Source organism: Helianthus annuus, chromosome 12 (genome assembly GCF_002127325.2).
Source record: "Helianthus annuus cultivar XRQ/B chromosome 12, HanXRQr2.0-SUNRISE, whole genome shotgun sequence".
Lineage (NCBI taxonomy): Eukaryota > Viridiplantae > Streptophyta > Magnoliopsida > Asterales > Asteraceae > Helianthus > Helianthus annuus.
In genome coordinates this window covers 646555-718643 of record NC_035444.2, presented here as the reverse complement: position 1 = coordinate 718643, position 72089 = coordinate 646555, and the positions used below count along the sequence as shown (strand labels likewise).

At 37.1% G+C, this 72089-nt stretch overlaps 4 protein-coding genes, 2 long non-coding RNA genes and 1 other non-coding gene across 7 annotated transcripts; 6 read left to right on the top strand and 1 right to left on the bottom strand.

The window, feature by feature from the left end:
• Nucleotides 1-10627: 10627 nt before the first annotated feature.
• LOC110893675 (protein BIG GRAIN 1-like C) lies at nt 10628-11932 on the top strand. The gene has a single exon (XM_022140762.2). It carries the CDS (start codon nt 10896-10898, stop codon nt 11718-11720), a length of 825 nt encoding a protein of 274 aa, XP_021996454.1. The 5' UTR covers nt 10628-10895; the 3' UTR covers nt 11721-11932.
• An 8742-nt stretch (nt 11933-20674) lies between these two features.
• On the top strand, nt 20675-23596 carry LOC110893673 (vacuolar protein sorting-associated protein 2 homolog 1). The gene is made up of 5 exons (XM_022140761.2): nt 20675-20865; nt 21685-21815; nt 21965-22069; nt 22144-22404; nt 23260-23596. The coding sequence occupies exons 1-5, from the start codon at nt 20829-20831 to the stop codon at nt 23395-23397; spliced, it is 672 nt and encodes a 223-aa protein (XP_021996453.1). The 5' UTR covers nt 20675-20828; the 3' UTR covers nt 23398-23596.
• LOC110893674 lies at nt 23533-26262 on the bottom strand. The gene is made up of 2 exons (XR_002565923.2): nt 26125-26262; nt 23533-23750 (listed from the first exon to the last, which is right to left on the bottom strand). It is a non-coding gene; the product is annotated as an uncharacterized LOC110893674 (long non-coding RNA).
• Nucleotides 26263-30369: 4107 nt separating this feature from the next.
• Nucleotides 30370-32010, top strand: LOC110893672 (protein ELF4-LIKE 3). Its single transcript, XM_022140760.2, has 2 exons — nt 30370-30583; nt 31524-32010. Exon 2 carries the CDS (start codon nt 31553-31555, stop codon nt 31859-31861), a length of 309 nt encoding a protein of 102 aa, XP_021996452.1. The 5' UTR covers nt 30370-30583; nt 31524-31552; the 3' UTR covers nt 31862-32010.
• Nucleotides 32011-45563: 13553 nt separating this feature from the next.
• On the top strand, nt 45564-46995 carry LOC110893671. Its single transcript, XR_004874313.1, has 3 exons — nt 45564-45694; nt 45826-46238; nt 46392-46995. It is a non-coding gene; the product is annotated as an uncharacterized LOC110893671 (transcript).
• A 10796-nt stretch (nt 46996-57791) lies between these two features.
• Nucleotides 57792-58727, top strand: LOC118479285 (serine/arginine-rich splicing factor RSZ22A-like). Its single transcript, XM_022140758.2, has 3 exons — nt 57792-57887; nt 58227-58315; nt 58426-58727. Exons 1-3 carry the CDS (start codon nt 57799-57801, stop codon nt 58725-58727), a joined length of 480 nt encoding a protein of 159 aa, XP_021996450.2. The 5' UTR covers nt 57792-57798.
• A 5740-nt stretch (nt 58728-64467) lies between these two features.
• On the top strand, nt 64468-66027 carry LOC110896256. The gene is made up of 3 exons (XR_002567786.2): nt 64468-64648; nt 65282-65369; nt 65841-66027. It is a non-coding gene; the product is annotated as an uncharacterized LOC110896256 (long non-coding RNA).
• The last annotated feature ends 6062 nt before the right edge of the window (nt 66028-72089 follow it).

Genomic DNA, 72089 nt, shown 5'->3' with positions numbered 1-72089 from the left:
TGGCTTAACCTAGTCATCTTGGAAATTATATCATTTCATGTCGTTCGTTTGACATCGATTTCTAGAACTAATTCAGTTGAACCATTGAGTCTTATTTATTGTAAAACTCGTATCCACAAATTTTGAATATGTCTTGATTCAATTACAGTGTCATTTACCTTAATACTATTAGTATTAATTAACGCTGACATAATTCTAAAATAACATCGTAGCTTAAATCTCGAGGACGAGATTTAGAACAAGGTGGGAAGGATGTGTATATATATACATATATATATATATATATATATTGGAAGGCAAATTTCATTAACACCAAAAAAGCGGCATTATCTCCAAGATAGAGATAAGCCGCCAAAATACAAATTACATCAAACTGAACCGAAAATTCCATTATATAATTAAACGGGTAGATTAAAAGTAAGTTGACTGTTAGAAAGATAAGGTATCAAGACAAACATATGAACCGTTTAATAATTAAATAATAAAAATACATTATAATTGACCTTACTCAGTTTGCAACGAAACTTAGGTCAGAATGTAGATAAAAATATGTTCGTTCTAATGACATATTCATCATTTTATAAAAAGTCATATTTTAGAAGTTATAAACGATAAATGAGTGAAGCAGCTGAATTAATTATAATAATAAAATAATCTTTAACATATAAAGATTTGTGTGTGTACGTGTCTACAAGACCAGAACAAATATTTGCTTTGCTTCCACGCCTTCAAAACTATAAATAGAAAGTTGGTGGAAAGCATTTCAACTGCTCAAATATGTTTTCTTTCTCTCTCGCTCCCTCTGCTATTTTAAATATCCCATTTTTCTTTAGTATTACACTCCTAAATCCTACAAAACTCTGCCCCGTTTTAAGTGTTTTAACCCCTGATCACTGATTCGATACCCTGTCCGATCGATCTTGAACCTAACAATGGATGTCAAGGCGCTGCCTGATAAAGTGGTAACTTTGTAGAATAGTAACCAAGTTTCACATATGTTCCACTAAAATGGCCCAATCTTTTTTTTTTCTCACTATAGTCACTAATGTTCCATTAGATGTTCGAATCATGTGTAATTTTCAGGTTTCCAATTACCTTGATAACATAGCAATTTTTCTTTTTTTTTAATTTCTAAAGCTTATATGTCTTGTTTAATAAAAAAATAGGGTAAATTACACTTTTCGTCCTTTATGTTTGTATTTGATTGCAACGAATGGCCTTTAACTTCACTAATTACAATCACAATCCTTTATTTGTAAAACGCAGTACACCCTAGGTCCTTTAGGACTATCCAAGTTAAACTTTCAAGTTAAGTTTGAATATGTGCCTTACAAGTGAGGGTAGATTGGTAATTTTACTTCGTCTTTTCTATCAGCCATCTCTCTCTCTCTCAACCACCCTCTTCCTCCACCACCGCCACCACCACAACAAAAGTATTAGTAGTGAGGGGGTTACCAACTCCCACCATCTTTAACAAACCAATCTAGAAGTTCGATAATCATATCTGCAAGATCCTTTTAGCAATAATAAATACTCATCAAAACCCTAAATAATGCTACAACAGAAGTATTAGCAGTGAGTCCTTTACCGCTTAATAATTTCAATGAAGTAGTAACAGTGAGCCCCGACCGCAGCTCCACCTCGAACCGCTGCCGTCCTCCGCCGCTTAATAATTTCGACGGAGTATTAGCAGTGAGTCCCGGCTGCAGCTCCACCTCGAACCGCAGACGTCCTTCGCCGCTTAATAATGTACACGACGGTGCCGCCGCACCACCGCTATCACCGCCTTCGCTGTTGCCGGCGCAGCTCCACCTCGAACCACTGCAGAGACGCAATATCAGTTGTAATGCTAAAAATCTTTTCAATTGATTGCAAGGCATTATAAATGCATATATCCACTCATACACCTACACTATAAGCACGTGAAAGCTTGATTCTATCAATTAAAGTTTTAGAACAGAGAGGCTGATTCATACTAATGAAGAGAAATTTGTGAATTTTTGTGGTTGGATTTGGGGATTTTTCTTGATGCTGAGATTGGGTTTCTGTTTTGTGGGTGAAATGGATTTGTGAGATTGGGATGGGTTTATGTTTTGTTTAATTTTTTTCATAAAATCTGGTTTTGTGTAAATATATTTTAGACATATTAGTAAAATTACTAATCTACCCTCATGTGCAAGGCACATTTTCAGACTTAACTTGAAAGTTTAACTTGGTTAGTGCTAAAGGACCTAGGGTGTACTGAGTTTTACAAATAAAGGACTGTGACTGTAATTATTGAAGTTAAAGGTCATTCGTTGCAATTCGTTACAAACATAAAAGACGAAAAGTGTAATTTACCCTACAAAAAAACTGTAACCTCTGTTCTCAAACTTTCTCGTATCAACACATTAATTCTTAAAAATCCAGCAAATGAACAAATTGATAACTAAAAAACAACGGTTGACTTGAGTCAGCCTAGGTTCGTGATTTCATTCAAACAAACAATTAATAATTAACAAAAATCAAACAGGAAGGTTTGAGTCAGCTTAAAGGGTTGTGATTTCAATGGAACAGGAACGATCAAAGTTATGATTTAAGTCGAATAGGAACAAAACTGTGATTTGAGCAGCCTGGGGATTTTTAAAAATAAAGTTGCTGATTTGAGAATCGATGATTACATTGAAATCTTTTTATTAATTTTTATTTACTTAAAAATCCATTTAAGCATTAAGAATAAACTAAAAAAAGAAACTGTGACCTGACACGTCATCAAGTTTACCTGGAAACCTGGTAATTATGCTAACATTGGAACAATAAATCAAACTTGAGTGACTTTAGGGAGAAAAAAAAAGATTAAGTGAATTTTGTGGAATGGATGAGAAACTTGGTTACTATTCAGTGAAGTTTTCCTTATTTTAAAAGGTGCATATTTTTTGTGCCCAACACATAATTTACATTTTTTTATCGTTTTTATAACAACGTTTCCGTATAAATTTGGCCCATTGCAAAGCGCGACTTTAAACACTAGTAAAACAAAAAAACATATTTAGTTTTGGACCATTTAGGGGCCCTCTATCTAAGAGTTTATATTTAGGGGTCCACTTTTTTTGTCACACCCAACCGATGGCGGAAAAATTGGGGCATGACACTGAGCGAAACAGATTGTCCATGAGTATCCATAACAACTATTAATTACCAGATATTTAAACGTCATGTCCCATACCACAACATATCCAAATAAAACAGTTACTACAAATAATTGTCTCAAAAACAAATACTGTTTCGACAACTCAGATTTAGCGTGACATAACTAGACCCCTAGCTTGATTCACCAAAGCACAAAATTCCTAGCATCTTAAGCACCTGTCACATACGTTAAAATAAAGTCAATACACATAGTGTAAAGGTGAGCATACAAGTTTAGTAGTATAATAGATAGCGAAAACGTTTACGCATAACCAACATATAACATGTAGCAAAGTGAAAGCTAGTAGGTTATCGACAATGAAATATGCACAGACGTGACTGCAAGTTGTAGAATGCGCCACACATATCCCCACTGGGACACGTGAAGTAAAGCCCTTAACAACCCCTGTCCACGACAGGTGTTGAGTCCAAACTATAGTACTATCGTTGCTAAGGTGTCAGGCAACAATCACTGTGTAAACATAACATACAAGCATTCATCGAATAACACGTAACATGCAATAACGGTCAGCGTAAAAATAGTGTTTGTGTTGTGTGTCGATTGTGATTTGAATAACTAACGTATGTAACACCCAAAAGTGCGTAAAGAAAAAAGGGTTCGAGTATACTCACTGATTGTGTTTAGTAAATAAACATTTTCTTGGATTGAAGGGAGCGCTGGAAAGTTAGCATGAACAGTTAACAATAGCATAAGCGAAGAACGACGCGTTAAACGGTGCGAAAAGAACCAAGTGATGAATGGTAATTCGATCGGATGACGATCCGAACGGATGGTCATTCGATCGGATGTCAATCCGTTCAGATGGTCATCCGATCAGATGGCCATTCGGTCGGATTGACATTCGTTTGGGATGGATGTGTTTGTGTATGATGGCTTTGAAGTTTTCGTTGTAACATTTTAAAATCAGAGTAGTATCTCTACCCTTCAGGTCAATCGATCGAACGGTCGTTCGATCGGATAGCGATCCGATTGGCGAGACATTTCAGTTGAGAACAAGTTCACAACAGGATGGTCATTCGATCGGATGGTCTTCCGATCAGATGGCAATCCGTTAGAACTGATGATCTTTGAGAATTATGAAAATGTTTAAGTGTTGAAGACCAAGTGCAATCCGATCGGATGGCAATCCGATCGGACGGCAACCCGTCCCAACGATCAAATTGTCTTGAAACTTGATTATTTTGAAAAGTTTGGGGTTTGATCGAGACGGTATGACCACGTATTAAACAATGGAACCTCGTCAAGTCCAAGTCGTCCGACCAAGTGGGAATCACCCCAATCCGTTCAGCTAACTGTTGGTGACGGTTGTTCATGTTCAATCCCGAAATTGGTTATCTATTTTGAGAGGAATCAGATCTCAGACCGACACTTCACTAAAGTCGAGTAGAAGGCCTGAACGAGCTCCGATTCTATCGGTTTTGAGTGCATTGAGTGTAAAAGAGTTGAAAGAAAGTTGGAAAAGTATCTTTCAATCCTTTTAACTTTGAAAATGTTTAGATCTAGATGAAATCTGTTTTAAAACATATGGAAATCCTTTAGATCTGAGTTGTTCTTGATGGAATGAAGCCAAATCTTGAAGTTCATAAGAACTCCATGATGACATCATCCTTGAACACCTCAAATCCGCTGATTTCGCGGTTAAAAGTTAAGATTCAAAGGAGAAAATGATGAAGAAGTGTGTGTAGATCATATATGTACAAGATTTGGGTTGAAAACTTACAAGAATCGCGAGAAATCGAGAGGAAAGTGAGCTTAAGCGTGCTGGTCGAACGAGAGAGTTGTCACATCACTGTTGGTTATGTGACAGGGATATTTATAGGTTCCCAAAAGAGGAAAGAGGAGCACAGGTGTCGGATCGGATGGCACTTCGATCAGATGGCCATTCGATCGAATGGTCATTCGATCGAAGTGGTCCGGCGAGTTGAGTTTCAGCGTTTCGTTCCGCGTTTTGAGCGTCGCGATTCGTTTAAGTGAGGGTCGATTAGGCGATGCGATAGATTGATAATAGTCACACAAATACTATATCTAACATACAACCATCATAAATAACTTGCGTTTAGCGTTTGCGGTTAAATTGCGTTGCGATAGAGTTGCGATTGCGTTTCGATTAATCACCACCAAACAATAAGTAAACATGCACAAGTAACACATAAGTAGCACACACGTAAAACAATATACAGAACCTATAATTCAAGTTGCGAATGCGATTGCGGTGCAATTAGCGATAAAGCGATAAAACATGCGATTAAACCTCGATTATTAATAGATACTCCACATAATACAACTAAAGTAACTAAATTGAAGAATTCGATTACAAGTCAAGAAGCACAAATCGGTAATTATGCAAGGAGTGACAGATCACAATTAGCAATCTTTTCCTCCTTTGACTTTGTCTTGTACTTTGACTTTCGTAAACACGGGGTGTTACATTTTTACTTGTACATATCCTAGGGCCCCGAATTCTAAAGGACGACCCTACACTTTTACACATTGTTGATGCCAGGTATAATCAAGTTATTTCAAATATGTTGCAATTCAATCCCTTAAAATATAACATTTGAAGTCACGAGTCGATCACACTATTCAAACAAAACAACAAAGCAAATTAACACACAGATCGAAGAACAAATGTTGGATGTGAAAACATATACGAAAGCATAATCACACACTTATCCAAATAATATACATACAATGAGGCAAACACGTTTAGGAACATTTCCTTAATAGAATATCAAAAGCACGCAACTGTAATATGTGGGATCACCTAATTCTGCTGTCACGGCCCCCGTGCCCGGTTTGACCCGGTTCAGGAGCCGCTGGACAGAAACCCGTGGTATTCATTTTTACAGCGGAAGTCTTGACAGGATCGTTTTAAACTTGAAAATGCCCGAGTATTATTTATTTACAATTCGGGATAAACCCCGTAATTTACAGTAGAGGAATTTCATAATTCCTTTATTTTACAAAACATGTTTATTTATTTATTCAAGCCACTACTTTAAGCTTTGGGAGTGCTCCATAGCACTTGTACTTGATTCACAGTAGGTCACCTGAAACATGTTGTAAAATATTTTGTCAGCGAGGAAATACTGAGTGAATCATTCATTTTAAATAAAAAGGCACGTTGTTATAATTCACAGTATTAAGGGAGATTACAATGTTTCTATCAACCAATCACCCCAAATCGGTATTTGTCACTCGACTCGTTTCTGTGACTATGGTCAGATCACCCATTGGCTAACTCGTTGTCCAATGGTGACGGGAAATAAGTAATGTATACAAAACCCCACATACCGGTAGTAATTGAAGATTACATAAACTTAATCCCTGTAATTATAACTTTAAAACCAAACATGATTTTGAAAGCAATTTAGTAAAAAGAGAATGACTCACATTGCAAGTTTAACGGGCAGAGTTTTAGCCTACTGATTAGCCTGATTAACCTAATTCAAATAACAATGCACACGAAAACTAGGTCAGTAACTAATACAGCATTTACGATAACTCACGAGATACAACCCTCACAACGAATGTCAAAGTGCGATACTTAAATATCTAGCGGATTCGCAACGAATGACAGGGTATAGCCTAGATTTGGGCGACACCCAAACATCCTGTCGAAATCACGACGAATAACAAAGTATAACCCTAATGCGGGCAGCACTTAAGCATCCGTTGGATAGTTTCAATCGATCGGATATTTAATCGTAGCAGCGATCGAGTTATTACCCTGTTTGTCGCGGTAGCGTTTCGTGCGTGTGTGTTTTTATAGTAAACAGTGTATAACTCAACGTATATTTCGAATTTTGACGTCGAACTAGCACCAGAATTCAAGTGCTAACATCCCCTATTTATACTGGAAAAAGGGCGCCCTCGCATGGCGCGAGGGGCCTTCGCGTGGCGCGAGGGGTGCTACCCTAGCATAGGGTAGCCCCGTGTCCCAGTAGCTCAGGTGAGTTGGTCGTTTATTCAAATTCGTTTTACACGTAAAACTGTTTAGATAATACTAACGGGATTTTACTCCCCCTGAGTTTTAGGGGCCCTGATCCTGATTCCGATTGTTCTGAAAATTTTAGGGTTTATGCAGGATCACTTGGGGGTCTCGATTAGGGTTTCCTAGTGAACAAAATAACACATAATATAATAATAAATATTAGTTTTGGTGAGAGTTGTTACATCTGCAATGTAACGTATAGTACCTTTTCTCGACACGTGTTTCAAAAGTTCAATCTACACATTTGCATATGAAAAACAATGTGAAAAGCAAAATAATGAGCATCAAATTCGATTAAGTACTTCAATTATTATTTCTTAGTGGTTATTGAACGGTGATTACCTTTCTGCGATCAAGATTACCTAAAAACCTAATTTGGCAAGTTATCTTATTTATGTGATCTGACCACGAAAATATGGACCGGACCAAAAACCGGGAAATGAAAAAAAAGTAGACCGGAATAAGTTGTTTACTCAATGTCATGTACAATTTGGGCAGGAATGTGCACACTGTAAGGGATCCAAGTTTGCAACACACACGACCACTGGAGAAAAGTAAAATGAACACAAGACACAAGAGCTTAGATGGTTTAGGTTCAATGAGAAACCTACGCTCATTGCTGCAACTAGGAATTTATTATTGCTATGCTCTCAACTCTCATGATGGGTCATTACAGTTTACATGTACAAGATGACATATAAACATATACATATTAGGGTTTAACCATTGTTACAAAACAGAATATAAAGGGGTCATAATACTCTGGGCCAGTACAAAACCTCCGATGTCTTCAATCTTCAAACCCCCCAAAAAAACTTGCCTTCAAGATCTTCAACAAACACACGATCACCGCAGAAAAGTAAAATGAACACGAGACACAAGAGTTTAGATGGTTTAGGTTCAATGAGAAACCTACGCTTAAGCATGCAACTAGGAACTTATTATTGCTATGCTCTCAACTCTCATGATGGGTCATTACAGTTTACAGGTACAAGATGACATATAAACATATACATATTAGGGTTTAACCATTGTTACAAAACAGAATATAAAGGGGTCATAATACTATGGGCAGTACAAAACCTCCGATGTCTTCAATCTTCAAACCCCCAAAAAAACTTGCCTTCAAGATCTTCAACAAACACACGATCACTGCAGAAAAGTAAAATGAACACGAGACACAAGAGTTTAGATGGTTTAGGTTCAATGAGAAACCTACGCTCATTGCTGCAACTAGGAATTTATTATTGCTATGCTCTCAACTCTCATGACGAGTAATTACAAATACAAAACGAAATATAAATAGATGCTTAATAGGGTTTAACCATTGTTACAAAATAAATTATAAACGGGCCATAATACTCTAGGGTCAGACCAAAACCTCTGATGTCTTGAATCTTCATTACCCCCCCCCCCCCAAAAAAAAAAAAAAAAAAAAAAAAAAAAAACCTTGCATTCATGATCTTCAACAAATAACTTGGCCCAAACTGAGGCCCAAGCCTCCATTAACCCAACACCCTATAAAGAATCATTCTATCTTCTAGAGCCTCCATTAACCCAACACCTGTAAAGAATCATTCTATCTTCTAGAATTGTTGCAATCTAGTGCATATAGTTTTGTGTTGTTCTGATTGCCTTCCAAAACATCAACATGGCTTAACAATTTCTTTAATATATATATATCGACTATACAAAAGACTAAGATGAGGAGTACAACTCAGATAGTGGGTCTCTCGAGCCATGTCGTGTGCCAAGATACCTTTTGGGTTGGAGTCTTTGTGGATGTTATACTTTCGCCTCACCTTTCTACCACTCTACTGCATCATAAGTTTTGTACTTGCCTATGAATGGCACATGCTGGCATCTACCGTTGCATATGCACCCTTTACAACTTTATTGCAATAGACTTTGACAATCATCCATACTTTTTAATACAATATGCTATAGTAATCATAATTTGCAAGGTTTTTTTTTTTTAACTAAAAGTTAGGAGTTACTTTTAAACAATTGCTTTATTTTATTCATGACGGGTGTTAAGCGAGTCGTGTTTGGGTTAGCATATTGAACCTGACACAAAACGGAAAATTGTCCTAGGTACACCAAATATACATGGCTAGTGTAAAATTATAAATTTATAGCAAATGAATACAAATGTTTATAAAGCATCAAAATGCCTAGAAAACATGTTTTGTAATTTGTAGTATACCCTTATATTTGTTGGTCATTTGAATATTATCAATGTCATTTTAGTTTAGTTGGATTTACTTAAGATAATAGAAAAAGCAATGAGAATAAATATTGTTATAGATTAGAAGGTGACGAGTACACACTTGTATGCTATTTTTTTTGCAATTACAACCGAAGAAATGAGAATAAACATTGCATACAATTTGACACAAAATTAAATAATATAAAAAACTCTATATGATCCTTTTCTTGCTATATTTTATTTAAGGCAGGTTGTTTAAGTAATAATAGAATTTTGTTCAATTCAAAATTTTGACAGTTCACCTTTTTACACAACATAACACTTTACCTTTTGTTTCTTTGAATTTACTTCTAAGTTGCGGAAAAGTTTAAAAGTATGTTACTATTCGTACTAATTGGTTGTCTAAATTGGAATAAGATAGAATATTGTTGTTTTTCCATAAAAGGACAAGTAGTATTATGTTGTTTTATACAAACTGGTATGAACCTGAATGAACTGCAAAGTAGCATACGTGTGACTTTAATAAAGTGTAACATACATACAACGTCAGTGTCTCCATCTGAGTATTTGATGTCATAAGATAACAATGCACATTTTGAAATATTATCAACTTCTATCAAGTTAATGTTTCTATTTCCACGGATAAAGTTAATGTTTGTTCATATTTCACCATCCTAGACTCTACTAATTGTTTTGTTATTTGTAAGATTTATTGAGTACGGTTGTTATTATGCAGAATTGTTCTTAGAATGTTAACTAATTTTAATATTTTATATATCCTTTTTTCTGAACGACCAATGAATCATTCAAATAGGCTACTGACGAAATTATCACATCGGAATACACTCACCTCCGAACCGGGAAAAATCCTCACCTAGAGCCGAAGCCCGTGAACACTCACCTGAAGGCACGACAATACGATGAGGTAAAACTCGCTCGGTTCAAGGATCGAACTAGCGACCCCCACTTAGTCTCTCATCATCACCAGGTCCGCAGAAACCAATGGGGAGGACAAGAATATAACCTGGTTCACTTAGAAGTTAGAACATCTTATATATCTTAATTTACTTTTTAAATGTGAAGTAAAATGATTATGGAATAATTAGAAGATAAGTGAGGAAGCTAATTGAGTGTAATGATGTGTTAATTAGGAAATAAGTGAGATAAAACTATAACATTTACTAGAGGCAGAAAACAAAGAGACTAGAGAGAGTTAACAATAGAAGCAGAGAGATTCTTCAAATGGCGACAGCCAATTTTTTTTGTTTTTGTTTTTTTTTTTTTTAAACATTTTCGACTTTTGATGTTTCTCAGAAATCACCCTCACCCCATACTTCTTTTCCCACTATATATCTCTCTCTCCTCTTCATCCAAAATCGAATCCCCGCCATTTCTTTTTTCATCTCTATCTCTTCTTTTGATCTTCATCTCATTAACTCACGTGAATTTCGTTTCTTCTGTTTATTGTAACGAATTCAAACAACACTATCACATCTATTCACATGACAGAGAGCTATCCACACCCATCACACCGGAGGAAAACTCCGTCGTTCTCGTCTTCTCTCCTCGACTCCATTCTTCGCTCCATCGATGAATCCAACGACGGAGCATCACACGATAACAATGGTAATCACAATCACAATCACGATCACGAAAACAGCTTTTGTGTTTCTGAGCCAAAACGGAGCAACAAAAACCAACAACGGATCGACCAATGGATGGAGACTCACAACCGAAACGGTTACGTGTCATCTAACAAGTTCAGTTCCGATTCAAGTAGCAGTGGAACAGAGACTCCATCAACATACAGATCGTTACCAAACTCCTTCACAATATCTCGAAAAGCGGTTTTTCTGGATGATACACAAAAGGAGAGTTCGAGTTTCATGAGATCGACAAAGCTAAAAGCTATGAAGATTGATGACGAGCAGAAGAAGCCGAAACAGAAACAAAAGCAGCCGGTTTCACCTGGTAGGCGGATTTCTGCGTTTATCTGTTCGCTCTTCGCTTCAAAGAAAGCGAAACAGGATAAAATGATGACTAGCACCTTGTCATCAAGTAAAAAACAGGCTAGTAGCAGTGTAAAGAGGTCAGTTAGGTTTTATCCTGTGAAGGATACCGTTATTGTCGATCGAAAATCGATCGGTGAACGTGATTCAAATTCGATGACATCGCCAAACTACATGAAGAATTACAAAAACTTTGTAGTCAGTACTGAAGACGATGAAGATGAAGAAGATGATCTGTTTGAGTTGGAGATTGCTGGTGGTTATGGACGAGAATTGCCAGTGTTTGAAACTACAGATTTAAGAAAAATTAGGATCTAGTTAATTCATTACTTTTTTTTAAGTTAATTCATTACTTAATGTTATTTCAATTTTTTTTAATAAACGTTGTTGTTGAGTGATTTTTAATCATCTCTTTAGGTATGAAATTTGATTCCTTCTTTGAAAAGAAGGAAGGAAGGGGTAATGTATTTACCCTGTGCGTTCAATCATTTTAAACGAGGCTATAATCATCGATTAACGTGTCAATTGTCAAATGAATATGAGGATTGGGTTGTTGGTTTTGAAAATTATGCTCTATTTTAACTTTTTTTTTTTTCTATCATCTTATCATAAACACCATAATTACTTTCAATCATTAGTTGGTTTGATTTTAAACAATTAATAATATACACACACACAGCCTAGATGTTACTAGTATTATTTGTTTTGTGTATTTTATTTTGTATATTTTAGCTGGATCTTGTGTTTTATTAGCATTTTAAATATTTTTTTTAGTTGGACAGGGGTCTCTTCTCCATCTTGTTTATTCATCGACAAAGATGAAACACTGTTTTTTTCAAGGATCAAACACAACAATGGACTATATGGCTGTGAGTGATGGGAAGTTGATACTTGAAAAGCCCCAATACTAATGACACATTAACTTTGTATAGTTATTAACACATTAATCTCTATTAATTATTATTATTTTTATCATTATCATCATTTTATTATTATTATTATTATTATTATTATTATTATTATTATTATTATTATTATTATTATTATTATTATTACTATTATTATTATTTAGTGAGAAGTTGAATAGAGGTGAATATAGTGGTTAAATGATGATGAAACCATATATTATGGTGGCAAAAATTGTGAAGTGAGTATTTCCGGTGACTCGGTTGGATCAATAGAAAGAATTTAGATAACCCGACTTGATACGGAAAAAGATATTCACTCAGGGATTGTTTGTGCCAGTTGGGCTATTAATGGTTCAGACATGTTAATGGTTTAATTTAATGCTTAATTGTTTAGACTGTTTCGCGAGCAACCTCTTATCTGGATACGACTCCAGAGAATAAAACTTTGTTGAGTGCGCCAATTTTTTTTTTTAAAAAAACATGCAAATGAATCTCACTCTTGTGAAAAGTGGTTTTAATCGCCATTAGCGGGTGGGAAGAATATTAAGAAATGGAAAAGGTATCGAACTTTATTTGAAACGTAAGAAACGTTTACAAGATAGAGAAAAGGGAAATACCAAGATATGGAACAAAAGGTCCATTTTCTTTGGAATTAAGGACAAGGGTCCAATGAAGAATCTTGCACAAGTCAAAATAAAGCATAAATGGGCATGATGGCGCACATGCAAAACTCTACTTTCGCACCTAATCGAAATTCTAAAGTAGTTTTTCCAAGTTTTGCACTCATTGTGCATCAATACTAATCAGCCATCTTTTATGTTTTTCCATGTCCCATTTCTTTGCTTTTTTCCTTTGTAACATCATGTTTCTTTAATTTGTCAAATGATATCCACCATCCTATAAAGTACAAACTTACTTTTGTATTTTATATGGCAAATCATACGTACCTTTTGATTGAATTCAATTTTTTTTAGTTTTAAGTTTATGTTCGTTAACTATATCAGTATATTCGTACGCTAAATACGAATGTGCTTTGCATGATATAACATATGGGCTCTAAGTCTACTGAATCTTGAACATTCGGTGATGTTCTATATCTTCAGGGGCGGACCTAGGTTATGTCCAAGGTGGGCGGGCGCACCCCTTGAAAAAAAAAATTTAGTGTATATTTTAGGTAAAAAACCCGACTGCACCCCTTGAAAATATGTTTGAGCCACTCATCCGCACCCCAGCAAATAATTCCTGGGTCCGCCACTGTATATTTTATAACAACTATTATGATTTTTTTACTCACCGTAAGCTCTTGTTTTTGGTTTTGCTTACCCAATTAAGATTTCCAGAGAGGTCATACATTTAATATTACTACCAAACTGTAAATCTCTAGTCTCTCATGCAAAATACTTTGTTATTGTTTTAGGTCATATGTTCCTTATGAACTCATCACCTTTCTCGCCCACTTTCGATATAAAACTTGACTATTGTGACAATTCACCTTTCTCAATGAGATTGGTTCTACCATCTCTATGTGTCACGTGGATATAAATTAGCCTAGAGTGTTACAGACATCATAATTAGAGGATCAATATGGAATTCAAATAGTAAAGTACAAAGTTTTATTTGACAAAACATTCATGTCTGTTGTGACGCATGATCATCAAATCTTTTGATCAATCGCTATTAACATCAAAAATGGATTTATACTTTCTTGGAAACGTATATTATGTTTTCTTAATAGTGAATGGTGTAACATTAATTGTGTGTGTGAGAGAGTGATTAAATTTTATATAGTCATAAGTTTAATTTATTAAAAATGTGATATTAATGGCCGATTTCACATAAAATTTAAAAGTCTAGGTAGGAAATGTAAATACTAGGGTTGATTACATAAATGTATAAGATTTAAGTGGGAGGGTCAAAATAACATTTGTGAAGTGTGTGTGGGTGAACTTATGGTAGTGAGAAAAAAGCATTGAAGGGAATATATTCTAGTCGAAAATCAGCCAAAGCATCACATTTTATCGCTAGAACTCATTAAGAACCCTTGATAAGCATGATTTATCTCTGTATATCTTCTTGTAAGTTGAAATGCATGCATGCATGTGGAGACTTTAAACGTCACTTTCCATACTCATAAGTTGCTAGAACTCGCTGTATATGAAAGTAAAAGGATAAACTTAAAATCTGAAAGTCTTTTTTTTAACCCATACAATAAACGGGGTTATTAAAGTTATAATTTTTTTAATTTTAATATATAAATATATAAAATTGTATTCAACCCGTGTAATAAACGAGGTTTTTAAAGATATATTGTTTTATTATATTTATTATATAAAGTTATATTTATTCAACTCATGTAATACACGAGGCTCTAATCTAGTATATATATATACATATATATATATATATATATACACACACACATACAATTATGACATTCAACTACGCTACTACTAGTTTGAATGAGATGCTGGCATAAGTTTTAAAAATCAATGAAAGAAAATAATCAAATAAATAAAACTTGACCCCACAATATAAATCCATGCATAGTTCCTACCTATCCATATTCCATGGTTCAAACAAGCCCATTGCCCGGGATCATTAATACTTGTCTTGCACCCTCGTGTAGATGTAGTCATGTCAACCAAAAACCAGCTATGCATGTTTTAGCTCTATATATTACTTGCAAGTGTAATGTTTTAGCTCTATATATTAGTTGCAAGTGTACGTCGAAACATAATAATATTTAATTTTTTAATCAACAACTAATAATTGCATTTAATTAATGTTGGAAATAATTCAGAAATAATAGATCAAATGGCTCAACAATGTTGAACTAAACAGTAAGTTAGCTATGCATGCTGTATGTCTGACATTCGTTCATATAAAATTATCTTTACGTGCCATGACATTATAGCCTAGTGACATCTTATGGGTGAGATATTGGTTTGAGACCATTAGGTCCTACGTTCAATTCCGACAAATAGGTTTATTCGGTGATGACGTGGGTACTCGAAGATTCCAGTTAGCAAAACCAAAGTTAATAACAATCGCAAGTAAACAATAAAGAATGCTAAACATAAACTGAAAGTAAGAAGCTGAAAGTCGGAAGCTCCCGACGAGAAGCTGATGCACCAACGGCTGGTGATAGGGAGCTAAGGTTACTGTACAACCTTGGAACTTGAACCCAAGAAGTCAAACTAATTAGACTTATCCCTAAAGCACATAAAGACGTCCTCGAGACACACAAACCAGAAACTTACCTAAAGAGGCAAGGCTAACCCTGCAAGCAACGTCATGGGAGGATAAGTTTACCAAGACTAGAAGGTGCCAGCTGGCACAAGGCTCCCTTGGGCAGAGCAATCTGCCTAGAAAAGGAGAGTTTTGTTCAGCCCAAAGTAAGTTCACTTCTTTCACTCTCACTCCAGAACTCTTATCATTTCATTTCACTTAGACTCTTAAGATCATCCCACTAATTCTCACGCCAGAGTCCAAACGCGGGAGGCTACCTCTCGCGTTAAGACTAAAGATGTTCTTTAATTGCATATTCCGACCAGTGAGCTACCTTTTGGAGTTGATCCTGGTCCTTCTCCCTCTGTCATACTCTTGTTGCTTTAATATTGGGTTTTCTCCTAAATTGGTGCATAGACATTATTGGCCTGGAGATGGACATGATTGTGTGGTTCCACTAGTGGCACGATGATACACTAGTGGTATGTCAGTGATTCAAATTTATCGTTAAAAAAAGAATTATCTTTGCATTCTTATTAAAAATGACAAATTAGGATTCTTCATTAGTGATAACTTAAGAGGCCTTTTAGTTTTTTAAATACAAGACGAAATCCCATCCATAGAACCGAAAGGATACACTTTGATAGAAGAATGGAACATATGTATCTTGCTAGCTCACATGTCTGTTGGTCGCCCACATTATAATTAGATCTTGTAAAATCCTTGTCACGTCCCTCCCACACACATATACATATATTGGAGGGTAATTATTTCACATACTAATTTTTTGCAAGGAAAACGCAGGACTGAACCACAGGTTTTTTCTATACTTTTTTTTATTTTATATTTCTTACATACAGAGAGATTAGGGACACAAAAAATAAAAAACTAATTTGTTTATATGGTATATTTATTTGTCCAGTGTACCTACACATGTTGGTTGTGCACATAAATGAACAAACAGGCTATTTTATTCATATTATTTGTAATTCCAGGAGGAAAGATGAATTAGAAACAATAAACACCACACATTCCATTTTCTTTTAGTTTTGACCTTTTTAAATTCATATTTTCCAGGAGGAAAGATGAATTAGAAACAATAAACACTACACATTCCATGTTCTTTTAGTTTTGACCTTTTTAAAATGGAAAAATCAACACTTCATTTTGTTTTGCATTCTCGCAATATATAGTTAATTTTATACATAGAATTCTTCTTTTATTAACATAGGAGATGGGTCACGTTTTATTAAAATTATATTAAAACAATAAAGATATACTCTCTATACATTTGTAAAATTGTAGTACATGAATTGTATACAAATCCAAACGAAAAATAAACTTAAATACAGTTTTATGTAAATAAAGTGATTAGACCGTTGTCTTCAATAAGAACTTGAGCCGTGTCTTCTTGTACGATTTCTGTTTCGTCTTTAACGAGAAGTTGAACCGCGTCTACTTGTATAATTCTTCTTGGCTTCAATAATTAACAAACTAATTGACGGTTGTGGTTAAGGATTCGTGTTTAACACGAGTCCCTTAAAACATATTTCACGCCTCACTTAGACCACACGTCTGTCTCCTAGGGTACAACAACCGAAGCAGTATGTACTGTCGGAGAAGGCCACTTGCCCGAGGTTATACCGGGTAAAATTGTAATGTTTGAACTTATGAAATGAATAAGGATGCAAAGGTGATGAAATCGAGTAGAAGTTACTACTCTCTATAGTTGCCCAACATATGGGTTTTAAGTGATCTTCTTATCCAAGAATCCTCCATGTATAGACTTGTGTAGTTTTTCTTGTATTTCTCTAGTCTTATAAAATGAGAGTTGATTTGAGACATAAAAGACTCATAAAAACTCTAATTAATTTGAGACATAAAGATTCTAATTAAAACACATAAAAACTCTACTCAAGAGTTTAGTCTTCAATCATCGTATCATAAATCCCATAAACACATTCACTAAATTAAGGTGTTGTTTGTTTTTTTTCTGAAAAGCTCTGCGCAGGCTCTTCTGTCTGCGTCGTGCAGACTACGCGCAGACATTGTCATGCGCAGACTGTTTGTTTTTTCGAAGACGTTTCATTAAAAAACGTCTGCGCGAGCTCTTCTTGGTGCAGACTTGGCCAACCACTTCTAAGATCTTCTAAGGTCTGCAAAGGGTTAAACACCACCATCATCTACCACCATCACTGTCTAACACCACCACCACCCACGACCACCACCGTCCGTACAACATCACCAATTTATTTTAGAAGTCTGCATATGTTAAAAAACAAACAGTCTTCTTCTTGCAGATCGCAGAGCTTTGGTCCACCTCTTATTCTAAAAATGTCTGCAGATGTGGTCTGTAGACTGCAGACATTTTACCTCTTAAAAAACAAACAGCACCTAAATCTCCATTCACCCTATTCCAACATCTCTCTCTCTCTCTCTCTCTCTACACACACACACATAGTGTTAAGATCAAATACAAATAGACTAAGTGTGTGGATCAAAGAAAAAAGGACGCGATGACAATTTATGTACTAGTGTCTAGAGTAATTATATAATTACTCTGCATATATATATTTTCAGACGGTTTACATGTAAAGCGCTTAAAAAATTGTCATGTACTAGTGAGTAGTGCCTAGAGTAATTATATGTTGAGTAATTTTTTTTCTTTGTAATGTTATAATTTTGAAGTAGAGTAATTATTTACAACTAGAGTAATTATTTTACATAATTACTTTAGAGTCATTATATAACTAGCGTAACTATACATCGGGTAGGGATATGGTAAAAAGTGTCTAAAATGTGAGAAGGGTAAGAAGTGTTTTAAACCATTGGATATTTGATCTAATGGTTGAGATCAGTAGGGTATAAAAATGTAAATTGTGTTTTAATTAGAAGGACCTTATGTAAAATTGAAGGGCAATAGTGTCTTTTCCAATGTTTCAAATATGGTAACAGTATCCTACACAACAAAAACCCCCATTAATCTCCTAAAAACTAGTTATTCAAATTTAATTGCTAAATTATATCGATCATCAATTCTAAAAATACAAAAATATGTAACTGCTGCAAGAAACGTATAACACTATACATCCATCATATAACACTATACATCTATCATATAACACTATACATCTATCATATAACACTATATAACAATATATAACACTATACATCCATCATAGACATGCTACCAGAAAAATATAACACTATATAACACTATGCATCCATCATCTAACACTATATAACCAAAGAACACTATATAACACCATGTAACACTATATAAAAAATATATAACACTATACAGTTCTGAATGGTAGTTGCACTACAGAATTAATAATTTATGGTGTTATATAGTGTTTTTTGATGGTTGCGTTACAGAATTATATAACACTACAGAATTATATAACACCAAAAACCCTATTATAACACCATATAACACGTAGTAACACTATATAACACTATATAAAAAAATATATAACACTATACAGTTTTGAATGGTTGTTGCACTACAGAATTATATAACACTACACAAATTCGTAGATTAATTCCTAAATTCGAATTCATATAATAAAGGTTAGCGGTTATTTTGGGCAGTTATCTTTTAATCAATTAATTTAAAGAAATAGAAAATTACTAATTCACCCTTTTGAATTAATTTAGATATAGGACACTTGTCATCACCACATTATTTCTCACCCTTCTCACAAAAGTAGGACTTTGTACAAGATCCTCTACCACTATACACCTATATTATGATCTAACTCAAACATACAATTACAGTAGAGTAATTTTATCATTAGCGTAATTATTTGTATAGCTAAATTCATTCTTCTGATCCAACTTAAACACATAATTACATAATTGTTGTAGAGTAATTATATAAATAACATAATTATTATATGACTATATTCTGATCCAACTCAAACATATAACAAGTAATTATTCTAAAGTAATGTAGCACACGAAAAAATGATGTGGATGTAATTACAATTTTGCCACCGTCAATTTTTTTTTCCTTTACTTCGTACATTTAGTATGATAATTTTATTTGTAAAGGAGCCTAACCATATCTATATCCATCTATCTAGGGGAAGGATTCGCTAAGAAGTTTGTTTTGCCTTGAAGGCCAAGAGTGATTTAGAAAACTCAATATACGGCTCAAACGAACTCTGATTAAATTCATTCAAGCCGTATTGGAACCAACTTGATTCAGGTTGGGTTTAACCATGTTGAAACCGGTTTCAAATGATAAAGAGTATGAAACCAATGAATACCGGCAGATAAGGTCGGGTACAAAACCAGATACGATGGAGTTTGATACTCCTTTCGGGTTTTTTTCTGAGTAGGGTATGATACTCGGTTTTCGTGTGCACCTTTATTCTAATCTGTATTGGTGCACAAAAAACCCGAACCTGAAAAAGAAACCCGGAACCGGGTATTATAAAACCCGGGTTTCTTATACCTGAACCCTAACCTGATCCTACCCTATGTCGGGTATGCATTTTCATTATTAAACGCGAACCCGTAACCGGGTTTTTTTAGACCCGGTTTTTCCAAATACCCGGTTTTTGAATAACCCGTAACCGGTTTTTGGAAATACCCGAACCGGGTTTCATAAATACCCGAACTGGGTTTTATATATTTTATGAAATAAAGTTTTTTACATTTTATATTTCTATGTTTTATGCAAAAAAAAATTAATATAAAAATCTGATCAATACCCAAACTCGATCCATATCCGAGGCATACCTGAACCCTACTCGAGGCATACCCGAACCCTACCTGATCCATACCCGAACCCATAAATAGGGTACTATGATACCCGTGTATTAGAAAACCCGATCCCAACCCTACCTAAACCCGGGTATATAAGGTATACATTTTCTGTATAAAACCTGGACCCGGGTATTGTCAATACCCGAATTTGAAGAACCCGATCGTACCGGGAACCGGGTATGCAAAAAAAACCCGATTTGTCAAGCCGCCATAAACGTTAGTCCGAAATCCAAAATAGTAGGTAATGGTAGGCTGGTAGCTAAAGGTGGGCCGATTCATTAAAGCCCAACAAAGCCTGCTTTTATCGACAAAGTCATACAAGCAGATAACAATAATTTTCAGCCGTAGATCTAAAAACCAGACTAGTATTCTTCCTTCCTTCCTTTTACGTGTTATTCTCCACGATAACGCGTACCACTTCCCATCAAAAAGCTTCAAACTCAATAAATATCCTAACCATTCTCAGATCGACAAACCCAAGTTTTTTTTTGGATTTTGCAGATTCAGTATCACAATGAGTTTTATATTCGGCAAGAAGAAAACACCCGCAGGTTCTTACTCTCAAATTATGTGTATATTTGACTTTTTTTTGGGGGGTTTTGAAGAGACTATAAATTGGATGTATATTATTTTCATTATTACTCGGTTGATCTGCTGTTATAAATTTGCTGATGTTATAGTTTTATTTAGGGTTTATTTAGAGTTTTGGTTAATTGTTTGAATATTGAAAGGAATCAGAGCAGACATGAATTTTGATCACATGTATTATTAGCTTAAAAATTACGAGATTCGTTACTGTTGATAAAACCAAAGCAAGTTACTGTTAATTATGGACTTTAGAATGGATTCTGGAGATATTGAAGGTTTCCACAACTGATTAGGATTTTAAGAATTAGGATTAAACTTGCAAATCATTAAATTTTTGTCTAATTTATGCCTAGACTAGACTAGAGAAGTGTTTAGGCTTTTACTCTCAAAGTTCATTAATCACCCTTTGTTAACAGTTAACACAGCTTTTAGCTTGCACATATGCATTTAATGAAGGTTACTGTTCAGAGATCACTACATGGCTGATTTTTCGTGCTTAAAAGTTACAAAATTTAGGAAGCGATCAACTAGTTACATACGGAACAGATGGCATGGGTTCTGATTAGGCAGTTTTGACCCAAAAAAACATGTCAATCTTTTGGAACCATTTTTTTCAAGAGATATGATCAAATAGAATAGAAAATCTGTGATTGTTTTGAATACATGTTTCCCTTAGTTTTCTTTAATATCCTCTATTTGTTTCCGTGCACGCTGTTTGATCCAATGTGTAAGTGATTACGTAGTGTTTAGTTTCTGACATGAGATACGGTTGGTATTTGCAGAACTCCTGCGGGAGAACAAGAGAATGATAGATAAATCTATTAGAGAAATAGAAAGAGAGAGGCAAGGTTTGCAGACTCAAGAAAAGAAATTAATCGTAGAAATCAAGAAAAGTGCCAAACAAGGTCAAATGGTAAGCTTATTTCTTTCATTAACTTGCACATGAATTTGCAACATTGATTTTTTTCCCGGTCTATTCCTCCCCAATTTCAGGTCCCACTTCATTTAATTTACGAAAATTCGCTGATCGTATTATTATTTATTTCACATTATATTTCCCAGGGAGCTGTTAAGGTGATGGCGAAGGACCTTATCAGAACACGACACCAGATTGAGAAGTTTTACAAGCTCAAATCCCAACTGCAGGGTGTATCACTTCGAATTCAGGTACGGTTAAAGAAAAGACAAAATATATATCATAAAAAGGGAGTGTGTGGTTGATTTGAACTTAATGTAAACAGACGTTGAAGTCAACACAAGCAATGGGTGAAGCCATGAAAGGCGTGACAAAGGCTATGGGCCAGATGAACAGGCAGATGAACTTACCGTCATTGCAGAAAATAATGCAAGAATTTGAGAGGCAAAATGAGAAAATGGAAATGGTAAGTGAGGTGATGGGTGACGCTATTGATGATGCCTTGGAAGGCGATGAGGAAGAAGATGAAACCGAAGAGTTGGTGAGTCAGGTCTTGGATGAGATTGGTATCGACATCAATCAAGAGGTAATTCTTTCTTTTTTAATTATTTTTAATCTGCAAATTACACTAAATAGAAATGGACATTACGGTTTTTCCTGATCCCTGATCAAACAAACCAGCTTTAACACATGCAAAACTGATTTTACGTGTAAGTTGCTGATGTGGCATTGGTTAATGACATGTTGGCTGTCACCTTAGACACTACATATAGGGAAAAAAAAGCTTATTTGAAAATAATAAAAAATGATTTTAATTACAAGTTTGAAAAAACTGTTGGGGCGTTTGGTTCGCATAATGATTTGGAATTGGAATTTGCATAGGAATTAGAATTTGAAGGAATTGGATTTGGAATTTAAACATTCCACTTGGAATTGGAATCTCAATTCCATTTTTGTTGTGTTTGGTTGTCAAATGAATTGGAATCCATCACCCCGGCACCCACAACCACCAGTTCGGGTCGAAACGGTTCGATTCGAAACGATACTGGTCGAAACGGTTTGGGTCGAAACGGTTCGATTCGAAACAGTTCGCTTCGAAACGGTATGGGTCAAAACGCCCCCTAAAAGTAAGAAAGCAAAGTTCCAATTTTTCTGAATTAACAACCAAGTTTAAATATGGTGCATAAAAGCCAACTTACAAACGATAACCCGATTAAGCAACCAACCTTGTTTTAACTCATTGACATTGGCCGATCTCATACTAATATATGGTGCCACATATGCAAAAGGTACTTATATAATTTACATGCTTAAAAGTAGGATCTTTTTTCCTAAAAAGTATATCTAAAACAGCTTACAGGTTACATATGATGCATTAAATTAAAATGAGAAATGAATAAACAAGTATTTGGGTATTTACGGAATATTTATGAAATTGCAGTTGATGAATGCACCTTCTGGGGCCGTATCAGCCCCAGCTTCGAAGACCAAGTTGCCACAAGCTGAAGCAGCTGCCACTGATGATGGCGGGATTGACAGTGATTTACAGGCCAGATTGGATAATTTAAGAAGGATGTAATTACGTATATATGATATAATATCTATCCTATGTTGGCATAGGAAAACTTATACAACTTTACGCTTACGAAATGAAAGGGGGTGTGGCTTGTGCATGGAAAAAAGTGATTGTTCATAAAATACAACATCCTGCACAGAAATGGAAGTTTGTTGAACTAATCTCATTATTCTTCCAATATGCATTAGAAATCTTGTTAATACAGAGTTTGTGGGAGATGACTACAGTTACAGGTTGTGTAATGACAAAATGTGATGCATAAATATGAAGAAGCAAAGATCTGGAATCAACTTCGACTCAGGATGATGACTTCCACAAAAGAATTCTTTGAGCACCATTGAGCGCTTCGACTAAATCTAATATGCAAAAAGAGATTGCCGTTAGCCTTGCCACAGGAAGGGAAGTTTTCCAGTAACCACAATCCAGTGTGTATATATTTATCACTAAAAATATGAGTTCATTAGGGTGAACGGGGCACTCCCCTCTTAGGGGAGTCCACTCTCTTACGCACGGCCAATTAGCACGCGCCACGTCAACTCCCCTCTTAACTCCCCTCACATCCTCAATTTGATGGCGGCACTCCCCTCTTAGGGGACTTGTTTTTTTATTCAAAAAGAAAAAAAAAGAAATGTTTTGATTGGTTGAAAAAAGGGTGGCCCACCATCTCCCTCCCTCCTTCATTCGGTAACCTCTCACCGATTTCATTCACCTAATTGACTCCCCTCGTTGATGGCGGCGGTGTTCCCTCTAGGGGACTTGGGTCACCGCATGCCTCCCCGCATGGTGCCCCGTTCACCCTTAGAATTTATACTAGGTGTTATACCTGTATAAATTAACAGCTAACACACATAGCTAGAGCCGCAAATAAACCAAAGATTAAATAATAAACAGTTCGTTAACCATTCGATAAGAAGTTCTCGTTCATTTAATAAATAAAAGAGCATGGGCAATTAGTTCATTTAGGAACAAATGTCGTGTTCGCTCATTTATGTACATGGATATTCGGTAACATATTCCTTTATGTTCATGCGTTGAACTCACTTGACGATTGTACACAACTACGAGTCTATTTTGAGAGGATTAAATGAAAATTTCAAGATTAATATGAAAATTATGTTTTTTGAAACATTATTTTATGTTAATTAACAGTGTTGTAAGAATCGGTAGGCGCTAGCCGGTCGGCGAGCTACCGACCAGGGATTGATCGAGTTGGAATTTTTATATGTAATTTATTTTAAGTATACATGTTTTAACCCATCGTTGACTCATTTTTTAATGAGAGAGATTGATAAGGTTTGGACTCATTTTTTTTTTTGCCAGAATAGGACCATTATTGTCCGCTTAGCGATTAATCAGCAATTACTCGGTGAACCTCTGATTAGTGATTAATCTAACCTAGGCTGGATCTTACAACCATATTAATTATTTTTATCAAGACTATGTTAAGTGAATTTTCAATAGTTAGGTTAGTACATTTTGGGTAGATCTGTAATGTCTGTGATGCAGGATTCGAATTTTGTCCAAAATTTAGTATAGGTGCTTTTGTCTTGTTTTCTTATTAAAAGCGCTTGTTTTTGTTGGGCAAGTGTTGTTAATAAACAGTTTGTTGTAATGGTGTTTAGCAGTTTATTATGGAGATAAGTTTCTTTGAGAAGGGACAAATCCGACAATCAAATCCTGAAGAATAAGATTCTGAAATTTTTAATTCATGTACTCAACAAAGATAAGAAAGCAAAGGCTTGGATGATCAAGTTGTGGTGTACAAATGAAAGAACCTCATTCATAAGTTATGTACCTTAATTAGTTAGACATCATAAACAAAACTGGCACACGCTTGCTTTATAGATGAGAAACATGATGAAAAATAACCACAAATGAGAGTATGAGACAGATTGGTTTTAAATGTATAAAAACATATAAATGGTTCTATAAAAAATTAAAAAAAAAAAAACTTGAGTAAACTTCAATTTTCGTCCATGTGGTTTCCTGATTTTAACACTATTAGTCCAATAGTTTAAAAATTGCATTATTCATCCAATAGTTTGGATATTCTAACACTTCTAGTCACCACTCTATTGGATGATAACCCTTCTAGTCCACCACTCTAACCCTTCTAGTCCACCACTCTATTGGATGGTTGTTAGAGTGGTGGACTAGAAGTGTTAAAATATACAAACTATTGGATGATAAATGCAATTTTTAAACTATTGAACTAACAGTGTTACAATCAGCAAACAGAGGACGAAAATTGAGGTTTACTCAAAACTTTTTTATGTAAATGTCAAGGATCCAAGCATAGAAATGAATACAAGTTTCTTTCATTACTGATATAACTTGAAACCTTTGTTAATTTAGTCATCTTCCGACACAAATTTGGCACATGTATGAGCCAATTTGCTTTATAGATGACAATGTGGATGAAGATTTACTGATACAATTTGTCAAATCCAGCCATATCATCTCACTAACATTAAAAAGCAAATTAATTGCTTCAATCAGTGAGAAATAAAACAAGGCTAGATCAACTTTATGTTGTCACCTTCAGACACAAATTTGGTAAGAAAATACCAATTTGCTGTGTTGATGACTTACCTCAATCCAATGAAACCACAATATTATTATTAGTGTGCGATGTAAACTGTAAAGTTTTAAACTTCGTATACAGTTATAGTCTATAAACATCCGCAAAAACAAGTAGAAAATGCAAATCGAAATCAAAGAGTTGATTACCATATCGCAGACAAACAAGACGGTTATGATTGTAGGCCTCAAACCATAGCTGCTATACGTTTCTAGGGTTTATGGAATAATTGCATCATCCATTTGATCGCCTTTTGTAAGCGACTGATGATGAAAACCTAATATCATTCAACGGTTAGGATTGTATGGATCAGGATTACTTTTTTAATCCAAGTTGGGCTTAAATCTACTGTTAGCCCAATAACTAACATTTCTCTTGCTTACACTATTCAGCCCATCACTCGGATTTCCTTTCATTCTTATAAAAAGGAACATTATTTTCAATGTTCATGGAGAAATATAAGGATGGTTTCCTGGAGAAAACCTAAAATATATAACGGTTAGGGTACAGATACTAGTTTTATGCGCCGCCTACGTTGCTAGCCGGTAAACCGAATATTTCTCAGTTTGATAACGTATAAGTGTTGTGTTTCGGTTACTTGTACATACTACTCATAACACAATGTCAATATAAATTACATCGAGACATAAATAAAAATACGTTAGCGTAAACTGGACAAAGTTAACAAATATTAAATGTAATATTAGGTCTGTGTTTCGGTTACTTGTACATACTACTTAGAGTTAATTACATAGCTAGTCCCTGTGATTTGCCCAAAATAACATACTTAGGTACTAATAGTTTAAAATCACATTCTAGGGTGTTAACTTTTCATTTTGTAATGTTTGGAGGTATTAACGTTATTTGTAGGCTTAAAATCATATTCTATTAGTACTTAAGTATGTTATTTTGTGCAAACCATATGGACTAACTATGTTAATACCCTAGAAGTTAATAACTCCAAACGTTACAAAATGAAAAGTTAATACCCTAGAAGTGATTTTAAACTATTAGTACCTAAGTATGTTATTTGTACAAACCACATGGACTAACTATGTAATTAACTCTACTACTTATAACACGATCTAAATAAATATTTCATTGAGACATAGATAAAAATAGATCAGTCAAACAAAAAAATACTAATTTTTTGGAGCTGTAGAGCAACTTTATTAAAATCGAAGAGCATTAGCGTAAACTAGGTAGAGTTAATGGATAATTAAATGTACTCTTTAAAAAAAAAGAAAAATTTGCATTGCCAGGCCTCAAATCCGGGTGCATTCACTTCAATATGATTCTAACTTACCACTCCATTACACGATCTTTTAACATTGAAATGCGCTTAAAATTGTACATATACTAACTTTTTTTTTAACATTAATTTTTATATAAACCAATAAATAATAATTTATATCGAGATAGTTGGTAAACGGGCTACAAGCTGCGCCGCTACCCCTTTTTGAATAGCAAAACTAAGCCTTTTAAAAACTACGTCCATAGATCTCGGGGTCATAACATTACTATGCATGACCCTTTGAACTCGACTAAGTAGGTCCACAGCCTCTGGCACCAGAAAACCAAAAGTATCAAAAGCAAATGGGATAAACACGTGCTGGTGGTCAAGGCACGCTTTCTCATGCTTGATCACTTTACCCAAAGCAGCCTTTAAAGCAGCCTGACCCACTGTGAAACACTACTCCCTAAGCCCACAAGCGGGGAAACCCCTGTTAGATCCACACAGGCGTGTTTTCCTCCTACCCATCCAAAGACCAGAATGTCAGCTGGTCGAAGGGTAGATCTCCCTTCCAACGGGTCTGTTAAGAAATTAACAGGTGCCTCTTCTTAGCAGAAATGCTAGCGCACCTGAATATGTCAAAAAGGACATCCCTAACCAAATCATGTCGGTATTTGAACCCCGGAGCTCTCTACAATAAACTGAATGCTCACCAAAAGAATCCAAACAGACCTAGTGGATGTCACATAGCATCCACGGGTTGGTTGCCACCACTCTCGACCAATACCAAAAGGTGTGGTAATTGTAAATATAGGGATTAGTACGGATTAGTTCCTGATCCAAGTTGGGCTTAAATCTATTGTTAGCCCATAATTAACGTTTCCCTTGCATACACTATAAGCCCATTTAAGCCCACCACTAGGATTTGCTTTTGTTGAATTCATGTTCTAACCTTTTAATGTTATAAAGTCAACTAGAGCTTCTAGTTTAGTTGTAGAATAATAGTTGTTCTTTTGAAGCACCAAAAATAAATGTTAGTTATGGTAAACGTTGTTAGCACACCAATTTACCATATAGTCTACCAAATAATTGGTATTGAATATTATTTGTAAAATTTATAATAAATAAATCATTTTTGTGTGTTTAGACCGTTTGATTTAATGATTTGTGCTTATAGTTATTGACTTTTTTTTTCTAAAGTGCATAATATATAAAATTTAACACACAACACATAATCACTGTAAAAAAAAACAAGTAACATCATTGAAGAAATATGACAAACATATCAAAACAAGAAACATGATGAATAACAAATACAATAAAACAAGTTAGTATATAAAGCCAGAAACATGTGCAGATCATTAATCACTCGAAAAGAATATGACACTCATGTGTAAAAAAAAACAAAGCATCTTTTTGGTCTCCGGAGAAAATTCATGAACTAAAACTCAAATTCATATTCATAAATAAATATAACTGAAGGTTTATTGTAAATATCACACCTTCAATTATTGCATTACAGAATTACACTCACCAAACCCACTAACTATGCTTTTATGTAAGACTGAATCAAAACTAGGGCTGTAAACGAGCCGAGTCGAGCCGAGCTAGACCCAGCTCGAGCTCGGCTCGAACTCGATTCGAGCTGACTCGGCTCGAGCTCGAATTTTAAATCGAGCTGAGATTTGAGGCTCGATCTCGGCTCGATTAGAATTCGAGCTAGCTCGGCTCGGCTCGATCTAGCTCGAACTAACAAAGAACCGCAAAATTTAATACTTAAAAAACCCTTAAAGTTGAATTTCTTCATAGCCTAAGGGCCATAATTGCCATTTAATTTAACCACATGGCTAAATATGCAAGTATAAATAGTTAATTCACTTTCTCCTCATCTTTACCTTCTTTTATAGGGGGGAATAGTTTTTGTTTTCTAAGCGATGTGTGACAAAAAAATGAAGGATGTAAACCTTATCGAGCCAGCTCACGAGCTCACGAGCCGAGCCAGACAAAGCTCGAGCTCGGCTCGTTTATATAGCGAGCCGAGCCGAGCTGGCTCGTTTACATCCGAGCCAATTTCGAGCCGAGCTTTCTTCGAGCTTTTTTCGAGCGAGTTTCGAGCGAGCTGCGAGCCACGAGTTTTTTGAACACCCCTAATCAAAACTCACATGTAAAACCAAATATATGCTAGCAAAATCTTAATTAGAACCTTAAAAATACAAATAGAAGCACACAAAATATTGAGAATATTGTAATTACAAATAGAAGCATAAAAACCATTGTAAAATATAAATAGTGGCATAGATATATTATACATGAGAAGTAGTTTATATTATACATCACTTGACATGGTAACTTTTATGCTCGCCCATATATACTTGTAAAATAATTATTGTCTAGTGTCGTTGATGAAAGATAATGTGTGTCGGTGAGAGAATTGAGTGATGAATAATGAATTTGGAGGCGGGGTAGAGAGTGCACATCCAAATCGTCTTCGGATTTGAAACCAGTTTATAAACTGATCCGCCACTTTGAAATCAACTAAGAACTCCTGTGTTGAAACCAGTTGAAAGCAAACAAAGCTGGATAATATTAAATAGTTATTAATGAAAGTTTAGGTATTATAAAACAATATTTTAAAATAAGATATGATTGAAACTAACTTTTTTTAAACTAATAAATATAATACAAATAAATGATATAAAAGGGGAGAAAAAATGAAAACCTCATGAAATTATGACGCACATCTATATGTTAGGTATAGATAGATTATGGTTGTAAAAGTAGCTAGGCTCTTCCTAGTCGGATTTGACAGTATTCGGGAAGTGTTTGGCCTAGACGGAGATTACTCCTGGAATAATTGGTCTAGGTGAATAGTACTCGGGACTCGGCGACCTACCTTATAGCGAATACTCAAGGAGTACTCGGAGCCTAAGCGGGACTTTTACAATCTAGATATCGAAAATCACAACAAATGAAAAAGTTAAGACGGATTAAAATCTATGTTACCCATCAACGTAGACCACACATTGAGTGGACCAAACGTAGAATATGCGTAAATGAAAGGACCAATCATGTAACTAACTAGAAAAAGGTATTATTCCTAAAATTAAGAATATAATATTATTGAGTGAATTAAAGTATATTATCCAGGATGTAGCACAACTATCAGCAACAAATACTTTCTCGTATACATCAACGCTCATTGGAGAGAGATTCAGATTCTAGACAGAGGGTAGGTTGGAGGGGAGAAGGGGTGCTGTCAAATCTCCATTTTCTCTCTCTAAATTTCATAACCCCCTCTCTCTCTACATATATATACACACACATATATCTTTTCTCTTCAATTTCTCCGAATAAAATGCTCTCAGATTTTCAAGGTACGTATTTATCAATTATTAATTTATCATGACTGTTATGACAAAAAGATTAACAAAGTTATGATTTTTTTAATTGTTTTGAATCTTTCTTCAGCTGCCCAGATAATGAATTCTTTAAATCTTTGATCTTATCGACACTGTGTATTCATAATTCATTCCTTTTTTATTTCTTGTATACACAGTGTTCTTACTGTAGATTTGGATTTTATTCTTTATTTTTTTTCTAGTTTTTTTCCTTCAAAATTTTATAAAGATTCTTGCTTAAACTAATTTATGTTCAAGATCTTCAAGTGGGTTTTTCTTTTTCTGGTCTTAGATGGGTCTTGATTGCAAGATTCTTTTTTAATTTTTTATTTTTCTAAATTAATCACAAAGTTTGTTCTTGTTGAATCTTTTCCACTTGCCCAAAATTTGAAGCAGATGATCTTTAGAATTTCTGAAAATGGGTCACAAAGTTTCACACTGGCTATGTTTAAGTTGTGATTCAATTCATGCATGTCCATTTTTGTGTTTATGTTCATACATCTTGAGATGATTCTTTTTTATTTTTCTGAATACTCAAGATATATTAACCCTTTTTGTGTGTGTTCATTTATGAGTAAAAAGCTTTTCCCCTTTATGGAAATGAGATCTCCTTTTTTACATCTCATCATACCACAAATAATAGCTTCAAATTATATATTTAACCCAAAAAAAATGATTAAAAGTTCAATAATTAAACTGATTTTCTCTATAATACAATGAAAACAAACAAACAAACATATAAAGAAGTCCAACTTGGTGTCATGATTTTCTTGTTTCAGAATCAGAACTTGTCTCTTTTGTTCACAAGCCTTTTTTTATTATAGTTTTCCCCAAAATCTTATCATGTCTTTTGTCTGGTCTTATTCTTAATATAACCGAACTACATATTAAATTCTATACAATATTTTTTGTGCAGATTAGGTAGAGTTGATAATCATAATCAAAATGGAGGGTAATGGAGGGGCTCAATTAGATGGGAAGGTGTTACAAACATTTCAAAAGAGTTTTGTTCAAGTTCAAAGTATTTTGGATCAAAACAGGCTGTTGATCCATGAGATTAACCAGAATCATGAATCAAAGATCCCTGATAACCTCAGTAGAAATGTGGGTTTGATCAGAGAACTCAACAACAATATCAAGAAAGTTGCTGATCTTTATTCTGATCTTTCCTCGAATTTTTCGAGATCAATTGATGTCAATTCGTCCGAAGGGGATTCAAGATCAGATGGCAAGAAGAGGACTAGACCTGGTTAAATAGGAAGAGGTATATTGTTATATTGGATTCTCTCTTATCTATCTATTTCTTCTTTAAGAATAATTGTGTAAATCTCTCCATTGTTTTTGGGTTGATGATGTTCTTCACGTTTAACTTTTAATGTGCAAAGTAACAAGTTACATCAAAATGGGGATGAATTTTGTAACGTATCCGTTATTGTTTGGATACTTAATATGGGGTAAGTTTTAAAAGATTAAATTTCCATTTAATGATGGTAAAGTAGTTTTAAAAAAATGGTTGTGATATTTGAAGTAATTATTGTGCTATTTAAATCACCACCATAATTTTGTTACATTGTATCCAAACCAATGGAATAATAATATTTGTGATCAACCCTTTAACCATATAATTTTGTTACATTGTATTCAAAGCAATGATGTGATCAACCCTTTAGTAAGTTGATACAATCTATAGTCAATAAACGACCAAACTGTACAACATTGGTCTTAAAGTTTGCTTACTAAATTATATATGTTATTTTTCTTAAGTAGAAATCATTACTAAATATGTTAGAAGACGTAACGCAAATGGTAATGCTTGTGTTTGATTCTAATGTGATAAAACAACACAATCATATAACTGTTTAAGTGTTTAATAATTATGCTATTTAATTTGAAGAATTGAAATATAAGGGTGAAAAGGGTGCATCCGTTATTAGGGTAAATTCTCACCAATGATTTTTTGTTATGTCAACTTCCTTCTCCAACTCTCATCTTGCCCTTAATCACAAGGGGAGGTTTAACCTGTCACGGCCCCCGTACCCTGTTTGACCCGGTCCAGGAGCCGCGGGACAGAAAATCCTGTGGTATTTAGTTTTACAGCGGAAGTCTTATCAGGATCGTTTTAAATTTGAAAATATGCCCGAGTATTATTTATTTACACTTCGGGATAAACCCCGTAAATATCATAATTTCATTATTTTACAAACATGTTTATTTATTTATTTGAGCCACCACTTCAAGCTTGATAGTGCTCTGTAGCACATGTACTTAATTCAGTAGGTCACCTGAAACATGTTGTAAAAAGGTTTTGTCAGCGGGGAAATACTGAGTGAATCATTCATTTTGATAAAATGACACATAGTTATAAATTACAGCATAAGAGCGATTACTATGGCAGTATCTTAATTAATATTTGGTCTTGCCACCCGTGTGACGATGGTCATACCACTATTGGCTCCAGTCACCCAATTAGTGACGTTTTGTCACTGTTAGGTCTTATTAGCCTAACCACTGTTAGGGCTTATTGCCTAACCGTGAGAAATTAGTAATGTGCACAATACCCCACTAATCAGCGGTCAAGATAACCACGACTTAATCCCTGTAATTATAACACTTTGAAAATAATTTGGAGTATTGTAAAATAGTTGATAAAAAGAGAATGACTCACATTGCAGATTTAACGGGCAAGGTATAAGCCTACTGATTAGCCTTGATTTAACCTAATATAGTAATAATGCACACACAATAGGTTAGTAACTAATTCAGCAGTTACGTCAATTCACGAGATCAAACCCTCACAATGATTAACAAGTGCAATACTTAATAGTTCAATCGGATTCACAACGAATAACAGAGCGTAGTCCGAATTCGAACAGCACTCAATTATTCAAGTCGAAATCACGACGAATAATCAAAGTATTAGCTCAATTTGAGCAGCACTTAGACAATCGTTGGATAGTTATAATCGATCGGACGTTGAATCGTAATAGCGATCGAGTTATTACCCTGATTGCGGCAGCACTTCGTGAATTGTGTGTGTTGTTGAACTGATTGTGATATAACTCTTAGTACACAACGAATTTCTTCGTCGAAACAAGAACAGAAGGCAAGTCCCGATGTCTGCTATTTATACTAATTTTTGGGACTCGCTTACGGACCGTATGCCTGATCCCCTTACGGTCCGTAAGCTAAGCAGTCTAATTATAGGCTGCCTAGGCTCAGGACTAGGCTTGCTGATTCAATAATTTGGACAAATCAGATTGTCCCAACGTTTTATTTAGATAACTATCAACTAGGGTTTGCCCCCCTCGAGTTTTAGGGGCCCTGATCCTGATTCCAATTGTTCTGAAAATTTTAGGGTTAATGCAGAATTACTTGCGTGTCTCAATTAGGGTTTTCTTATTGACTAATTATCGTCCTAGTTATTGATTTTAGTGACAGTTGTTACATTCTCCCCACCTTAAGAAAAATCTCGTCCTCGATATTTACTGAAATAGATGAGGGTACTTTCGCTTCATTTCTAATTCCAGTTTTCAGATATATTCGGGTCCTTCCTTTGAGTCTACTAATACTAGTTGTTTTATGGTTAAGAAACTTAACTCTTCTATTTTCTATCTGTAGTGGTTTCTCTACGAACTTAAATTTTTCGTTTACCTCTACCTCTTGAAGAGGTACTAGCAGGGATTTGTCTTGCTAAATATTTCTTGAGATTGGATACATGAAACACATCATGTACTCCTGCTAACTCTTCTGGTAGTTGATAAGCTACTGGTCCTATTCGTTGAATTACTGGAATGGTCCTATGTACCTTAGACTTAGCTTTCCTTTCTTACCAACTCTAATAACTCTTTTCCAAGGAGATACTTTCGATAGCCTTTTTGTCTCCAACTCGAACGCCAACGACTTTCGTTTATTATTTGTATAACTCTTTTAACCGTCTTCAACCTTTCCTTCGTGATACTAAATATTACAGTTGTATTTACTTAGGATTTCCTTTTCCTCATGTTTAATTCTTGTTGCTCAGTATGTATCTTAAATTCTTATGACCCGTATGGATAGTAAACTTGCCTCCCTACAGATAATGTTTCCAAATCTTTAAGGGTAAACTTATGGCTTCTAAGTTTAGGTTTACAAATGATATGGCTTGCTTCGTGCTTTTGCAATTGCCTTGATGCATACACAATTACCTTTTTGTGTTGCATCCAAATTCTAGCTTTGAAGCATTACCGTATACTTTAAAATTTTCTGTTCCTTCTGGTAAGGCTAGAAGTGGAACCTTTGTTAATTTATATTTTAAGATCCTAAGGGTTTCTTCTGGTTGAGGTTTCTCATTTAAACTTAACTGTTTTAGCTTAGTTAGGGATATATCTATCTGAGAAATATTCCTAATAAACTGCCTATAGCATCTGTCTCAATTTACAGAATTCCTAATTTCTCTTTAGGAATTGCGGAATCTTCTATTTAGTAATTTGCCGCTATCTTAGCAGGATCTAAGTGAATACTTTTAGGATTTACCATGTGTCCTAGAGATTACATACAAGATGGAGTTAACAAGGTTAAGAGCGCATGTAAGTGCTTACATTGTTTTTCCTGACTTTTAGAATAAATGAGTATATCGTCAATGAATACGATTACAAATTTATCCAAGTATGGTTTACAGATTCTATTCATCATGTCCAAAAATGCGGCTGGAACATTTGTTAATCCGAAGGGCATAACTGTAAACTCGTAATGTTCATACCTAGTCCTGAAAACAGTTTTAGGTATGTCTTCTTCCTGTACCTTTAATTGATGATATCTGGAGTGCAAATCTATCTTAGAAAAATACCTAGCTTCCTAAAATAGATTATCAATCCTAGGTAGTGGGTATCGATTCCTAATTTGTAGCTTTCTATAACCGGTATACATTCTTATTGATCCGTCCTTTTTCTTTACAAACAACACTGGAGCATCCTCATAGGGAGGAGCTTGGTCGTATGAATCCTTTACTTAGTAATTTATCTAATCGTTTCTTTAATTCTTCAGTGAATGCTAATTGATAGGGTGCCTTTGCTATTGGTACAGTTCCTGGATTTAGATAAATTCTAAGTTCTACTCTGCTATTAGGTGGTAACCCTTGGTAGGTCTTGGGGAAAATGTCAGGATATTCCGATATAATCGGAATGTTTTCTATTTTCTTATCTTTTGGTATTAACAACTATTGACACCATATATACTATTCCTGGTTTCCGTAAAGAACTGGCCAGCTTCATTACTGATGTTAATTTCAGTAACTTTAGTGGTTTATCTTCGGTTATTATGACTAATTCTCCTGCTGGTGTATGGATTTCTACGGAACTTAGATCATAGAGAATTCAAGCAGAGTTGGCTATTAACCAATCTATTCCTAATACAACATCGAATCCAGCTAAATTAATTAGTAACAAGTTTTGCAGAAAATTTATGTCCAAATTTTATCTTTGCTTTTCGCAAAAATCTTATTTAGTCTAACGAAATTCCTATCTGTCGTTTCAATTGTAAAAGTCTGCCTACGGTTGATTAAGGGAAATTTAAGGGCTTGGCAGAATGAAGTATTTATAAAACTTTAGTTTGCACCAGAGTCAAATAATACTTGCATAAATGTTAGTGAACTAAAACGTACCGACTGTAATGTCAGGAATTAGTTCAGCTTCCTGAGTAGTTAATTGAAAAGCTCTTGCGTTTTTCTTAGTAGTCCCTTCTGCAGGTTTCGTCTTTTCGTTTGCAGGGTTGCCTAATTTCGGGCAGTTTGTTCTGAAATGTCCGGTTTCTCCGCAATTGTAGCAGGTTATTGCCTTTTTTTTCCTGCAATTCTCTTCTCGATGTCCTGGAATTTTGCAGTAATTGCAGCATCCTTTGTATTTTCCAAAATGCTGTCCCTTGTAGTTATTGCAAAATGGGATAGTGGGAAATCGTCCGGTTCCTCTTTTTCTGAAATTGCTACTATTACCCACATGAAATTCTTGGGAAATTTTCTGGGCTAAATCCTTTCTCCTATTTTCTTCCCGAGTGCGTACCAATCCGTCAGTTAGAGTGTTAGCTAATTCTACTGCATCGTCAATCGTGCGGGGTCTCGCAGCTTTGACAATGTCACGAATCTCACTAATCAAACCCCAGATATAGCGAGAGATAAGTACCGGTTCTGGCGAAGCCAAAGTAGGTACAATTCTGGCATATTCAAAGAATTTTGAAGTATACCCTCGACAATCTACATCTACCATTCGGTGACTTAAAAACTTATTCGCCATCCGCTCTTTTTCATATTCGGGACAGAATATTCTCTCTATTAATTGCTTAAATTTTTCCCAACTTATGGCATAGGCCATGTCACTTCCTTTGGCTTGTAACACTGTGTTCCACCATTCTAACGCTTCTTCCTTGAAAAGGTGCGAAGCGTACATAACTTTATCTTCCTCAACACATTTACTTATTCTGATCACTGCCTCGGTTTTCTCTAACCAACGCAGTGCCGCAGTTGCCCCTTCATTGCCTGTGAACTCTACAGGTTTACAGGCAAGGAACTCCTTGTAAGTGGAACCAGGCGTTGCAGCTTTCCTTTTCTTAGGGAGCGGAGCTTGTTGTGGTTCCTCATCATGATTAACATGATCATTGCCTCCGTTTACGCTATTACTGAAGTTAGCTTCAGAATTACGTTTGCTAGGAATGATTTGCTGTGGTTCTATTGGATTTTTAACAGCAGCAATGATTGCTGGAATAGTGTTGGCTATCCCTTGAGCTATCATTGTTGGAATAGTGTTAGCTATCCCTTGAGCAACGATATTTTCTATATCCTGTCTAGTCATATGTTGACCCCCTGATTGTTGCTCAGATTGATTAACCTCGTTAACTGGTTCATTATTAGTGTTTTCCATTGGATAACTAATTTTATAGATAAATAATTAGTGTACTGGAAGTAATCCAATATCACACTTAATTGCACATAATCATGTATACGAACAAAATTTATAAATTTTCTAAAATTTCATGCTTCTATATACAACCGTTTTATTATTATTATTATTTATCTTACACATACTGATTTTACTATTACTATTACACAACAACAGTTTCATAAATCCCCTATCCTTTGTCAGATGATATTTTAGTAACGGCGTTCCCTCTCATCGTAGTTCCAGGAGATCTGTCCCCTAATCTCTTGGATCCGATCCCCAGTATCCATTAGTTCTTCACCAAGGCGAAGTTCAGCCGTATTCTTGTTACTTATTGGTGGATTTGGTAAAGGTTCGAGATTGAACTGAGGAAAAAGCTTATAGGGATGGTTTTGTAACTGTATTTCGTTAATCAACCATTCGTCTATTTGCGAGTGGATTGAAGGGTTTGGAATAGTTGGTTCTAAGTTTATTGGTAGTTGTGTTTCAAGAGAGCAATTAAAAATATTTTCATTAACAGGCTTAATAGTATTATAGCTTGTCATTATAAAATCTAACTCTTCCTGAGATGGTAACTCCTCAATTTGCCTAGAGCTTTCCCCAATTTCTATTTTCTTAGGCGTGGGTTTTTCGAGAGGTAAAGCATTGAATTCTATAGATTCTTCTATGTCTGGTATATATCTATTGAAATCTCTGGAAACTTCTATTCTTACTGGATAGAGATTTAAATTCTGAAGGGCATCAGACAAGTCACTCATGCTGTTTAGCAATATACACACAATGACTAAATCAGAATTAATAATAAATTTGATAGAAGATTTTGAAATACTATTTCATACTGTTTAACTATCTAAACAACTGAAATTTAAAACATCCTAGGTTTTACTGAATAAGATAAAGGTGCAAAAGTTTAGGTCAGGAATTGCATTATTTGCTACATTGGCTAGCCTATAAAGATCTGTCCATCCTATACTCAATTAATCAGTTAATAAAACATATATTCATAGAATAACAGTTAGAAAATTTAAATAAATACTTAATAGGCTTAAATCAGTGGCTTGATCAGTGGCTCTGATACCACCTTTTTTCTGTCACGGCCCCCGTACCCTGTTTGACCCGGTCCAGGAGCCGCGGGACAGAAAATCCCGTGGTATTTAGTTTTACAGCGGAAGTCTTATCAGGATCGTTTTAAATTTGAAAATATGCCCGAGTATTATTTATTTACACTTCGGGATAAACCCCGTAAATATCATAATTTCATTATTTTACAAACATGTTTATTTATTTATTTGAGCCACCACTTCAAGCTTGATAGTGCTCTGTAGCACATGTACTTAATTCAGTAGGTCACCTGAAACATGTTGTAAAAAGGTTTTGTCAGCGGGGAAATACTGAGTGAATCATTCATTTTGATAAAATGACACATAGTTATAAATTACAGCATAAGAGCGATTACTATGGCAGTATCTTAATTAATATCTGGTCTAGCCACCCGTGTGACGATGGTCATACCATTATTGGGTCCAGTCACCCAATTAGTGACGTTTTGTCACTGTTAGGTCTTATTAGCCTAACCACTGTTAGGGCTTATTGCCTAATCGTGAGAAATTAGTAATGTGCACAATACCCCACTAACCAGCGGTCAAGATAACCACGACTTAATCCCTGTAATTATAACACTTTGAAAATAATTTGGAGTATTGTAAAATAGTTGATAAAAAGAGAATGACTCACATTGCAGATTTAACGGGCAAGGTATAAGCCTACTGATTAGCCTTGATTTAACCTAATATAGTAATAATGCACACACAATAGGTTAGTAACTAATTCAGCAGTTACGTCAATTCACGAGATCAAACCCTCACAATGATTAACAAGTGCAATACTTAATAGTTCAATCGGATTCACAACGAATAACAGAGCATAGTCCGAATTCGAACAACACTCAATTATTCAAGTCGAAATCACGACGAATAATCAAAGTATTAGCTCAATTTGAGCAGCACTTAGACAATCGTTGGATAGTTATAATCGATCGGACGTTGAATCGTAATAGCGATCGAGTTATTACCCTGATTGCGGCAGCACTTCGTGAATTGTGTGTGTTGTTGAACTGATTGTGATATAACTCTTAGTACACAACGAATTTCTTCGTCGAAACAAGAACAGAAGGCAAGTCCCGATGTCTGCTATTTATACTAATTTTTGGGACTCGCTTACGGACCGTATGCCTGATCCCCTTACGGTCCGTAAGCTAAGCAGTCTAATTATAGGCTGCCTAGGCTCGGGACTAGGCTTGCTGATTCAATAATTTGGACAAATCAGATTGTCCCAACGTTTTATTTAGATAACTATCAACTAGGGTTTGCCCCCCTCGAGTTTTAGGGGCCCTGATCCTGATTCCAATTGTTCTGAAAATTTTAGGGTTAATGCAGAATTACTTGCGTGTCTCAATTAGGGTTTTCTTATTGACTAATTATCGTCCTAGTTATTGATTTTAGTGACAGTTGTTACATAACCAAAACCATTTTTTTAAATAATAAAAAATAAAAATGTGTGATTGGTTGAAAGAGAGTGGGCCCACACTACCCCTCTCTACTCTTCACCGCAAGCGGTAATAAGTTACCGATTCACCTCTTCACCACATGGAATTGGGGTGTTGGCCGCGGACCGGGGGTCCATTTTTCGGCAAACTCCTTCACCGCATCTACTTGCCGCATCCACCCCTCTTACCCTAAACTACTTAGAATCAAATTATTAATTAAAATCAGCAACTCTCCCATGTCCCATGCTTATCACTTTAACCCCTTTAAGGATTAGGATCAAATACAAATGGTAAAATAAGTAAGAATGGTAAGAAAGATTATAGTCCATTGATATTGGATTTGGAGGGTTGAGATTAGTTTTCAGGGAAAAGAATATAATAGAAGGGCATAAAGGGGATCCTACATTTAAAAACTTTCTCTCTCCATAAGCAAGGCACATGTCAATTCCCCCCATCAATTTAAAACGCCCATAATTTTTTTCATGCAACATTCTTTGTAAAAGAAAATTTCACTATAGTAACGAGCGTTTTTTATCTTTAATATGTGTATGTGAGGACTGTTGTAAGGGTCAATCAAAAACTTAATAAAACTACGTAGACAGCGTAAGTATGGTTTCGTATCCACGGAGAATTTGTGGTCAATGTAGAAGAGTTTAACGAAAACTAAAATTACCTAATTTGGGGGTTTGGTTAATTGATTTTAAAAACAAGAAAACTAATTACGAAAGTTGTGATCAATATGAGAAAAAGCTATCCCCACCCGGAATCCTGATTGTTCATTTAACACAAAACCTGTTTATAAATTCAAAACACCACATAGACACGGCCTTGGGATTAACGGATTTGATTGATTATCAAAGATAGTTTTTAACATTCACCGTGCAATCTAATAATCCGTTTTGTTGTACCAACTACCCACCAAATTACCAACCCGCTAACAAAGCAAGGAAGTTGCCAATACGCTTGATAAAACGAAAAATAATTCAAACATAATAAATCGTTTCACAAATCCAGCACAAGTAGTCAAGATTTACCAGTTTTAACGAATCCACAAACAAATTTAATGAAAAACTACACAATCGTTCATCCGAACGGGAGCTACAAGTGTTTTAGCCACTCATTGTCATTATTGAAGCTTCAGATTTGATCAAGAACACTTGGAACATGGAAAACAGCTTGGAGATGTTGAATGTTGAAGGAATAATGCCCAAAGTTTCGTCCTAAGTCTCGTGAATGACGGCTGATTTCGAATGATATCAAAAAGTTTGTTTAAAACCTAAGTTTGGCCAATTAAATAATGTTTCCCATAGCCATCTTCACCCGCACGTCGCGGATGTAAACAAGAATACCCTCGCGTGTCGTGGGGGTGAACAACTTGACTGGCACGTTTTATGCTAACCGACTTTACTTGATCCATCACGGGGTGTCGCAAAACAATTCGAGCTAGCCCCGCGTGTCGTCGGCTTGAACCGGTTTGACTTCTTTTGTTTCAACTCTCGTGTTAGCTTGTCGAATCCATTTTCAAGCTCGTTTACTCTCGTTAATCCTTATTTAATACATGTTAAGCATAAAAACACCACTACACCATAAATATATAACATATACAATTTAATACGTTTAATATACTAAAAACCGACACGAACTATGTAATATACGACCCATTTTAACCCGGCATCAGTATGATATCGTCATATAAAAATAGAATAAAAAATTCTTTTTAACTGAGTTTTTTGTATTGCGTTTTGGTCATTACGTTCTGCTCATTGCGTCTTTCAGCTGGGTTTTGGTCATTACATTTTTACCGGATTCAGTGGCGAAGCTTGCCCTCGAAAACAGAGGGGGCGAAAACGTATATACCCAAAAGTTTCTATACGAAAACTACATATATAACACTACTGAGCGAAAAATTCGGGGGGGGGGGGCGCCCCCTCCCGCCCCACTTATCCTGCACCTGTGACCGGATTTTCAATAGATTGTGTTATTATCAAAACTTATATCACAATGTTAATTTGGATTCTATCCATTGTTTTTTATCGGAAACCTATAACACATTGTTTTTTATGAGAACCTATAACACAATGTATGACATAATGAAAATGGTATTATATCGGGGTTTCATATACATTGTGTTATAGGTTCAGGTCATGACATAATGAAAATGGTATTATATCTGGGTTTTATATACATTGTGTTATAGGTTCAGGTCATTGTGTTTAATCAGTTATCTATTATGTTTTAACTTGTTGTTCATTTTGTTTTTGTCTGTTGTTCATTATACTTTTAGTCTGTTGTCCATTGTGTTTTAGTCTGTTGTCTATTGTGTTTTTTATATGTTGTTATCAATTATATCTTTCATCTGCTATCATCAATTGTGTTTTTAGTTTACTTTCCATTGCAATTTTTAGTTTCATATTCATTGTGTTAAATGTTATGTCAATTGTGTTATACATTATTTCCATTGTGTTTTAGTTTGTTGTCTAATGTGTCTTTTACATGTTGTCATCTATTGTGTTTTTGGTCTACTTTCCATTGTGTTTTACGTCATATCAATTGTGTAATACGCAACTAGGTTTTCAATCTTTTTTTTAAAATATAACAACATAGTACTCGTATTAAAGATAAAAAGACGCTCGATTTTATGGTATATTTAAAAAAACAAATGACGTATAAAATAGTTACGGATATTTAAAAATGGGAGGGGGTGGGGGAGTAGCATGTGACTTGCATGTAAGTATTTTTTTTTCTCTCTTGTGAACAAAATTACCCTTTCAACTTGATTCTTTTATAGACACTTGTCACTCTATGATACTTCTTACACTTCTTATTTGATAATTAATTAAATGGCACACCACCCCCTCCTTGATTGATGATGGTTCTCATGGATTAAACCACGATTACCACGACCCTCCCATTTGATAATTTTAAGACAAAAATAAATTAAAAAAAATAAAGGGGGTAGTGGTTTGGGTTACGACCACATCCTTAGGATAGTAGTTTTGAATTGTCGATTAAAGATGGATGACATGACGCATATGTGGAGGGTAATGACCACACCCTATAGCCTAACTCAACTCATCACTTTAAAATCAAATAAGTAACTTATCATAACTTTTGTTTTATTTATAAACTCAAAACAACTTATATGTAAAAGTAGTAGATAAACACTTTTAGTAAAGAGTTAAATGTCATTTTAGTCCCTGTGGTTTGCGTCATTTTGCTAGTTTAGTCCAAAGGTTTGAAACGTTGCCATTTGAGTCCAAATAGTTTCAAACGTTGTCATTTTAGTCCACTGGGTTAACTTCATCTCTTTATTCTGTTAACTAGAAGGGTATTTCGGTCATTTTATATGTAATTCTGTTAATTAGAAGGGCAATTCGACTATATAAAATGATCGAATTACCCTTTTAGCTAACAGAAAAAATGGACGGAGTTAACCCAGTGGACTAAAATGACAACGCTTGAAACTATTTGGACTAAAATGGCAACGTTTCAAACCTTTTCACTAAACTGGCAAAATGGCTCAAACCACATGGACTAAAATGGCATTTAACTCTTTAGTAAACAATGATTTTAACCTTAATAGTCCCCTAAAATAATGTTTATAACTCTCTTAAATTATTTGCTGTTATTAATTTTCTTTTAATAAAAAAAAATGGATAAAAAATAAAATATATATTATTTTTGTTGACAAAAAGAAAGTAAAATGAATCTATAAAGGCAGTCGTTCTTCTGGACCATTTATGCAACCCAATAGTACAACACAGTGGTGGCAGATACTGTTTGTTGTGCAGTACTCTTTCCACCAAATCTCAAACTCCCAAACAATGCTTTAAAAGGTTGTACGTTATGTATAAACACTTGAACACCACCTGTACATTGGAATTTATGTAAACAGACATAACGCAGCTGTATCTTGATTCTTTTGAAATTTTGTTCTTCACGAACACACACAAACTGCATGCATAAAACAACCCCGGAAACAAATAAAAAGGAGGCAGCTTTAATTAAAATATTACTTTTTTTATATGCATAAAACTCATCTCTCTCTCTCTATATATATATTTTACCTCCTCATTTTTAGAATTTGAATATACATACAGGGATAAGATCAAATAAAAAGTTTGTTTTGCCTAAGTAGGATAAGAAGCAGGCGCGAAGTATTGTGGATGTCCGGGGGTGCACCCGCCCACCCCAATATTTCGGTTAGAAGTGTATAAGTTCCGATTTTTCGTCCGAAAATTTTAAAATTATATAGGATCGCCCCCCTGATTATTTTTCCTAAATATTTTTTAAACTTTGTATATAAATGATGGGTAGTTGGTAGATATACACTTTGTTTTATTTGGAACTATTATTATTTGACCCGATTTGAATCGAATAGCCAACCCAACCCCACCCGAAACATAAGGATAAGAAAAACAAATTTGGGTCCCATCACTTTACGCCCCGTCAAAACTTTTGGTCAAGCTCCGCCACTGATGAAAAAGAATCTTAACCATTCATTTTTCAAATCAATGGTTGAGATGAAAATGTAGGAGAAAGGAGGAGTTTAAGGGTATATTGGGAAAATCCTATTTATGAACTTTCTCTCTTCACATGTAAGGCACATGCATATTTCACCCTCATTTTTTAAACGTTCATAACTTTTTCATACGACATTATTTTTTTATAAAAATTTCACCGTAAAATCGAGCGTTTTTTTATCTTTAATTTGAGTACCATATTGCTATATAAAATATGAAAACTAAAAAAACCCACTAAAATGTGTTGTATTTCTATGTTGTATAACATTTTTTGTGCTAGATTTTTGTACTATATTTTTGTGCTAAATTTTTTGTGTTGAATTTTTTTGTCTTATAATTTTTTTTCTCAATTTTTTTGTGCTGGATTTTTTGTACTACATTTTTTTACTAAATTTTTCCGTGCTATATTTTTTTGTACTAGATTTTTTTGTGCTATATTTTTTATACTACATTTTTCGTGCTATATTTTTTTGTACTAGATTTTTTGTGCTAAATTTTTTTGTACTAGATTTTTTTGTTGTATTTTTACAAAACAAAAGGGGTGTCACATGTCATTCTCACTCCTATTTATAAGGACCAAAATGCTCTTTATTTCTGCTTATTAGGAGTGACACATGTCATCATCACAATCCTTCTTAAGCTACTTAGCGAAAATCCACCTTTTAGTGGATTATTCCCCTATATATATATATATATATATATATACTACTTTAATAAGCATATAGGAAGGACAAGAATGGTAATTCGGCAATGTGTTGAAAACACCCTCAATGCACAATGTACAACTCTTAAAGCACCAAGAAACACAAATAAATTACCCTTCTACTGGTTCATCTTCAGCCGTCCATTTCTCTCAATTTTCACACGGATCGCGATCTCAGCCGTCCACTTCACTTCACACGGATCAACTTTTCAATTCCTTTCTCTCTCACAACTCACACATATCACAACATCAGATCTTCTCTCTCTCTCTCTCTCTCTCTGCGACTCAAGAAAACCATGCCAGCCAGATCTATCACCAGATCCGTTTCATGAGCAGATCTGTGAGGATTCCACCGCCTATTCCCCTCCGCCTTGTTACGCTGCTTCAATCGCGGCTTCTCCTTCATTCCAGGTATCATACTTCTCTAATTGAATCGAAAACTTTTAATTTTTTTCCCAAGAACTGAAAATTACCCGTGATTTGTCTTTTATTCAGGAATCGTCAACCTAAAATCAAAGCTTTAATCTTGATTTTGTTTTTAGGGCTTTGCTGATGTAAGCAACCATTGAGTCAAGATCAATCGGTGATGAGTGTACCAGTTAATCACCTTTCATAAAGGGGAATGATTGTTAGAAGAACGTGTTGATGCAAATGTGAGTATTTTATTTTGCTTTTCTATACTTCTTAATTTGCAGTATTTTTAGTGCAAATGTGAATATTTTATTTGTTCTCCGAGGCTTTATAAAGGGGAATGATTGTTAGAAGAACGTGTTGGTGCCGCTATATCTCAAAAATGGGCAGCAGCTGAGAAGAAAAGATTGGGATTATTAGAAGCTGACATGGAAAAGGCACATGCTAGGCATTTACAAGTACGAAAGGTAGCCAAATTCGTCTCTCAACAGGGAGAGATTGAAAGGAGGAGATTACAAGACAGTTGGAAGATAAATTGCAAAGGGTATGTAGGCACATGTATTATAGATGGAACTTTTCTCCTTTGCGTGACATATGTATAGGACGTGTAAAGTCAGTTTTACGTGTTATTGTTGTGGCTTTATATTTATAGAATGTTTGCTGAACACTTGTTTTTCAATTTTCATACATCTATTAGGTGCTGGAGAAAAACCCCTGCCCTTACTAAACAGATAAAGAAAGCGGGTCCAGCTAGATCAGTCTCAAATTCATCGGTCAAGCTGTCAAGGTACCAAGTCAGAGTAGTGCTATGTGCGTACATGATTTTGGGTCATCCCAATGCGGTTTTCAGTGGTCAAGGATAATGTGAGACAGCTTTAGCTGAGTCAGCTAAGAAATTCATTCATGAGTTTGAGTTGTTGATAGATATATACTGCGGAAATCTGGAGAAGGCTCAAGCCGTAAACACATGTTTAGGCCACAACTGGTAGCTTTTGATTCGGCATGGTGCACGTTTCTGAATAGTTTCGTGGTATGGAAGGTTAAGGATACTGAGTCATTAGAGGAGGATCTGGTGCAGGCTACATGCCAGATGGAAATCTCAATGACGCAAAAATGCAAGATGACACCTGAAGGAGATAACGATGTTGATCTTGCACATGATATGAGAGCTCTTCAGAAACAAGTTTTAGTTTAATTCTTTTTATGTTAATGAATTTTGAGAATTGGAAAAGTGGAGAATTTTTTTGTGACAACTCGAACTTTAGGCTTGCTTGATGTAACGTTATGTGTTTATGTGACACTTTGAGCTAATGAATATTACGTGATTTATGAGATGTTGTTATGTGTATTGTGTGATATATATTTGTATGTTAATTGAACCGAACCCAAACTGCACACGATAACCGGTCACACAAGCCTTTGGGCTTTACACCTTACATTCGGTCCATTAGGTAACCGAGTGGGCTCGGCCCACTCCCCACTCGCAACCACTATACCAAAACTAAGGGTCTTGTTTTCCTCTCATTTGTTACAACACAAGGAAACACACACATAACCCTAGCTCCTCTATCTCGTCTCTCTCTCTCTCGGCTTGTTTAGGAACCGACGGCACAAGGCCACCCGATCACCCTCTTGTTCGGATCACATCTCGTTACTTGTAACCGGTTAGTGTGTTTGTTTGAATTCATGTTAGATTATATGTGATGCCATGATTGCTATCATTCGGTTATGCGATGTAACTAGGGTGTATGTTAGTAAAATTGATTGGTTGTTGTTGTTGGATGCGAGTACTTATTATAGTGATGTTTGTTAATCGGCCGGACAGGTTATATAATCGGATTTGTTGTTGATGATGTTAATGATAATGTCTTGTTGATTGGCTGTGTAGTTATGCAATTCGAGTTAACATTCATGAAATCGGATCATAATGTGATTGAGTGTTATGAATATTGTTATTGTTCATAAGTGGGATTATTAGGGTTCATAAGAATTGATGATTTATTCCCCTGTTTGATCGATGAATTCTTGAATAGCAAACTGTTAGTTGATAATTGATTTTTGGAAACTGTCAACGATGATTGAATTGCCTAAATGAATTGCATGAAATCAGGAAAGTCGTTACACACACGGTTGCGACTCGGCATCGCTTGTTGCGAGTCGGAACCCCACTCGAGACCAAACCGCACGAACCGCAACCACGGTTGCGAGTCAGATTACGACTCGTAACCAGACCATGATGAACCGAGACTGCCCATTGCGACTCGTAACCAGTCATTGCGACTCGTATCCAGCCGTTACGACTCGAGATCCTCGTTGCGACTCGAAACCCCGTTGCGAGTCGAGACCACCGTTGCACATTCACTGTCTTGGGCTTTCACTGTCACGGGTCCAATCAATTGGGCCCAACGATTTGAATTGTGGACTGTTTGTTATTGGACCAGCATACGTTTACTAATTGGGCCGATTGAGAATCTGAACTGTTTTGTTATTGGGCTGCTTATGTCATTGGGCCGGGTATGATTGGACTTAGAACAATTGGATCCTCACATGCTATGTCTTATCTGCTTACGTGCGTACATGTTTGCCATGACTATACGTGATTACTATATACGTGCTATATACGAACCTGACTCGTATAATAACCATGATAGGACGTGGTTGACCATTTACTTGCTACCTGTACTTTCTGTGTATCTGCCGAGCAAACCAAGGTGAGTTCACACAGCCAAGGCATGGGATTCCCGGGTTGGGAATTGGGTTGGATATGTTGGATATGGAATGATTACTCGTACTTACGCATATACCAGACTATAGACCATCGTCCTCAGGTTAGTCAGGGCACGTTACGTAAAGCCTACGTAACCCAGTATATTTGCCATATGTCTCCCGGGTCGGGAGGACACGTTACGTAAAGCCTACGTAACCCAATACCATTCACTGGCTTCCAGATCGGAAGGCCACGCTGCGTAAAGCCTACGTAGCCCCCACGCGTACCACTGTCCTCGGGGAAGGGCACGTCACGTAAAGCCTACGTGACCCTGTACGTTTTCCTGTTCTCGGTAAAGAAGAACACATGGTCGGAAGTTAGTCTAGTAAGTACCGTTAATGAGAAGCCCTCATTAACCAGGATGAACATGGGAAGCCCCCACCTTTATTACACACTAGTATGGGAAGCCCCCACTAGCTATACTTATGCATTGCACTATGAACTTACTTTCTGTGAACTCGCTCAACTAGTTTGTTGATTATTTGCTGCATGCCTTGCAGGACCTTAGGTATACTTGGAGCTTGCACAGGGAAGAGCAGGTCGTTGTGGGCAGATGGATCGTTAATGATGTTGAACTCATAACTCGTATAACTATTTGGATTTACTTTACTATGCTTCCGCTACTTAAAACAGTGTTTGGTTTTTGAAACATCAATCATGTCATGGTGACTTATATTAACTACTTCTATTATTAATTGCTAAGGTTTGATATGATTGATGGCTTGATCCTGGTCAGTCACGCTCCCAAGCGGTGGTATTCCGCGGGTGGATTTTGGGGGTGTGACAGATTGGTATCAGAGCCATTGGTTATAGAGAACTTGGTTTTAATATGGGAAAACGTTTTTATTAAAACCGGACTATAACCAGTACAGTGCTCTCAATGATCCACAACGACGCTTCGCTCCACGTGCAAGACTCGACATCTTAGGTAATAAGGTTCATGTTTATTGCCTGTTTGCTAGAACTACTTAGAACTTTGCTCACATTACGCTTAGATACACATACTTTGATTGCATGAGAACACCTAAATGCCTACGCTTTTCTGTCATCGCCCTACTCGCGAACCATTCTTACGTATGTTACTTGTTACTATGAAGATCATGTCTGGACGAATCAACATGACACAAGCCCAGCTAGAGGCTCTCGTTCAAGCTCAAGTTGCTGCGGCAGTTGCAGCAGCTCAAGCAGGTAGTATATCCTGCAGTATAGGCACACACTAGGATCTTTAGATCCTACATTAACTCTCGTATTTAACTTCGTCCTATTCGTACACAATAGGTCAACACGCGCAGCAGCCAGTCTGCACGTTCAAGAATTTCATGGACTGTCGTCCAAACTCTTTCAGCGGCACAGAGGGGGCAGTGGGACTCCTCCACTGGTTTGAAAAGTTGGAATCGGTATTCGAAATGTGCGAGTGCCCTGAGGCTCGCAAGGTCAAGTTTGCTACTGGTACTTTGGAAGGGATAGCATTGACTTGGTGGAACGCCCAAGTCCAAATCTTAGGGTTGGCAGCTGCTAACGCCACCCCATGGAACGATTTCAAGGAACTCATCAAGCGTGAGTATTGCACACGTGAGGATATTCACAAGCTAGAAGACGAGCTGTATAACTTGAAAATGGTTGGATCGGAAATCGAGGCGTATACTAAACGGTCTAATGAGCTGGCCGTTCTGTGTCCTACTATGGTGGACCCTCCATACAAGCGCATTGAGTTGTATCTCAAGGGATTGGCGCCAGAAATTCAGAGCCACGTGACGTCGGCTAACCTCGAAAACATCCAGGAAATCCAGCGCCTTGCTCACCGTATCACCGATCAGGCAGTTGATCAGAATAAACTGCCTAAGCGTGTTAACGCTACTGCTAATGTCACCACCTCACTTACTCCTGCTACATCTGGTGACAGTAAAAGAAAGTGGGATGGGGATTCCAGCAAAGGTTCAGCATCTGTTCAGCCACAATCTCAGCAGCAGAAGATTGACCACTATCAGAGTCCCAGTCAGCAATCCTCTAGTGGTCACAGACAGAGGAGATATCAGGGTAGTCAACCCAGGTGCCACAACTGCAACAGGCATCACCACGGCCCATGTAACAAGGGTCGTTGTCAAAGGTGTCTTAAGATGGGTCACGAGGCCAAAGACTGTAGGAGTCCACGGCCTGCGAATCAGAATCAGCAGCCTCAGCAACCAGCTCCACAGAACCAGCAGCAGCAGCAGCAGCCACAGCGTGGAAACCGGGGGTGTTTCCAGTGTGGGGCTGAAGGTCACTTCAAACGCGATTGCTCTCAATTGAACCAGAACCGCAACAACAATAATAACCAGGGCAACGGGAACAACAACGGTGGAAACAACAACAACAACGGCAATGAAGCTCGTGGTCGCGCTTTTGTGCTAGGTCGAGGCGATGCAGTGAACGATCCCAACGTTGTCATGGGTAAGTTTCTCCTCGACAATATTTACGTTACTGTTTTATTTGATTCGGGTGCGGATACAAGCTATATGTCTGTGAAAATGTGTCAACTGCTAAAACGTGCACCAACACTTTTACCCACCAAACATGTAGTAGAGTTAGCTAACGGTAAAAGTCTAGAAGCCACGCACGTAGTTCAGGGTTGTAATCTTATCCTGGCTGGTCAAGCCTTCTCCATTGACCTCATTCCCATAGTTTTGGGTAGCTTCGACGTCGTGATTGGGATGGATTGGCTTTCCCAACACCAGGCAGAAATCTTATGCAGCGAAAAGGTTATTCGCATTCCTCGTCCGGGTCAGGAACCTCTAGAAGTTCAAGGTGACAAGAGTGGTGCTGTGGTTGGCATCATCTCTTTCTTGAAGGCTCAGAAGTGCTTACGTAAAGGTCACGCAGCCATTCTGGCTCTCGTTACAGACGCATCAGCAAAGGAAAAGAAATTGGAGGATATTCCAATTGTACGTGATTACCCTCAGGTGTTTCCTGAAGACTTACCTGGCTTACCGCCTCATCGTCAGGTCGAATTTCAAATCGAGCTCGCTCCGGGAGCAGCACCCATAGCTCGCGCACCATATCGTCTAGCTCCATCAGAATTGGAGGAACTGTCAAAGCAACTACAAGAACTCTTGGAAAAGGGTTTCATACGACCAAGCTCTTCGCCTTGGGGAGCTCCAGTACTTTTCGTGAAAAAGAAGGATGGTACGTTCAGGATGTGTATAGACTACAGGGAACTGAACAAGGTGACGGTGAAGAACCGTTATCCTCTTCCACGCATAGACGACTTATTCGACCAGTTGCAAGGGTCGTGCTACTACTCGAAGATAGACTTGAGGTCGGGATACCATCAGCTGAGAGTTCGGGATGAGGACGTCTCCAAGACAGCCTTCAGAACTCGTTACGGTCACTACGAGTTTCTCGTCATGCCGTTTGGGTTAACGAACGCGCCTGCTGTATTTATGGATCTTATGAACAGGGTGTGCAAACCCTATCTCGACAAGTTCGTCATAGTTTTCATCGACGACATCCTGATTTACTCCAAGAGTCAGGGGGAACACGAGCAGCACCTTCGTCTTATTTTGGAACTCCTTCGGAAGGAACAGCTGTACGCCAAGCTTTCTAAATGCGACTTCTGGCTTCGTGAAGTCCACTTCTTAGGCCATGTGGTGAACAAGGATGGGATCCATGTCGATCCATCCAAGGTAGATTCGATCAGGAACTGGCCTGCACCGCGTACACCGACAGAGATACGCCAATTCTTGGGTCTGGCAGGTTACTACAGACGGTTTATTAGAGACTTTTCGAAGATTGCTCAGCCGCTTACGTTACTGACACAGAAGGGTGTTACCTATCGCTGGGGAGAGCCCCAGGAGACTGCTTTTCAGCACTTAAAGGATAGACTTTGCAGTGCACCTATCCTCTCATTGCCAGAGGGCACAGATGACTTCGTGGTTTATTGTGATGCATCCATTCGGGGATTGGGATGTGTGTTAATGCAGCGCGACAAGGTTATTGCTTACGCCTCTCGTCAACTCAAGGTTCATGAACGGAACTACACGACGCACGATTTAGAGCTGGGAGCTGTTGTTTTCGCGCTTAAGATATGGCGACACTACCTGTACGGTACCAGGTGCACGATTTACACCGATCACAGGAGTCTCGAGCATATCCTTAAGCAGAAGGATTTGAATATGCGTCAACGACGATGGGTCGAGTTACTTAATGACTACGAGTGCGCTATCAAGTACCATCCAGGCAAAGCCAATGTTGTGGCTGACGCCCTCAGTCGGAAGGACACTCTACCACGGCGCGTGCGAGCGCTACAGCCTACGATTCAGTCTAGCCTTCCAGCACAGATACGAAATGCTCAGGTAGAAGCATTGAAGCCCGAAAACGTCAAGGCTGAAGCCTTACGCGGCTCACGACAACAGATGGAACAGAAGGCAGACGGCGCCTATTATGTAACGGGCCGGATTTGGGTCCCTCTTTATGGTGGTTTACGCGAACTTGTAATGGATGAAGCTCACAAGTCTCGCTACTCGGTACATCCAGGGTCGGATAAAATGTACCACGATATCAGCACTACTTATTGGTGGCCTAGTATGAAGGCCCACATTGCTACGTACGTTGGAAAATGCTTGACCTGTGCAAGAGTCAATGTCGAATATCAGAAACCAGCTGGCCTACTTCAGCAGCCTAAGATACCACAGTGGAAATGGGAAGAAATTTCCATGGATTTCGTTACAGGCCTACCTAGATCTCAGCGTGGGAACGATACAATATGGGTCATAGTTGATCGACTCACTAAGTCTGCACACTTCCTACCTATAAAGGAAACGGACAAGTTCTCCACTCTTGCAGACGTATACCTTAAAGAAGTTGTCTCGAGGCACGGGGTGCCCACATCTATCATTTCGGATCGCGATGCACGATTCACGTCAGAACTTTGGCAAGCAATGCATAAATCCTTTGGCTCACGATTAGACATGAGCACAGCATATCATCCTCAGACGGATGGGCAGTCTGAGCGTACGATCCAAACACTTGAAGACATGCTTCGGGCATGCGTCATCGATTTCGGCAACGGCTGGGAAAAGCATCTCCCTTTGGTGGAGTTCTCGTATAATAACAGTTACCATACCAGCATACAAGCCGCTCCGTTCGAGGCATTGTACGGGCGTAAATGCCGGTCACCTCTCTGTTGGGCAGAGGTGGGAGATAGTCAGATCACGGGTCCAGAGATTGTAGTGGACGCCACAGAAAAGATTGCACAAATACGACAACGCATGGCGGCAGCACGCGACCGTCAGAAAGCCTACGCGGATAAGCGTAGAAAGCCATTGGAATTTGAGGTCGGGGACCGGGTTTTATTGAAAGTCTCACCCTGGAAGGGTGTGGTTCGTTTTGGCAAACGGGGCAAACTGAATCCGCGGTACGTCGGACCATTCGAAATTATCGAAAAGATTGGCAAGGTAGCCTACAAGTTGAACCTACCAGCTGAACTCGGGGCAGTTCACAATGTCTTTCATGTATCGAACCTAAAGAAGTGCCTATCAGATGAAAACCTCATCATTCCTTTTAAGGAACTCACTATCGACGAGCGGTTGCAGTTCGTTGAGGAACCAGTCGAAATCACGGACCGGGATGTGAAGGTCCTCAAACACAAGAGAATCCCTCTTGTCCGAGTTCGTTGGAACTCCAAACGTGGCCCAGAGTACACCTGGGAACGCGAAGACAGGATGACAGAAAAGTACCCCCAGTTATTCGGGAACAAGGCAACCACTACTGAGGCTGAAGCTACTACTTCGGAATTTCGGGACGAAATTCCAGATCAACGGGGGGAGGATGTGACACCCCAGGAAAATCAGTGAACAGTGCAGTTTACCTAGCTTCCTCAGTGAGTGCATACCAAATTTCGGGACGAAATTTCCAATTAGTTGGGGATAATGTGACAACTCGAACTTTAGGCTTGCTTGATGTAACGTTACGTGTTTATGTGACACTTTGAGCTAATGAATATTACGTGATTTATGAGATGTTGTTATGTGTATTGTGTGATATATATTTGTATGTTAATTGAACCGAACCCAAACTGCACACGATAACCGGTCACACAAGCCTTTGGGCTTTACACCTTACATTCGGTCCATTAGGTAACCGAGTGGGCTCGGCCCACTCCCCACTCGCAACCACTATACCAAAACTAAGGGTCTTGTTTTCCTCTCATTTGTTACAACACAAGGAAACACACACATAACCCTAGCTCCTCTATCTCGTCTCTCTCTCTCTCTCGGCTTGTTTAGGAACCGACGGCACAAGGCCACCCGATCACCCTCTTGTTCGGATCACATCTCGTTACTTGTAACCGGTTAGTGTGTTTGTTTGAATTCATGTTAGATTATATGTGATGCCATGATTGCTATCATTCGGTTATGCGATGTAACTAGGGTGTATGTTAGTAAAATTGATTGGTTGTTGTTGTTGGATGCGAGTACTTATTATAGTGATGTTTGTTAATCGGCCGGACAGGTTATATAATCGGATTTGTTGTTGATGATGTTAATGATAATGTCTTGTTGATTGGCTGTGTAGTTATGCAATTCGAGTTAACATTCATGAAATCGGATCATAATGTGATTGAGTGTTATGAATATTGTTATTGTTCATAAGTGGGATTATTAGGGTTCATAAGAATTGATGATTTATTCCCCTGTTTGATCGATGAATTCTTGAATAGCAAACTGTTAGTTGATAATTGATTTTTGGAAACTGTCAACGATGATTGAATTGCCTAAATGAATTGCATGAAATCAGGAAAGTCGTTACACACACGGTTGCGACTCGGCATCGCTTGTTGCGAGTCGGAACCCCACTCGAGACCAAACCGCACGAACCGCAACCACGGTTGCGAGTCAGATTACGACTCGTAACCAGACCATGATGAACCGAGACTGCCCATTGCGACTCGTAACCAGTCATTGCGACTCGTATCCAGCCGTTACGACTCGAGATCCTCGTTGCGACTCGAAACCCCGTTGCGAGTCGAGACCACCGTTGCACATTCACTGTCTTGGGCTTTCACTGTCACGGGTCCAATCAATTGGGCCCAACGATTTGAATTGTGGACTGTTTGTTATTGGACCAGCATACGTTTACTAATTGGGCCGATTGAGAATCTGAACTGTTTTGTTATTGGGCTGCTTATGTCATTGGGCCGGGTATGATTGGACTTAGAACAATTGGATCCTCACATGCTATGTCTTATCTGCTTACGTGCGTACATGTTTGCCATGACTATACGTGATTACTATATACGTGCTATATACGAACCTGACTCGTATAATAACCATGATAGGACGTGGTTGACCATTTACTTGCTACCTGTACTTTCTGTGTATCTGCCGAGCAAACCAAGGTGAGTTCACACAGCCAAGGCATGGGATTCCCGGGTTGGGAATTGGGTTGGATATGTTGGATATGGAATGATTACTCGTACTTACGCATATACCAGACTATAGACCATCGTCCTCAGGTTAGTCAGGGCACGTTACGTAAAGCCTACGTAACCCAGTATATTTGCCATATGTCTCCCGGGTCGGGAGGACACGTTACGTAAAGCCTACGTAACCCAATACCATTCACTGGCTTCCAGATCGGAAGGCCACGCTGCGTAAAGCCTACGTAGCCCCCACGCGTACCACTGTCCTCGGGGAAGGGCACGTCACGTAAAGCCTACGTGACCCTGTACGTTTTCCTGTTCTCGGTAAAGAAGAACACATGGTCGGAAGTTAGTCTAGTAAGTACCGTTAATGAGAAGCCCTCATTAACCAGGATGAACATGGGAAGCCCCCACCTTTATTACACACTAGTATGGGAAGCCCCCACTAGCTATACTTATGCATTGCACTATGAACTTACTTTCTGTGAACTCGCTCAACTAGTTTGTTGATTATTTGCTGCATGCCTTGCAGGACCTTAGGTATACTTGGAGCTTGCACAGGGAAGAGCAGGTCGTTGTGGGCAGATGGATCGTTAATGATGTTGAACTCATAACTCGTATAACTATTTGGATTTACTTTACTATGCTTCCGCTACTTAAAACAGTGTTTGGTTTTTGAAACATCAATCATGTCATGGTGACTTATATTAACTACTTCTATTATTAATTGCTAAGGTTTGATATGATTGATGGCTTGATCCTGGTCAGTCACGCTCCCAAGCGGTGGTATTCCGCGGGTGGATTTTGGGGGTGTGACATTTTTTAACATGTTTGTTAATAATTAATGTATTTAATGCAGGTTACGGAGGATTAGAAACTGTTGAGGGAAAGAGTAATGCATTTGAGTAGAGATGCAGGGATAGAGCGTATGAAGAATGCTCTTTCCGATGTGAGTTTAGGCACAACGAGTTTGCTATCTGTATCATTCACTACATGAATGCTATTACGGAGGATTACTATGTTAAATCCGTTCCCTAAAGTTATGCTATTTCAATAATTAGCTGAATACATGAATAAGATTATTAAGGCAGTACGAGCGACTTTTGACCCGTTAGACTTGTTTTTAGCTATATTTTAGTTCATCCTTTGACCCGTTAGAGATAAAACATAACCCAAATAGATCTGTTCTTATGTAAACGGGTCGAAATTGCCACCTCCACACGTAATTCTCACTGCAAGTTGTGTCAGAAATTGTGCTATGTAGATTACTCTGGGTAACATATTGATGTTCCGAAAGAAAAATTGGCAGTTTGATTTCATCGGCAGGTTCATATACTTCATCTTGACCTTTTCATTGTTTCCACTGGTATGTGCTTCCTGAGTTTCGTTTTATATTTTAGAAAACAAAGCTGATTATATAATTATATTTTTTTTTTGTGACAGTGCAAACTAGATCATATCTTACAGGACGATACATTTTCTGGTCACATAAAAAGCTTCTTTAGCACAATGTGGGATTCTTTTACGACGTATGTATCTTCTGTCGGTGCATTGTTACTGTTGGCTGCTGCAATCTCATTTGTCCCTTTGAAAGTTTCCAAGAAAAAGAATGTAATAATCGGAGTCGTGCATGTTTCCGCTCACCTAGCTTCAGAGTTAGTTCTCATACTGTTAATGGAACTCAGTGTTGAAACCTGCATCCGGCATAATCTTTTGGCAACATCAGGCATGTTTTTCTTTCATTTTAATCGCCAATATAATTGAAATTATTCACAAATATACTTGATATATAATTATTCTTTACATGATTAATAATTCTTTCATTTCAGGTTATCTATACTGAATATATAATGCATATCCTAGGGAAGAAACGAGTAAATTCTTTTATCTTGTGGTCACTTGATGATTTTTGGTGTTATTGACAAGTTGTTATTGAAGATGTCGCGTGTGTATGTTGGTAATCTGGATCCAAGGGTCAGTGAGCGAGAAATTGAGGATGAATTCCGCACTTTCGGTGTCATCCGCAAGTAAGCGTGGGTAGAAATTGTTAGATGGACTTTTTTGGTTATCTAAATGTATTTTATGTGTCTATCTAATATGTGTATTATGATGCCAGCTTGAAGTTTTTGTAGAATTCTTTCATTTTTTAAGTTCATCTCATTTAGTCATTGCTGGCAGCCTGGCAGTATCCATAGTTTTTCTGTGCTTGCATTGTTCTTTTGATTTTTTTTGTTATTTTTTATACGTTTGGTCGTGTTTAACATTCCAGTATTTTTGGTCATGCAGACTGTTGTAATGTAATGTAATTTTTGTCCGCTTTTACCTGTAAATGATCTCTTAGATCGTTTGTTCTATGTGATGTGCAGTGTGTGGGTTGCAAGACGCCCTCCTGGCTATGCTATTGTTGATTTTGATGACAGACGAGATGCTCAGGATGCCATCCGCGAACTCGATGGTACTGTTATAGTTACTGTTATTATTCATAATTCTTGAGTTCCCATTTATTAACCAGATTTGGGTTTATTAATTATTTTCTGAGTTCTCATATATTAATGACTAAACCAGGTAAGAATGGTTGGAGAGTAGGAATGTCTCACAACTCTAGAGGATCAGGTAGTGGCAGCGGTGGCGGAGGGCTTGGTGGAGGTCGTGGTTGCCCTGGTGGTTTTGATTTGAAATGCTACCAGTGTGGTGACGTTGGCCACTTTGCTCGTGAGTGCCGTGGCGGCGGCAGTGGTGGCCAATTTTGGGACGACTACACATGGTCTAAGTTCCATTTATCAAACCAGAAAGAAACGAGTAAATCTGTTTTAGGCTGGCTAAACGGCAACATATTGGCGATGGACGGATCGGATCGGATCGAATAACAGAGACTCATCAAGTGATAGTGATACAGAACAAAGCCTTACGGCATATTATGCTGGTGCAATCACACTTGCAAATTCACCAGAGGAAAGAAAATGACGTGAAAGTCATTCAAAGCGTTTTGAAAAGAATCATGGTAACCGAGCAGCATCTACTCTTGCCAAAACCAAAAGCGCCTGTAGAAATTTGTATACTAGAAGTGCAAATGCCTATGTGTTGGCAAATAGTACCAGTTTCGATGAAGGTACCGCCAGCAGGGCAGTTGAAGATATCGATTGGGATTCTCTTACTGTTAAAGGAACGTGCAAACAAACTGAGAAGCATTACGCCTCACTTCTGCACCAGATCCTACTACTGTAAGCCTTTTGCCTACCAGGAAGAGAGGGGGTGACATGCATCTGAGATTAATACATTACTTCTTTTGAAGGTAAGACCGGAGGAAGTATTGGAAAAAGCTTTGCTTTTTGTTCTTTATGTTGTGACAGTTACGAGTTGGACGAGCCATTGACGCCGAAGAAAGAGAGAACATTGCATTTGTTCAATCAGCTTATGAACTCCAGTATCTTTCGGTACCCGTCGAAATTGAACATGCTTGCTTGTAGGTGTTGTTATTTGATGTTCTACAATTGTAGTTGATGTTTGAGTTGATCATAATGCAAGTTATGGTTTTTTTTTTTTTTTGGTTTGATTTTTATGATGTTATTTTCGTGTCCTAGAATTTTGTAATTTTGGGCCATTTTCATGTGATGGAAACCTAATAGAATTTATGAAGACCAGAAGACGTGAACTCCTACGGTTATGGGGCATGAATAGCATCCTTTGCACAAACCTATATAAACTCATCTTTCATTGGTTGGTACCACTCACTCCAATTGTTAACAAATGACTTGAATCCAAGATATTTTTGTACTCCACTTTTAGTTAATAGTATCTTTTAGTCATTAGTTGGTATCCACAAGTGTTAGTATTGAAAGAATAGCAAGGCTATTAGTAAGGGTGTTAAATAGGTCATGTCTGTGGGTTGGTGGGTCAAACTTGACACAAACTTGAAAATCATTCGAGACACATGAACCTCTTAACATGACATGAGTTTATGTTGGTTGACATGAACAAAACCTGCTTAATCTGAAAGTTTTGTTTTATGCATATGTGTACTCAAAAGTTGAAATTTATGACAATATATACAATCGTGCACAAAATGTGTGTATGCATAAAATATAAAACCCGATGTTATTCCTTTTATCTTTAAAGCTTTGGCATCAAATACTGCAAATTCTCACCAATAGAAGTTGAATATGGAAGGTTTTAAAAAATAGATAAATGCTTAATAATTTACTGACTAGATTTGTTGACGTCGCGCATTGCGACGAAACGAAGCATATAATAAGGCATAACAAACGATATTTGAAAAAGTAGCATGTTGTTTAGAAAGCTCAACTGTCAGAATTGGTTTAGTTTATCATCGTATCGTTTTATGATACCAAATAAATAATATATTTTAAATACATGTTTGTTTTTAACAAAATTTATACGAGAATGTTAAGGAAAAAAATTTAACGAACGTATGTTACTAAAAGAATATCATAAATAACTAAAAAAGGAAATATGATTTAAAAAAGAATTTTTTTATTAAAAATAGAAAATAAATGGAAGAGGAAATATGGTTTAAGTAAAGGAAAAAGTGAAAATATGTAAAAAAAGTTAATAGTAAATAGAGTAAACTGCCATTTTAGTTCCTGTGATTTGGTCACTTTTGCCACTTTAGTCCAAAACTGAAACTTTTTGCATCTGGGTCCCTGTGGTTTCAGTTTTATTGCCATTTTGGACCAAAAATGAAATCAGGTCATATTTGTCTTATAAAATCCTGCTATTTTGTCATTTTCCGCAGGAGCAAAATTGTCACTTCTTTTTAATAAATAAATACCAGATTTTATAAGACAAATATGACCTGATTTGCCCCTGAGGAAAATGACAAAATTGCAGGATTTTATAAGATAAATATGACCTGATTTCATTTTTGGACCAAAATGGCAATAAAACTGAAACCACAGGGACCCAGATGCAAAAGGTTTGAGTTTTGGACTAAAGTGGCAAAAGTGACCAAACCTCAGGGACCAAAATGGCAGTTTACTCTAGTAAATATAATAATCAAGTATTACAATATTAAAATAATAAATAATTAAAAAATAAATGACTTGTAGCCTGTCTGACTCATTCTTTAAGGCAAAAAAATTTAGATTTTTAGTTATAACCCAACTGAACTGAACCTTCTCATGCGCACTCTTAGAATTACTAACAAGTGTTGTGTTTTCCGTTGCATCGCGAATTTGGTTTTGGATATGGCTCAAAACCGAATTGCCTCGTACATAGCCCTAAACTCACCAACCTAAGTGATATGTTTCCCGCCGCATCGCGCGGGTAAACGGCTAGTATATATATTTTTAAGAGAGAGAGAGAGAGAGAGAGGATCCTGTAAAAAAGGCCTAAAGTGTGAGAAGGGTAAGAAAGAATCTCAGCCATTAGATCTTTTGATCTAATGGTTGAGATCAATAGGGACCAAATTGTAAAATATTTTTATTAATTTGGACTGATTTGAAATATCTAGGGGCAATATAGTCTTTTAAACCCACTAGAAATTAGGTAATGCACATGTAACTTTCCCCCGTCTTTTTTAAATGTCAATAACTTTTTATACGTAACTTTTTTTAAAAAAAAATTACACCATAATAACGAGCGTTTTTTAATATTTAATATGAGTACCATATTGCTATACTTATATAGAGAAAAAAAATGTTTCGATGAGATGTTTAGTCAATGAATGGTGTTATATACTTGCTGAATGGTGTTATATACTTGCTGAATGGTGTTATATACTTGCTGAATGGTTTACATACTTACTGAATGGTGTTATATACTTGCTGAATGGTGTTATGTATTTGCTGAATGGTGTTATATACTTACTGAATGTTGTTATATACTTGCTGAATGCTGAATGGTGTTATATATTTGCTGAATGGTGTTATATACTTGCTGAATGGTGTTATATACTTACTGAATGGTGTTATATACTTACTAAATGGTGTTATATACTTGTTGAATGGTGTTATATACTTACTGAATGATGTTATATACTTGCTGAATGGTGTTATATACTTACTGAATGCTGAATAGTGTTATATATTTGCTGAATGGTGTTATATACTTGCTGAATGGTGTTATATACTTACTGAATGGTGTTATATACTTGCTGAATGGTGTTATATACTTCCTATAATTAAGGTGGCGGTTATGGGAAGTTTTTAATTAATTGAATTAATGATAAAATTACTTGTTTACCCTTTTCAATTAATTTAGATCTAGTGGCTGAGATTCTTTCTTACCTTTCTCACACTTTTGGTCTTTTTTACAATAACCTTACCCAATATATATATATATATATATATATATAAACATGAAAAGTCTAATTTTAAAATTTTTGAACGTGGTTTTAAATAGTAAAATAATGCTAATATTAGAGTGAATTTCAAGAATTGTCCTTTATCTTTATATCCATTTTCAGGTGTTGTCCTTTATGTTCAAAATTGACGAGTTTTGTCCTTTATGTTTTCATATCATACACATTTTGTCCTTTAGGCCTCACCCAGTTAGTTTTTTCATTTAAATTTGGTCATGTGCTTTGCACATGAGGACATTTTTGTCAATTCAAAGATAAGTTCAACGGCAGATTTACAGCTCAAAGTTTCTGCAACCTTTGAATTGACAAAAATGCACTCATATGCAAAGCACATGACCAAATTTAACTGAAAAAACTAACTGGGTTAGGCCTAAAGGACAAAACGTGAATGATATGAAAACATAATGGACAAAAGTTGTCAATTTTAAACATAAAGGACATCGCCTGAAAATGGATATAAAGATAAAGGACAATCTTTGAAATTCACTCCTAATATTTAGGGGTGTAAACAAGCCCAGAGGCTCGAGAGCTACTGATGTGTGTAAAATGCAACATATAAATCACATCAATTAAGGCATAAAACTAACCCTTTTTAAGTACTAATGTTGGAAAAATAGTGTTTTTGTCTTCCTTTTGCATTTTCAGGATTAAATGAGCTCAAAATCACAAAAGAAGCAAAAAGACAACTAATTCTAGCATAAATACAAGAAAAGGAACAAAAGTAGACTGCCCGGACCCTCAACGGCACCTCCCAAGGCAAAGGAGAAGAAACAGAGTCTGAACACGCCCCGTGTCCAGCGAACACGGGGGCGTGCCCAGGAAGCAGCAGAAAAGACAAACCAGTAGAAGCTTCCATTGCCCACCACGGGGCCGTGTCCAGCGGGCACGGGGGCGTGGTGAAAGTACAGCAGGCGCATTAATTGTAATTCGCAATTACAATTAATGAAGAGAGAGAATGTCAGACGGGCACGGGGCCGTGTCCAGCGGACACGGGGCCGTGTCCAGCCTTCTGTTCAGCCTATAAATAGAGGAGCTTGGCTTCATTTTCTCTCATCCCTTGGCACACCACCTCTCTCACACTTCATCCACCACCCACCACCACCATAACACCATCATCCACCACCATCATCCATTGTCCATCGTAGAGTGTGTGAGTCGTCTCGGGATCCAAGATTGATCGTAAGAGTTCTTGACAATCAAGGCCATGTTTGCCTAAGTCTCTTACATCACTTGGTGAAGACAAGTGTTTAGTATAATACTTTTTATTTTTAATCTTTTGCACTTTTTATTTGGTTTTGTATTAATGACTTTAATAACTAGTTACTTATGTTGAAGGTGATCTTTCCTTATCGTTTGTCCGTGGTGTCTTGGCATTATTTTACTGTCTATATAAAATAAAAGATTTTCACCATTCATATCTCCACGGTCTATATGGAGGTATGTTGGCTACCTGGTCGGGGGTTAAGGGAACGGTTTGGTAAGGGTCTTGTCCTTGTTCAGCGTTTAGAGGTCCTGCTTGGGACCTGGGTCAAATTTAGTAGGATCTCCTTCAATGCCCATAGGTATTGGATGGCGGGGATCCAAACTCTTTGACCCCCTCATAAGTTAACTACTATTAATAATATAACCCGGCTATTTAGGACTGTATCCCTGCTGACTCAGACTACTTAGCCGAGGGTAACGTCACCGCCAAAAGCGGGGCCTACCACAATTTGCATTAATAACTTAATTCATTATCTTTCAATAATCCGACCCTTTAGGATTGTATCCTTGCTGACTCAAACTACTGGGTTGAGGGTAACGTCGCCTTCAAAAGAGGGGCCTACTACAATAACTAAGATAATCTCTTAAACAAGTGCAAAAGTGCGAAAATAATCAAAGGTTATACTAATACACGTGTCGGATCCAAGTGATTCATCTTGTCTATCTGTTTTTATTTTATTTTATTTTTCAGCATTTAGTTAGTTTTTATTTTTCTTAGTTTAAAACATTTTTCTCACTTTTTGATTTGGTTAGACGTTGAGGATAAACCGGTATTAAAAGCTCTTGTGTCCTTGGACGACCTCGGTATCTTACTGTAACAATGGGTTTGGTAATTTAGACCCGGTTACTATTAAGAAATGGGTAACGTACCGTTAATGAGAAAAGTTAACCTGAAAAATGAGGATTAGCTAGGAATAATTAACCTAGTGGAGTATTGGTCTCGTTAGTAGTAAGCGGAGAGTTGTAGCCTTATTTGATTTAAACGAAACATGAGGGACCAAAGTGGGCTAACTTGAAAGTTGTTATGTTAAATGAAAATAACACACACACACACACACATTTTCGTGTGTGTTCTGTACGTGATCAGGGAAGGCTCTAGAGAGCCAAACCCTAGTTCATCATATATCAACCAATTGAAGCATGAATCGAGGCTCAAATTCAAGAAGGAACATGAATTAACGATCACCCAAGTTAGGGGATCATAAGGTATGTTGAATTTTGATGTTTAATGAAGTTGAGAAATCTTGATGAACATCACAAGTAGTGATTTATGTATGAATTGTTTAGGTTATGGCCAAATTGACAATGTATGCTTGCTTAGGAACGAACCCTAAGTGAAGATTTTGAGTAAATTGCTATAAATTGAGTATTTTGATGATTTACTACACCTAGCTAAGTGGGTTTATGTCTAATTCATGAAAGGGTATGAGATTGATTGTGAAAATGTGTAGTATGTGATGTGTACATGCATATAGATTCAGTATGGTATATAATTGTATGATGTTTACTTGTATTGATGAATGGAAGTGATAACTAGGAAGAAGAACATGAAATACTTGTACATTATGCTTAGGAGGTAGTACGCACACCAAGTGTTTGATGAAATGTCTAAAAGACAATAACAAGTGAAATTGTATGCAAGTAATGGGTAAATAGATATAATTCATGTGAAGATTATCTAGGGATGATGTCGAGTATACCTTATGCTTGTTTAAATGAATTAATGATGTGGAGTATGCTTCAAGTGGGTCGTATGTTAGATGTGAATTTGATATGGTTGTTCATATGTATGAGCATACATGCTAATAAGAATGTGAATGTAATGACATGAGTGTATAGGAATCATGTCAAGATGGATGGGAGCTTTGAAGGCTAACGGGCTAAGAGGACTCAATCAAGTAAGCGAACGAGAATACGGACGCGCAAGGTAAGTGCACTCCGAACTTACTCTTTAGTTGTTAATGTATTTATGATATGTGATTATTGTTGAATGCAATGTAAGAAGATATGGATTGATGCAAGTAGTAAGTTAAGTTTTAATAGAATGGGTTAGAAGTGGTTAAGAAAAAGATTCGATTTGGTTTGGGTAAGAAAGGGAACTTACATAATGAAATTATGCTTGAATGAATAAGATGAGTTATGTATATTTGAGGACATGATCATGTAAATGGAAGCTAATGTACTAATCGTTTTTCTCTTGAGAATTAATGTGTAGTATAGGCATGGTAACAAAGGATGTGAAGGTTGACGCCACAATCTGATGCGAGTAATCGAGTGGATGGATGAAGGGGCTAGTATAAGAAAAAGCATGAAATGTTGACGCGCTATTATGCTTGTGCTAAGATTTTTGTATTTTGTCACCGGTTGCTAATAATGTGTTTGAATGTGGTGACTGCAGGCTATACATGTTTGGATGTTTCATCTAGAAGCGTACGCGGTTGAAGATCGAGTCAAGACACGGATTGTATGTGGGTGTATACGTAGTCACTTAATTGAGTCATGTATGTTAGTTTTTGCATTAAATTATAAAAGAGATTAATGTATTTAAATGAAAGAAAGAATATCATGAAGGAAATTTCTAGTTATGTAGTGTCCGCTGCGAATCTTAGGTTAAAGCGTTTTAGGGCGTTACACTTACCAACACTATACTACGTCCACGATGGGTGCACTTGCCCATATGTGTGTTTAGTGTTAGTAAATATCGTGTTTTATAAATTTAAAACTTGGTTAAAAGTGTAAAAAGGGGCTAAAATATATATCTAAATTATATACACACCGACACACATCAAGTTTTTGGCGCCGTTGCCGGGGACACAAGGATTTTAAGAAAGTTAGGAATCAACGGCCTAATCATATTTTTATTTTTCTTTAATTTTTTAGGATTTTTTCTTAGATTTTCAGCTTCTGCAGAGCTCAACACGGGGCCGTGCCTGCTGAACACGCCCCGTGCTCAATCATTGGAACTGGCAATCCTGTTTTAAGTCAGACAGTAGGCTGAACACGGGGCCGTGTCCACTCAACACGCCCCCGTGCCCAAGATTCAGTTGCTGAAAACAGAACCGTTAGATCCCGGCGGTTGGTAATTTCTGACACAAACATGAGTGATAGTAATTCTTTTTACTTTCGGCACTCTTATGGTTTGTGGTGTCGATTATGTGGAGGCGAACATGAGGAATTAAAATGTTATTTTCTCAACTATAGGCCCCACTATATAGACCCACCGATTCCTTGCAACCTTAAGAGGGGCGAAAGTAAAAATAAGCACTATTTCTCCCTCGAATGCGCCCAGCCAGATATTCTAGGAGAAATGCTCCTTGACGAGCTATTTCAACTAGAAGAACTACTTTTCAATTGGTCAAAAGAACTTTGGAAGGATTTTATAGATCCATCCCAAGATGATGACCATGAGGAAATGTTGGAACCGCATTCCGACAACCTCGTTGCTCCCGAAAATACCTTCATACCTAGAAAAGACGTGGACGATAGTCGTCCCTGTGCCGATTGTGCCGTGAAGGACTCCCCATCGACTTCGTTCGGTGCATACATAGACCTGAGCGATTCGGCATACACCTTCTTTAACGAGAGCCCGGAAAAGGGTTGGACTTGTCCACCTAGAATGAAAATAGGAATTACCCTCACCGATAACCTCCTGCGTTCTCGCCTTAGTATAGGACAATTAAGGTATCTTAGGCACTTTGGGGTTGTTCCAACAAGTCAAGAGCCACCCGATATAAATTAACTCCTCAGTAGAGACTAAACTTCATAAAACAGCTTTCCGACACGGGGCCGTGCCCGGCCAACACGCCCCCGTGTCCACCAAAAGATTCCCTTCTGATCAGAACGTCAGAATACGGACAAACTGTGTCAGAATTTCATCTGCACACGGGGCCGTGTCCAGCGGACACGGGGCCGTGTCCAGAAGGCTGTCGTTTTCTATAAATGCAGCCAAAAATCCTGCACATTTGGACCAACTTGGGACAGAGATTTGAAGGAATCTTCTCTCAAACAATCCTAGGTAAGTCTAAAAGAAGTTTCCAACAACCCATCTTGTCCTTTCCTCTTCTAGACATTTCCTTCTTTTTCATCTTTCTTCAAGAACTACCATGAAAAGTTTGAATTTTTCAACCTTTGTGGTAGGAAACAATGAGTTTTGATCATGGAATCTTGGTAAAAACATGTTGTGTAACATTGTTTAAAGTTATTTACTGCCAAAAAGTCTACATAAATTCAGGAAATAACTTAAAAACCCAAGATTCCTTGCTCCAAAACTCTGCAGAAAGATGAACACGGGGCCGTGCTCAGTGAGCACGGGGCCGTGTCCAGAAACTGTTTCGTTATATAAACTGCTTTTGGTTTATTTTTCGTAGAATGGCGAGTGAGAACAGCGAAACATCATCCGTTCATTCCTCAAACAGCCGAAGGGGAAGAAGGCCCTCCGTTGAAGCTACACTTGTGCACTATGTGATAGCGCTAAGGGAAGCTCTCGACGAAATGACGTCAGTAGAGGAGGTCCTCATTGACCGTATTAACGATCTTACAATGGGACTTGAAAGCAGCTTCCAAGAGATTAACCTTTTGCACCAAAGGTTAAACATTCTGGTAGCACCTCCTATGGAACCAGTCCTTCCACAACAAGACTGGAACCTAGCACTCGGGGTTCACAACCCTACCGGGTGGGAAGACTTTCCCGCAGAACCTCCCATGGAAAACCCGCAAGAGATTCCAGCGGAAGTTGCCACTCCTCAAACTAATGCAAATGAGCCCTCTTTTCTCCTTCCAAGGGAGGTAGAGGAATGGCTCGCCGACATGTGAGGAGAACCACACCCGGAAGAAGGAGTTCTAAAATGCCTTATCTAACCAAGATCAGTAGCTTCTTGGAAATTTTGCTAAATTAAAATAAAACATAGGGCTAGAACTCCATAGTTTAATATCTATGTACTTTTATCTTTAACTTTATGTAATGTCTCTCTATGATTAGCAATGTTATGATGGTTTTTAAGATTGACGGTTGTTTTGAAAATAAAACACACTCATGGTGGTAATGGATGAAAAAGGGAACGAGAAAAATGGAACCATGCACGAAGAACAGAGCAACCCGACAAAAATCTCCATCACAGAAGGCTCAACACGGGCCGTGCCCAACCAACACGGCCCCGTGCTGAGCCCCCCTGCAGAAAATCACCCAGTTCAGGTAACTGGACACGGGCCGTGTTCGGCGGACACGCCCCCGTGTCCAGGCTTATGTTTCAATTCTCTAATTTTTGTTACTGGCACTTGACCACGGGGCCGTGCCCGGTCAACACGGGGCCGTGTCCAGGATGCCAGTAACATAAATCTTTGCTTTTTAACCCACTTTTACACATTCTAATCAACCAAAAACATTATTTTTGGACACATTGAGGACAATGTGTAATTTAAGTGTGGGGGGGATGCTAAAACCTTGAATTTTGCAAATCCTAAACACAAGCCTTACACAAAACTCTATTGGAACCGTTAAACACCCCAAATTTTTTTTTCAAAAACTTCTTCATTTTTTTTATTTACTTGTCTTAGTTTAAGTTGGGAATAACAAGTTCTAAAAAGGTTATATTTTTACAAGTTTACAACCGATAGCGTCGTGATAAAAAGAACCAACATAAGAAAATTATGAAAGGGCACAACAAGTCTAGTTAAAAATTCGATTATATATACTTGATCACATTAAAAACCCATTCCCACAAAAGTGAGTTTTGAGCCTTTATTGAGCATAAAAATATACATATTTAGATTACATGCTCATTTTTCGTTTCTTGTGTGAATAGCCGCTTGGTTCTTACAAATCTAGAACTTGCCACGACGATACATTCCCGGTCCTTACCAACTTAAACCCAAGTAAGTAAATGATGGAGGCATTAGGACTAACCATTTTTTTTCAAAACCATTATTTTTCATTTTTTTTCACCTACCCAAAATCCCCCTAGATAGCCCCTTTGAGCCTAAACCTTTCATTTCATTACCCCAAAACCCTTTTTACCCACCAAAAACCTTTTTATTTTTCACCCTTTATTTTAGTAACAAGCTCGCTTTTTCGTAAACTCACCTTTTTATGTGACGATCAAAAAAAAAAAAATGATGAAGTCAAAAACAAACAAAAGCTATATAAAAGCTTGTTTGGAGAAATACTTCAAAATAAAAAGTTGCTAAAAACAAGGTATTTTACGAAAACCGACGCTTGTTACGATTTTCGCCCTTTTTACTAACCACTAACCCAACAACCCACCTTTAACCCAAGCCTAACCCTTCACCCCAAAAGTCCTCTTGATATTTACAAAGGTAAAAAGTTAAAAAGGAGGAGGATTGATTACTTGGCAAGCCTATGGAAGGCGTAAGTTCCATGCCGCTCTCGAGTGATTCACTAAAAATATACACCTTCGGCCGAGTGTTGAGTGATCCCCCGTGAGGTATGTGAACTTGTATATAAATGGAATTTTAATAAGGCATGCTATGCCCAAATAAGTAATTTATCTTATGAGACGTTCGAAATAAATCATAACGAATAGGATTGTAAATAAATAAAAATAAAACTTATAAAGACCTTGGATTCCCGACACTCTAGGACAAGCTAAAAAACTTCTCTTCTACCTATTCCATTTGGGAGTGTAAGCCACATTTAAAGAGTTTTGCTTGAGGACAAGCAAAAGTTCAAGTGTGGGGGTATTTGATGTGTGTAAAATGCAACATATAAATCACATCAATTAAGGCATAAAACTAACCCTTTTTAAGTACTAATGTTGGAAAAATAGTGTTTTTGTCTTCCTTTTGCATTTTCAGGATTAAATGAGCTCAAAATCACAAAAGAAGCAAAAAGACAACTAATTCTAGCATAAATACAAGAAAAGAAACAAAAGTAGACTGCCCGGACCCTCAACGGCACCTCCCAAGGCAAAGGAGAAGAAACAGAGTCTGAACACGCCCCGTGTCCAGCGAACACGGGGGCGTGCCCAGGAAGCAGCAGAAAAGACAAACCAGTAGAAGCTTCCATTGCCCACCACGGGGCCGTGTCCAGCGGGCACGGGGGCGTGGTGAAAGTACAGCAGGCGCATTAATTGTAATTCGCAATTACAATTAATGAAGAGAGAGAATGTCAGACGGGCACGGGGCCGTGTCCAGCCTTCTGTTCAGCCTATAAATAGAGGAGCTTGGCTTCATTTTCTCTCATCCCTTGGCACACCACCTCTCTCACACTTCATCCACCACCCACCACCACCATAACACCATCATCCACCACCATCATCCATTGTCCATCGTAGAGTGTGTGAGTCGTCTCGGGATCCAAGATTGATCGTAAGAGTTCTTGACAATCAAGGCCATGTTTGCCTAAGTCTCTTACATCACTTGGTGAAGACAAGTGTTTAGTATAATATTTTTTATTTTTAATCTTTTGCACTTTTTATTTGGTTTTGTATTAATGACTTTAATAACTAGTTACTTATGTTGAAGGTGATCTTTCCTTATCGTTTGTCCGTGGTGTCTTGGCATTATCTTACTGTCTATATAAAATAAAAGATTTTCACCATTCATATCTCCACGGTCTATATGGAGGTATGTTGGCTACCTGGTCGGGGGTTAAGGGAACGGTTTGGTAAGGGTCTTGTCCTTGTTCAGCGTTTAGAGGTCCTGCTTGGGACCTGGGTCAAATTTAGTAGGATCTCCTTCAATGCCCATAGGTATTGGATGGCGGGGATCCAAACTCTTTGACCCCCTCATAAGTTAACTACTATTAATAATATAACCCGGCTATTTAGGACTGTATCCCTGCTGACTCAGACTACTTAGCCGAGGGTAACGTCACCGCCAAAAGCGGGGCCTACCACAATTTGCATTAATAACTTAATTCATTATCTTTCAATAATCCGACCCTTTAGGATTGTATCCTTGCTGACTCAAACTACTGGGTTGAGGGTAACGTCGCCTTCAAAAGAGGGGCCTACTACAATAACTAAGATAATCTCTTAAACAAGTGCAAAAGTGCGAAAATAATCAAAGGTTATACTAATACACGTGTCGGATCCAAGTGATTCATCTTGTCTATCTGTTTTTATTTTATTTTATTTTTCAGCATTTAGTTAGTTTTTATTTTTCTTAGTTTAAAACATTTTTCTCACTTTTTGATTTGGTTAGACGTTGAGGATAAACCGGTATTAAAAGCTCTTGTGTCCTTGGACGACCTCGGTATCTTACCAACACTATACTACGTCCACGATGGGTGCACTTGCCCATATGTGTGTTTAGTGTTAGTAAATATCGTGTTTTATAAATTTAAAACTTGGTTAAAAGTGTAAAAAGGGGCTAAAATATATATCTAAATTATATACACACCGACACACATCAGCTACTCGTGATCGGCTCGGTTAAAAGCTCGAACGAGTCGAGCCTTAACGAGCTCGAGCTTGAAATAGAGCTCATTTAGTTATCGAGCTCGAGCCTGAAATACAAAGCTCGTTTAGGCTCGCGAGCCCAAACGAGCCTAAACAAAATTTTAGTTTTTGATATATATAATATAATAATGATGATGATAACATTGGTGAGCCGAGCTTTGGCTCGCTTAATCGCTGTTAAAACAAGCTCGAGCCGAGCTTCTACCTCATTTGAGGTTGTTCTCGAAATA

Bases quoted from the DNA above. Each gene is read 5' to 3' on its own strand.
- LOC110893675 (XM_022140762.2), top strand. From the start codon at position 10,896: ATGACAGAGAGCTATCCACACCCATCACACCGGAGGAAAACTCCGTCG.
- LOC110893673 (XM_022140761.2), top strand. From the start codon at position 20,829: ATGAGTTTTATATTCGGCAAGAAGAAAACACCCGCAG. The intron at 20,866-21,684 runs GTTCTTACTCTC...TGGTATTTGCAG, and splicing joins CAAGAAGAAAACACCCGCAG to AACTCCTGCGGGAGAACAAG. The intron at 22,405-23,259 runs GTAATTCTTTCT...ATGAAATTGCAG, and splicing joins GTATCGACATCAATCAAGAG to TTGATGAATGCACCTTCTGG.
- LOC110893672 (XM_022140760.2), top strand. From the start codon at position 31,553: ATGGAGGGTAATGGAGGGGCTCAATTAGATGGGAAGGTGTTACAAACA.
- LOC118479285 (XM_022140758.2), top strand. From the start codon at position 57,799: ATGTCGCGTGTGTATGTTGGTAATCTGGATCCAAGGGTCAGTGAGCGA. The intron at 57,888-58,226 runs GTAAGCGTGGGT...TGTGATGTGCAG, and splicing joins ACTTTCGGTGTCATCCGCAA to TGTGTGGGTTGCAAGACGCC. The intron at 58,316-58,425 runs GTACTGTTATAG...TGACTAAACCAG, and splicing joins TGCCATCCGCGAACTCGATG to GTAAGAATGGTTGGAGAGTA.